At 41.3% G+C, this 72,089-nt stretch overlaps 1 long non-coding RNA gene, 6 other non-coding genes and 1 pseudogene across 8 annotated transcripts in view; all 8 read right to left on the bottom strand.

The window, feature by feature from the left end:
- The window catches only part of LOC120457435, a 1,995-nt gene extending 597 nt beyond the window's left edge, over positions 1 to 1,398 (bottom strand). The window contains exon 1 of the ribosomal RNA XR_005616960.1: positions 1 to 1,398. This exon is cut by the window's left edge and continues 597 nt beyond it. This is a non-coding gene — a ribosomal RNA (small subunit ribosomal RNA).
- Positions 1,399 to 5,271: 3,873 nt separating this feature from the next.
- On the bottom strand, positions 5,272 to 14,677 carry LOC120457440 (annotated as a pseudogene).
- A 387-nt stretch (positions 14,678 to 15,064) lies between these two features.
- Positions 15,065 to 15,243, bottom strand: LOC120457433. Its single transcript, XR_005616958.1, has one exon. It is a non-coding gene; the product is annotated as a 5.8S ribosomal RNA (ribosomal RNA).
- Positions 15,244 to 16,064: 821 nt separating this feature from the next.
- On the bottom strand, positions 16,065 to 18,059 carry LOC120457434. Its single transcript, XR_005616959.1, has one exon. It is a non-coding gene; the product is annotated as a small subunit ribosomal RNA (ribosomal RNA).
- An 8,120-nt stretch (positions 18,060 to 26,179) lies between these two features.
- LOC120457438 lies at positions 26,180 to 30,143 on the bottom strand. The gene has a single exon (XR_005616963.1). It is a non-coding gene; the product is annotated as a large subunit ribosomal RNA (ribosomal RNA).
- Positions 30,144 to 30,530: 387 nt separating this feature from the next.
- Positions 30,531 to 30,709, bottom strand: LOC120457422. The gene has a single exon (XR_005616947.1). It is a non-coding gene; the product is annotated as a 5.8S ribosomal RNA (ribosomal RNA).
- Positions 30,710 to 31,514: 805 nt separating this feature from the next.
- On the bottom strand, positions 31,515 to 33,509 carry LOC120457437. The gene has a single exon (XR_005616962.1). It is a non-coding gene; the product is annotated as a small subunit ribosomal RNA (ribosomal RNA).
- Positions 33,510 to 50,336: 16,827 nt separating this feature from the next.
- LOC120456097 lies at positions 50,337 to 50,917 on the bottom strand. Of its 2 annotated transcripts, none has more exons than XR_005616806.1 (2): positions 50,635 to 50,917; positions 50,337 to 50,585 (listed from the first exon to the last, which is right to left on the bottom strand). It is a non-coding gene; the product is annotated as an uncharacterized LOC120456097 (long non-coding RNA). The 2 variants fall into 2 exon arrangements; XR_005616807.1 differs by having other exon boundaries at positions 50,337 to 50,575.
- Between the last annotated feature and the right edge of the window lie 21,172 nt (positions 50,918 to 72,089).

Below are 72,089 nucleotides of genomic sequence, written 5' to 3'. Positions count from 1 at the left end.
ACCAGACAAATCACTCCACGAACTAAGAACGGCCATGCACCACCACCCATAGATTCGAGAAAGAGCTATCAATCTGTCTTACACACTTATGTTCGGACCTGGTAAGTTTTCCCGTGTTGAGTCAAATTAAGCCGCAGGCTCCACTCCTGGTGGTGCCCTTCCGTCAATTCCTTTAAGTTTCAGCTTTGCAACCATACTTCCCCCGGAGCCCAAAAGCTTTGGTTTCCCGGGAAGCGACTGAGAGAGCCATAAAAGTAGCTACACCCAATTGCTAGCTGGCATCGTTTATGGTTAGAACTAGGGCGGTATCTGATCGCCTTCGAACCTCTAACTTTCGTTCTTGATTAATGAAAACATCTTTGGCAAATGCTTTCGCTTAAGTTAGTCTTACGACGGTCCAAGAATTTCACCTCTCGCGTCGTAATACTAATGCCCCCAAACTGCTTCTATTAATCATTACCTCTTGATCTGAAAACCAATGAAAGCAGAACAGAGGTCTTATTTCATTATCCCATGCACAGAATATTCAGGCATTTGAAGCCTGCTTTAAGCACTCTAATTTGTTCAAAGTAATAGTACCGGCCCACAATAACACTCGTTTAAGAGCACTAATGCAGGTTTTTAAATAGGAGGAACATATGAAAAAATACAAGTATTTAATCACATATAAGAACTCCACCGGTAATACGCTTACATACATAAAGGTATAGTACTAACCACAATTGTAAGTTGTACTACCCGTATGAAGCACAAGTTCAACTACGAACGTTTTAACCGCAACAACTTTAATATACGCTATTGGAGCTGGAATTACCGCGGCTGCTGGCACCAGACTTGCCCTCCAATTGGTCCTTGTTAAAGGATTTAAAGTGTACTCATTCCAATTACAGGGCCTCGGATATGAGTCCTGTATTGTTATTTTTCGTCACTACCTCCCCGAGCTGGGAGTGGGTAATTTACGCGCCTGCTGCCTTCCTTAGATGTGGTAGCCGTTTCTCAGGCTCCCTCTCCGGAATCGAACCCTGATTCCCCGTTACCCGTTGCAACCATGGTAGTCCTAGATACTACCATCAAAAGTTGATAGGGCAGACATTTGAAAGATCTGTCGTCGGTACAAGACCATACGATCTGCATGTTATCTAGAGTTCAACCAATAAAACGATCTTGCGATCGCTTGGTTTTAGCCTAATAAAAGCACATGTCCCATAAGGTTCATGTTTTAATTGCATGTATTAGCTCTAGAATTACCACAGTTATCCAAGTAACTGTTAACGATCTAAGGAACCATAACTGATATAATGAGCCTTTTGCGGTTTCACTTTTAATTCGTGTGTACTTAGACATGCATGGCTTAATCTTTGAGACAAGCATATAACTACTGGCAGGATCAACCAGAATAATGTTTCTTTCTTCATATTTCATTCATATTTTTTGAATTGAAATAAGTAATATAAATATTATAGATTTCCATTTTATATAAATTTCCGTTTTTTATTAAATCTATTTTAAATCGATTACGGCCATTTTTATATAGCATTCGTATTCGTAAATTCCATTCATGTTTTATACCATTATATATATATATTTCCATAATATTGTATATTTATATTATACATATTTCATTCTAAAATATTATTTTGTTTCCAACATACATAATTATTGTATCCACACATGTATAATTTTTGTTTAACCAATATAAATATTGAGTTAAATCATTTGCATTTTGATGATAAATTTAAAATTTATCTTTTTCCATATAACTCTCTGGTAATATATAACATAAAACCGAGCGCATATGATATTCATATATAAAATTTGGTAATTTTTCCATAATGTAATAATATCAATATATTTATTATACCGGGGTAACGATATAATATTTCCTTTTATGGCGTGGTAATAAATTATTAGTTTATTATCTTCATTATTATTAATAAATAATAATGCCTGCCGTCAAAAAATTAACGATAATATATGGAAACGATTTGTTATTCTATGTATAATAGAAACTTGACTTTTGTTTCAACGATATTATCTAAGGGCGTATATTCTTATTAACCGCGGAGCCAAGTCCCAAATGTTCATAAGAACCTGAGAAACAAATTTGTACGGAAAATAATATACTATATTTGTAAGTAACCAATATAATGAGATAGGTCGGCAACCAGTGCCTTCCTACCTAAATAGTAGTTTTGAAACCCGCTGTCATTAAAAATTAACGATGTTATATGGAAACGATTTGTTATTCTATTTATAATAGAATACTTGACTGTTGTTTCAACGATATCATCTAAGGGCGTATATTTTATTAACCGCGTAGCCAAGTTCCCAAATGTTCATAAGAACCTGAGAAACAAATTTTTACGGAAAATAATATACTTTATTTGTAAGTAACCAATATAATATATAAAGCGGGAGGTCAGCAACCACTGCCTACCTATAGTAGTTTTTGAACCCGCTGTCCTCAAAACGGGTATTTTCAATTCTGTTTGGCATCCAACATATAGGATATTCTCTTATATATCAAGAGAATACAGTAATATTATATTAATATTTCCTTTATTCATATATAATTAAATATATTTTTCCATTATTCATACGATAAATATTCATTTCCATATGATTAATATTTAATTTCCATATAATATTGTCGAAATCATATAAATACATAAGTTTCGAACAATACGAGAGGTCGGCAACCACTGCCTACCTATAGTAGTTTTTGAACCCTCTGTCGGTACCAGCCTTGCTTACACTACTATAACCTTTCACGTATATGGGCTATTCCTATAATTCTAAGAGAATATAGGAATATTTTATCATTTTTTCATTTATACATACGATAAATATTCATTTCCATATGATTAATATTTAATTTCCATATAATATTGTCGAAATCATATAAATACATAAGTTTCGAACAATACGAGAGGTCGGCAACCACTGCCTACCTATAGTAGTTTTTGAACCCTCTGTCGGTACCAGCCTTGCTTACACTACTATAACCTTTCACGTATATGGGCTATTCCTATAATTCTAAGAGAATATAGGAATATTTTATCATTTTTTCATTTATACATACGATAAATATTCATTTCCATATGATTAATATTTAATTTCCATATAATATTGTCGAAATCATATAAATACATAAGTTTCGAACAATACGAGAGGTCGGCAACCACTGCCTACCTATAGTAGTTTTTGAACCCTCTGTCGGTACCAGCCTTGCTTACACTACTATAACCTTTCACGTATATGGGCTATTCCTATAATTCTAAGAGAATATAGGAATATTTTATCATTTTTTCATTTATACATACGATAAATATTCATTTCCATATGATTAATATTTAATTTCCATATAATATTGTCGAAATCATATAAATACATAAGTTTCGAACAATACGAGAGGTCGGCAACCACTGCCTACCTATAGTAGTTTTTGAACCCTCTGTCGGTACCAGCCTTGCTTACACTACTATAACCTTTCACGTATATGGGCTATTCCTATAATTCTAAGAGAATATAGGAATATTTTATCATTTTTTCATTTATACATACGATAAATATTCATTTCCATATGATTAATATTTAATTTCCATATAATATTGTCGAAATCATATAAATACATAAGTTTCGAACAATACGAGAGGTCGGCAACCACTGCCTACCTATAGTAGTTTTTGAACCCTCTGTCGGTACCAGCCTTGCTTACACTACTATAACCTTTCACGTATATGGGCTATTCCTATAATTCTAAGAGAATATAGGAATATTTTATCATTTTTTCATTTATACATACGATAAATATTCATTTCCATATGATTAATATTTAATTTCCATATAATATTGTCGAAATCATATAAATACATAAGTTTCGAACAATACGAGAGGTCGGCAACCACTGCCTACCTATAGTAGTTTTTGAACCCTCTGTCGGTACCAGCCTTGCTTACACTACTATAACCTTTCACGTATATTGGCTATTCGTATAATTCTAAGAGAATATAGGAATATTTTATCATTTTATCATGTATACATACGATAAATATTCATTTCCATATGATTAATATTTAATTTCCTTATATTATTGTCGAAATCATATAAATACATAAGTTTCGAACAATACGAGAGGCAACCACTGCCTACCCTATGGTCGGCAACCACTGCCTACCTATAGTAGTATAGTATAGTATAGTAGTACTATAACCTTTCATATGTATGGGTTTTTTTTATATCATACTAATAGAAAATAGAAATATTCCATCATTTTTTCCTTTATATATATAAAATTATATTTATTTTATTAATTTTTCCTTTATTATAATATGATAAATATTTATATATACTTATATATTTTTTCCTGTATTCATATAATATATATATTTTTTTAATATGTATATTATTTAAATTAATATACTTATATATTTTTTCCTGTATTCATATAATATATATATTTTTTTTAATATGTATATTATTTAATTTAATATACTTATATATTGTCTGTATTCATATGATAAATATTTTTTATTTTCATATGAATGTTTTATATTTAATATACCTATAGTATTGGGGTTTCTTTCAAATACTATAAGAATATACGAATATTTCATATATTTTTTCTTTAGTCATAATAAAGTTATAATTTCTATTATAAGAGAAGGACACCACTTTCATTAGCGTCACTAAATTGATGACAAGCTATTTGGCAACCTGATAGAATTTCGTAGTCTTTATTTCTATCATTAGTAGATGGGGACAATTTCATATGCGTCACTAAATCGATGACGAGCCATTTGGCAACCTGATAGAATTTTGTAATCTTTATTTCTATCATTAGTAGATGGGGACAATTTCATATGCGTCACTAAATCGATGACGAGCCATTTGGCAACCTGATAGAATTTGTAAGTCTTTATTTCTATCATTTGTAGATGGGGAAATTTCATATGCGTCACTAAATGATGACGAGCCATTTGGCAACCTGATAGAGTTTTGTAAAGTCTTTATTTCTATCATTAGTAGATAGTAGATAGATGGGGACAATTTCATTAGCGTCACTAAATCGATGACAAGCTATTTGGCAACCAGATAGAATTTTGTAGTCTTTATTTCTATCATATGATATATAATATCATATATCGCGTCCAGTCGGTCGGTCAGTCGCGTCCAGTCGGGGTGGCCGGCTCTCGAGGGCACTGCGCTTGCGCGCTAACCCTTGAAAAACCCACAACAAGTACACACGAGTACTCAATGGTCTTATTTATTTCGAATCATCAAGCAAAGGATAAGCTTCAGTGGATCGCAGTATGGCAGCTGCTCAACCACTTACAACACCTTGCCTGTTACAAAAGTCGTTTACAATTGATTCTAGGCTTTGTCATTGTATTAAATAATGCTTTTATATGTAACTAGCGCGGCATCAGGTGATCGAAGATCCTCCCAATTTACTATGTTACAAATTACATTGGCATCACATCCATTGTCGTTTATAAAGTAAATTATAAACTTTAAATGGTTTAGAAGCCATACAATGCAAATTGCCCCTTATTTATCATTGCAGTCCAGCACGGATACGACCTTAGAGGCGTTCAGGCATAATCCAACGGACGTAGCGTCATACCACTGTTCGCTCGAACAAGTATTGTGCCATTGGTCCGTACCTGCGGTTCCTCTCGTACTACGCAGGAATGCTGTCGCAACAACGTTTTGTCATTAGTAGGGTAAAACTAACCTGTCTCACGACGGTCTAAACCCAGCTCACGTTCCCTTGCATGGGTGAACAATCCAACGCTTGGTGAATTTTGCTTCACAATGATAGGAAGAGCCGACATCGAAGGATCAAAAAGCGACGTCGCTATGAACGCTTGGCCGCCACAAGCCAGTTATCCCTATGGTAACTTTTCTGACACCTCTTGTTAAAAACTCTTTAAACCAAAAGGATCGATAGGCCGAGCTTTTGCTGTCCCTGTGTGTACTGAACACCGAGATCAAGTCAGCATTTGCCCTTTTGCTCTATGTGTGGTTTCTGTCCGCACTGAGCTGGCCTTGGGACACCTCCGTTATTATTTGAGAGATGTACCGCCCCAGTCAAACTCCCTACCTGGCAATGTCCTTGAATTGGATCATACCTGAGTAATTGGAGTTATACCAAATTTTCAAATCAAAAATACATAAATGCATCGTTTTATTAAAGAATTTGTTTGCGATTATATAACAAACTCGTGATACTTTGATCAAGAAGCTTGCATCAAAACCCAATACCATAAGATATAATAAATATATCCGTATAATGGCTAGGAAATGATACACGTTCCATTTAATCAAGTAAGTAAGGAAACAATAAGAGTAGTGGTATTTCATTGACGATACCAAACCGAGGTCTAATATCTCCCACTTATTCTACACCTCTTATGTCTCCTTACACTGCCAGATTAGAGTCAAGCTCAAAAGGGTCTTCTTTCCCCGCTAATTATTCCAAGCCCGTTCCCTTGGCTGTGGTTTCGCTAGATAGTAGATAGGGACAGTGTGTGATTTCGGATCCCTCCGAACTTGTTTTACGTGGCGTGTTCCACATTGAAGGGATTACAACCACGACATCCAAAGATGCATTAGTCTGGATACGCCAGACAAACGTCCCGGTCTGGAAGCTATAGCTATGTACATAGCGACCACCCCGGTCGCAGATTCGAGTGCTTGCTTGCCGAGCAAGCACTCCCCCTTGCTGAGGAGCGAGATCTACCTAAAATCTCTACTGATCTAAGGGTCACAGCACCCGAGTTTTGCGTAAACCATCGCCGTAACTCAAACGTCGAGCACGAAGGCTCTACCCGCGATATGGGTACCAACCACAGCCACCACGATACTCCCACTAGGGGGCCTACCTCAATGAGCAACCTTGGAGAGCTACTCAACCCGTGGTACCGAAATTAGAGGCTCGGTCGGCCTCACTCCTTTGGCTCCGACAAGCACGGGCGGAGCGACCTATAGCCGTATTAGTCGCCTCCTACGACAAGCAACAGCGGACTGTGGTAGTATTCTCGCCCGCTAACCACACGGCGAAAGGTGTTGGGCTAAAGGCCCCTCCTCCTGCGGAACGCTTCCTCAGCGAACGCTGCCAGCCGTTGGGTCCTCTCTCGATCCTCCAGGATTCCTTCGAACATCCAGTTTTCGCCAACGCGCTGCACTCCAAGTCCATCGAGGTCTCGCAAATCTGCATACAGGGGGCAAGCGCACAATACGTGCATCCAGTCCTCATATGGATCGCCACATGCGCAAGCTGTGGTATCGCTGAGGGCTCTCCCGTGCAAAAATGCATTAAACGACCCGTGCCCAGTAAGCAGGAAAGACGCCTTCATCGAGAAACCAAAATTTGGATCCCGATAAACGAGAGTGACATCTGGGATGAACCTATGCGTCACCCGTCCTGGTTCGCTGTCGTCGTCCCATCTGTTCTGCCAACTCCGCAGCATGCACTCCTCCGAGCGAGTCTTTCTCTGCTCCCAGCTTAGACAAGCGATGTCCTCGCCGTAGAGCCAGTCGTTCTCCTCCAGCGGGTATCCACGTTTTAGCTTGTAATTGACCGCTAATTGCTTAGCAGCCAAGTCAAGCGGGGGGGCTCCACCAAGAACCTGCAGTGCCACGGTGGACACTGTTCGGCAAGCCGAAAGGCATCCAAGCAGGATCAGCCTCTGGCAGGAGGCTAGTCGCCTCTTGGCAGCTACTTGCCCGGCGGTGTCATACCATACCGGGGCACCAAACAGCACACAGGGTGCCATGAGTCCGTCATATATGGTCCGCCTGGCTCGAGGACTGAAGCCCCAGTCGGCTCGAAGCACACGCGCCAATGCTCCAACGACTCCGGTCATCCGCTGACGCAGCGAAGCTATGTGCGTGAGGAATTTCATTCCCTCACTGACCGTGATGCCAAGATACCGACAGGTACGCACATACGGCAAGTTCGCTCCAGCAAACCTTACCGTGGGCGCACGTCTCAAAGTACCTTTGAGCAGCATTATTACCGTCTTGTTGGTCGAGACGGCAACGCCAACTTCCGCTCCCCACGTTTCTACGATGGACATAAGTTGCGCTCCTTTTTCCTCTAACACGACTCGGGAGTTTCCCTCGACGAGAAGAAGCAGATCATCCGCGTATGCACTCAGCAGGCAATACGGCTCGAGGCGCTGAAGCAGTACATCCATTAGCGTGTCCCAAATAAACGGGCCGCTAATTGACCCCTGCGGGCAACCTCTAGTTACCGGCACATCCACAGCACCGGAACTGCTTCGGATCACTGCTCTTCGGCCGGAGAAAAAACTCTGCCACAAGCTCATTTCCCGGCATCCCAAGTCGGCTAGTCGGCGCAGTGCAGCACTCCATTCGACGTTGTCAAATGCTCCTTTGAAGTCCACGAATGTGCCGAGCACATATTGCGCCGGGCTGGCGTCAACACTGCTCTTCACATGCCTCCAAGCATCCTCCACACATCGTCCTTGGCGAAATCCGAATTGCCACCTGCAGCCTTCCGGAAAAACTTCTTTCGCACGATTCACCGTGATTGCCTCGAGCACCTTACCAAAAACTGGCAGCAAGCATATTCCCCTGTATGAGGAGGGCTCACACTTGTCCTTCTCGGGTCCCTTGAGCAGCGCCACTACTCGTGGACACTTCCACTCGTTGGGAAAGTATCCCGATTGGATGCATCGGGAATACAACGATGCCAGGTGCTGAGGTATGGCGCGCCAGACTGCCTTGCAGATAGCGCCATTGATGCCGTCCAAGCCGGGCGAGCGCTTGCTCTTGAGCCGGGCGATACAGGCTTCAACCTCGTGCGATTCAAGGGCCGGTGGGACTTCCTCCACGATGGCAATCGGTGCATCGGACTCCGCAACTGGGAAAAAGTTGCGGAGGAGCACTCGTGCGCAATCACCCCAATCAGTGATCAACTCGCCATTCACGCGGAGGCACCCAATCTCCGTGCACTTTCTGCGGCCTCGGCATATCTTGTAGACGCGCCCCCATGGGTCATCGGCGTTTTCTCCCACGAAGCGTTTCCAGTCATTCATCTTAGCCCTCCCAATGAGCTTCTTGTAGTTGGCTGAGGCACGCCTCAGCCCGACCACCATGAGCTCTGCCGCGGCATCATCATCGTGACGCCGTGCATCCTGGAGTCGGCGACGAAGTCTCCGGACTTCGCGTCTCGCAGCGCAGAGGTCGGCAGTCCACCAACGTGCTCTTCTGCTGGGCGGTCGAATCGACTTTCTTCCCAGCGCAATATCGCACACATTATGTACTATACTGCGCAGGGTCGAAACTTGCTGGTCCAACGGCGACTCTGAGAAGTTTTCCGGAAGTTCGGCTGTTCTACTCACCATTTCCTCTTTGAACAATCGCCAACGAGCATTGGAGAAGTTCCAGGACGGCACAGGAGCTATGCTCTCAACTGCGCTCGTGGTACTTGGTTCGGTCACAACAGTAATGATGTTGTGATCGCTCAATTCCCACTCATCCACTCTCCACTCATATGTGGCCCACATAGATGCTGCCTCGTTGACAATTGTCACGTCGATATCACTACGAGCTCTGTAGTTATCGAACGTGTACACCTGTGTTGGCTGGTTTAGGGCGGCGGCTCTTGCCTCCAGCATCCACTCGGACAGCAGCTCACCCCGACTGTAGTTAGCTTGCCCCTCGGCATGTCGAGAGAGTTTGCTAAACCACATGGGGGACACTGCATTCGCGTCGAGGCCCAGGATTGCGGGGGTTCTGCTGGCCTGCAGCAGGACCGCATCCATGTACCGAAGGTACGGTTCCAAAGGTGCATCAAATTGGCAGTATGCTGAGCAAAGGAAGATTGAGCCAAAACTCCCTTTAACGACCAGACATACGCCATAATCCGTGGTGAGGGTCTCCACTGGCATACAGATGGCATCCTGAAGATCCACTAGGATGGCTGCCTTCCCTCGCCGGTCGGTGAAGATCCTCATTCCTTCAGGCAGCACATCCATCCCCTCGCCGCCGAGATACGGCTCCTGCACCAGTGCGAACATTGAGCCCGATCTCCTGAGTCGGACTCCGAGCTCGATGGTCGCAGCTCGGCCTCGGCCACAGTTCGCTTGGATGAGGCTAAACATTAATGTCTAGCTTGCACCCTTGCTAGCACCGCGCCGTATATCGGGCATACGTCCGAGAGCATGTAATGCCCCGAGGGTTGCCCTCTGTGACGGCAGTTCCGGCAGTCCACCGGGTTCTGGCACTTAGCCGCGGTGTGGCCTTGTTGCCCGCACTGGCGGCATACATTCGTCTTCTGGCGGCATTCGCTGACCTTGTGGTCGAAACCCACACACCTGTGGCAGGCATATGTCCGGACCTGCGATCGGCATCGGAAAGAAAACCACTTGATGTAGACACGGCCTACATCCAGTTTCGCCATCGCCTTGTCGCTGACCTCTAGCGTCACGTTAACGGTGGCGCCGTCAGTCACCGACCACGCCTTGGTGACCAGGTGCACCGACCTCTTGAACTCCGAGGCCGTCATCTCGCCGTCGAAGTTATTCTCGTGGAGCTCCTGCATGAACTCCTCGGGGCCGATTGCTGTGTCGACGTCGTAGACGACGACTTTCGGCTTCTCGGCCGCGTTTCGCGCCACATTCAGCCCTACTTCGGCGAATTTTTTAGAGCTCACAACCTTCTGCAGCTCTCCGACTGAAGGAGTCCGGATAACTGCTCCACCACCTCGGCGGAGCTCACGCACCTCATGCACCCTGACTCCGAGGGAGGGTGCGACCATCGTGCGCACCTTTTCGGCTATCGCCTTCCCCGATAGCGCTGGGTCATCGCACTTCACCACTGCTGACCACGTCTCGCGAACCTTCGTGGTCCGCGGGGCCGCAATGGGTGCAGCCTGAGGCGTCTGGGGAAGACGCGAAATTGCGGAGGTCGGTGGGGGCGGCATAGCCAACCGCGTCTCCAGTTCTCCACACCGGAGCATCAATGCCATCACCAGCTCATCGTAGCGGCTAATGGCAAACGAGAGCTCATCAGTGTTGACTCCTCCTAGGCTGCGAAAGCTGTTTCTCACCATTCGCTGCGTGGCCGACAGCTCTGCCATCATGGCTGCTTGCCCAGCACGGGCGGCAGCGGAGGCAACTGTGGCAGTGGCAACAGCAGGTGTAGCGACAGGGGCAGCAACAGGAGCAGCAGCAGGGGCAGCAGCAGGGGCAGCAGCAGGGGCAGCAGCAGGGGCAGCAGCAGGGGCAGCAGCAGTGGCAGCAGCAGGGGCAGCAGCAGTGGCAGCAGTAGTGGCAGCAGGGACCATCCGGGGGTCCTCCAGCGACGAAGGCGCCTCATCCAGCGCTCCCACAGGCTCGGGAACACCACGCAAGGCCACAGCAACGAGCTTGGCCTGCGTAGCTGCCGAGCTCTTAGAAGCCTGGTGGCTTCTGCGCCTGCCTCGTCCCGGCTTCCGCGACGCGCTGCTGGCGCTCGCGGCACTCGCGGCACTCGCGCTGCTGTCGCTCTCCATAGGACTTACCACGATTGTGGCTCCTCCTTCTGGCGACTCCGGAAATTGCGCGCTCACTGTCACAAGTTGGTTGCTTTGGTGCACGAGCTCCACCTATTGGCAGATTTGCGTAACCAAAGTACCAGTCTGGCAGCACCGAACCGTCCCAAGACACAGACCGTAGCAGCGACAACAACCAAACAGCTGATTGCTGGTAGCGCGGACACAAACCGACAGGCCCAGCTGTTTAACAGCTGTCCGAAAGCTCGCCTGGAACCACGTGCTGTTCTCAGTGGAAAATTTTGCAATAAATTATTGCGAATTGTTCCGAAATCACAGGCTTTGCGCTCGCGTAAATAATATCACTATTTCCGCGGAGCACTCAACCACCGATTAATTCACTTTCCGAACTTTGTTTTACAAAGAAAACTTAGCTTTTCGCAATCTGAACACGAGCGTACCGAAAACACGTCCGTCGTTAATCCATTCATGCGCGTCACTAATTAGATGACGAGGCATTTGGCTACCTTAAGAGAGTCATAGTTACTCCCGCCGTTGACCCGCGCTTACTTGAATTTCTTCACTTTGACATTCAGAGCACTGGGCAGAAATCACATTGTGTCAACACCCGCTAGGGCCATCACAATGCTTTGTTTTAATTAGACAGTCGGATTCCCCAAGTCCGTGCCAGTTCTGAATTGATTGTTAATTGATAATCGTTATAATTAATAAGAACTAATTGGTTTAACCCAAATAGTATTCTTAAAATTTTAGCAAGAAAGTTCCACAATTGGCTACGTAACTAAACTATCCGGGGAACAAGAAACTAACATAAATGCTAGAAACTCTATTTACCCAGAACGAGCACATAAACCATGTTATTGTTTCCCAATCAAGCCCGACTATCTCAATCTTCAGAGCCAATCCTTATCCCGAAGTTACGGATCTAATTTGCCGACTTCCCTTACCTACATTATTCTATCGACTAGAGACTCTTCACCTTGGAGACCAGCTGCGGATATTGGTACGGCCTGTTGAGAAGTTTGCGTGTCCCCACCATAAATTTTCAAGGTCCGAGGAGAAAATATCGACACAACAGTATATGTCATGCTCTTCTAGCCCATCTACCATATCTCTCTGCGAAAGACTTCCATGGTAGTACGGCTATAAAACAGAAAAGAAAACTCTTCCGATATCTCTCGACGGCTTCTTTATGGTCGTTCCTGTTGCCAGGATGAGCACGAGGCCCATATTTAATAACAAACGGATACTCAACAGGTTACGGAATTGGAACCGTATTCCCTTTCGTTCAAAATTATTCAAGTGTATTATAATTATTCGCTTTTTTATGTAGTTTGGCATTTTTGTTTTACTTGAAAATTTTCGGCTTTCGCCTTGAACTTAGGACCGACTAACTCGTGATCAACCACTGTTCACACGAAACCCTTCTCCACTTCAGTCCTCCAAGGTCTCATTCGATTATTTGCTACTACCACCAAGATCTGTACCAATGGCAGCTCCATGCAGGCTTACGCCAAACACTTCTACGCATACCATTGTACCTTCCTACTCACTAAAGTTTCAAAATTTATATCACAAGTAATATAAATCATCTACTTTAGCGGTAATGTATAGGTATACAACTTAAGCGCCATCCATTTTAAGGGCTAGTTGCTTCGGCAGGTGAGTTGTTACACACTCCTTAGCGGATTTCGACTTCCATGATCACCGTCCTGCTGTTTTAAGCAACCAACGCCTTTCATGGTATCTGCATGAGTTGTTAATTTGGGCACCGTAACATTACGTTTGGTTCATCCCACAGCGCCAGTTCTGCTTACCAAAAGTGGCCCACTGGGCACATTATATCATAACCTTGAACTTCATATCAAGAAAGTTAAGGTTCTTACCCATTTAAAGTTTGAGAATAGGTTAAGATCGTTTCGACCCTAAGGCCTCTAATCATTCGCTTTACCAGATAAGATTATTTTATATAATATTAAAATGCACCAGCTATCCTGAGGGAAACTTCGGAAGGAACCAGCTACTAGATGGTTCGATTGGTCTTTCGCCCCTATACTCAATTCTGACAATCGATTTGCACGTCAGAACTGTTTCGGTCTTCCATCAGGGTTTCCCCTGACTTCAACCTGATCAAGTATAGTTCACCATCTTTCGGGTCACAGCATATATGCTCAAGGTACGTTCCAGTTAGAGGCATAAATAATATAAATATACATTATACATAACTATATAGAACGCCCCGGGATTGTGTTAATTAGCTATAAATAGTTAAAAAACTAATCCCATTAGTGGTCAAGTTAATTACGCTATTAGGTTTATATCCCAATAACTTGCACATATGTTAGACTCCTTGGTCCGTGTTTCAAGACGGGTCCCGAAGGTATCCTGAATCTTTCGCATTGTTAATCATACAAGTGCATATAATAAACATAAAAATCAATGATAATTATGCCATTATATAATTCCGAAAAATTAACGCACTGTAATCATATAAATCTATCAGCACTTTATCAAATTAATAACATTTATTCTGTTTTAAAATGCAAGCACTTTAATTTGAATAAACTATAAGTTATATTTTATGATAAATTTGGGATATGCTAATAGATTACAATGTCCTTATATGGAAAAAATGCACACTATCCTTATAATATTATTTAAATATTACAATTTTAATGATGAATTTTCCATAACGGATATTCAGGTTCATCGGGCTTAACCTCTAAGCAGTTTCACGTACTGTTTAACTCTCTATTCAGAGTTCTTTTCAACTTTCCCTCACGGTACTTGTTTACTATCGGTCTCATGGTTATATTTAGTTTTAGATGGAGTTTACCACCCACTTAGTGCTGCACTATCAAGCAACACGACTCTTTGGAAACATCATCTAGTAATCATTAACGTTATACGGGCCTGGCACCCTCTATGGGTAAATGGCCTCATTTAAGAAGGACTTAAATCGTTAATTTCTCATACTAGAATATTGACGCTCCATACACTGCATCTCACATTTGCCATATAGACAAAGTGACTTAGTGCTGAACTGTTTTCTTTTCGCTCGCCGCTACTAAGAAAATCCTTGTTAGTTTCTTTTCCTCCCCTAATTAATATGCTTAAATTCAGGGGGTAGTCCCATATGAGTTGAGGTTGTATATAACTTTTTATTGCCATTAATTCTTAATATATAATGATAAAACATTTTAATAAATTCGTTGTAATATATCCATTATTTCTTGTAGCATAGTATTATCCATTAACGAACCAACGAAGAATAATAATATAACCAAGTTTTTTTCTATTTTCGAATCATTAATAAGAGACAATCCTAGATGAAAAATAATTCAATTTTTTATGCTAGACATTTCTCAGTATTATTTGATTGAAAAAGAAAATATTTCTCTTCGTTTTTCACATCCAAATGTGAGGATAATGTTTTTCATATATAGTTTTTAATATTATGAATAAAATTATTATTTTATCCAATAATATACCATATGCTTATAAAAATTTATAAACAACTTAATTAGCATAGTCTTACAACCCTCAACCATATGTAGTCCAAGCAGCACTATAAAATTAATTAAAGTACATAACAGCATGGACTGCGATATGCGTTCAAAATGTCGATGTTCATGTGTCCTGCAGTTCACACGATGACGCACAGTTTGCTGCGTTCTTCATCGACCCATGAGCCGAGTGATCCACCGCTTAGAGTTTTATAATTTATTTCTATATATTGTCAATAGTTTTTTTATTGAAAGAAATTAAAAATACACCATTTTACTGGCATATATCAATTCCTTCAATAAATGTATTTTTATACCTAAAATAAATGCTGCGAAATGTCTTAGTTTCATATAAGCATTATGTATCATGTAATTATATTTTATTTGTATTTAACCAATATGGGCGATACATACTGCAATTTATATAAAACATTAACCTGATGGATGCCAGGTACAACATTGTATATTTTAGGTTGTTGCATTAGCCAACGTATGCTCATAACTTAGATGAACAATACATATTCGCAACGCGTGTATATTATGGTCCATATACACACAAATTTTTTGTTACCATTTTTATTTGATTTCGAATGTTCGAATTATTAGGAAATACATTGTTTATTTTTATTTGAATGCCGTTTATTTAATTTAATGTTGTGAGCCAACGATACCCATCACACAACATTAAGTTTTAATAGAAATGTTAAAATGTGGTCACCAGTCACTTTTAACATACATATGTGGTAATGTGGTCCCCAATCACATTACCTTTGTGGTTGCCAGCCACATTTATTTATTATATAAATATATCAATATTTTGTTTGATTCCATTGAGAAATCAATCAATTGAATATTATTGTGTTAGATAATATTCATATATAAACGCATTTGCAAATAATCATAAATCATGTGCATTTCTAAAGTAATCTCATCATTCATATATCATATGCTTTTGTAATTTGGTATTTTGGTAAATTCAATTTATTTGTATTATAACAAATGTGTTTATTAACGGTAAGGATATTATACAATAATGATCCTTCCGCAGGTTCACCTACGGAAACCTTGTTACGACTTTTACTTCCTCTAAATAATCAAGTTCGGTCAACTTTTGCGAAACAACCGTAACACGCAAGGCGTCACAGTGATCACGTCCGGAGACCTCACTAAATAATTCAATCGGTAGTAGCGACGGGCGGTGTGTACAAAGGGCAGGGACGTAATCAATGCGAGTTAATGACTCACACTTACTGGGAATTCCAAGTTCATGTGAACAGTTTCAGTTCACAATCCCAAGCATGAAAGTGGTTCAGCGGTTTACCCGGACCTCTCGGTCTAGGAAATACACGTTGATACTTTCATTGTAGCGCGCGTGCAGCCCAGGACATCTAAGGGCATCACAGACCTGTTATTGCTCAATCTCATTATTGCTAGACGCAATTTGTCCATTTAAGAAGCTAGTGTCCTTATAATGGGACAAACCAACAGGTACGGCTCCACTTACATAAACACATTCAAACACAATAAACATTTTACTGCCACCATGAATGAAGGCTATATAAGCTTCAGCACCATAATCCTGAAGATATCTATTTAATATATTTGAGTCTCGTTCGTTATCGGAATTAACCAGACAAATCACTCCACGAACTAAGAACGGCCATGCACCACCACCCATAGATTCGAGAAAGAGCTATCAATCTGTCTTACACACTTATGTTCGGACCTGGTAAGTTTTCCCGTGTTGAGTCAAATTAAGCCGCAGGCTCCACTCCTGGTGGTGCCCTTCCGTCAATTCCTTTAAGTTTCAGCTTTGCAACCATACTTCCCCCGGAGCCCAAAAGCTTTGGTTTCCCGGGAAGCGACTGAGAGAGCCATAAAAGTAGCTACACCCAATTGCTAGCTGGCATCGTTTATGGTTAGAACTAGGGCGGTATCTGATCGCCTTCGAACCTCTAACTTTCGTTCTTGATTAATGAAAACATCTTTGGCAAATGCTTTCGCTTAAGTTAGTCTTACGACGGTCCAAGAATTTCACCTCTCGCGTCGTAATACTAATGCCCCCAAACTGCTTCTATTAATCATTACCTCTTGATCTGAAAACCAATGAAAGCAGAACAGAGGTCTTATTTCATTATCCCATGCACAGAATATTCAGGCATTTGAAGCCTGCTTTAAGCACTCTAATTTGTTCAAAGTAATAGTACCGGCCCACAATAACACTCGTTTAAGAGCACTAATGCAGGTTTTTAAATAGGAGGAACATATGAAAAAATACAAGTATTTAATCACATATAAGAACTCCACCGGTAATACGCTTACATACATAAAGGTATAGTACTAACCACAATTGTAAGTTGTACTACCCGTATGAAGCACAAGTTCAACTACGAACGTTTTAACCGCAACAACTTTAATATACGCTATTGGAGCTGGAATTACCGCGGCTGCTGGCACCAGACTTGCCCTCCAATTGGTCCTTGTTAAAGGATTTAAAGTGTACTCATTCCAATTACAGGGCCTCGGATATGAGTCCTGTATTGTTATTTTTCGTCACTACCTCCCCGAGCTGGGAGTGGGTAATTTACGCGCCTGCTGCCTTCCTTAGATGTGGTAGCCGTTTCTCAGGCTCCCTCTCCGGAATCGAACCCTGATTCCCCGTTACCCGTTGCAACCATGGTAGTCCTAGATACTACCATCAAAAGTTGATAGGGCAGACATTTGAAAGATCTGTCGTCGGTACAAGACCATACGATCTGCATGTTATCTAGAGTTCAACCAATAAAACGATCTTGCGATCGCTTGGTTTTAGCCTAATAAAAGCACATGTCCCATAAGGTTCATGTTTTAATTGCATGTATTAGCTCTAGAATTACCACAGTTATCCAAGTAACTGTTAACGATCTAAGGAACCATAACTGATATAATGAGCCTTTTGCGGTTTCACTTTTAATTCGTGTGTACTTAGACATGCATGGCTTAATCTTTGAGACAAGCATATAACTACTGGCAGGATCAACCAGAATAATGTTTCTTTCTTCATATTTCATTCATATTTTTTGAATTGAAATAAGTAATATAAATATTATAGATTTCCATTTTATATAAATTTCCGTTTTTTATTAAATCTATTTTAAATCGATTACGGCCATTTTTATATAGCATTCGTATTCGTAAATTCCATTCATGTTTTATACCATTATATATATATATTTCCATAATATTGTATATTTATATTATACATATTTCATTCTAAAATATTATTTTGTTTCCAACATACATAATTATTGTATCCACACATGTATAATTTTTGTTTAACCAATATAAATATTGAGTTAAATCATTTGCATTTTGATGATAAATTTAAAATTTATCTTTTTCCATATAACTCTCTGGTAATATATAACATAAAACCGAGCGCATATGATATTCATATATAAAATTTGGTAATTTTTCCATAATGTAATAATATCAATATATTTATTATACCGGGGTAACGATATAATATTTCCTTTTATGGCGTGGTAATAAATTATTAGTTTATTATCTTCATTATTATTAATAAATAATAATGCCTGCCGTCAAAAATTAACGATAATATATGGAAACGATTTGTTATTCTATGTATAATAGAAACTTGACTTTTGTTTCAACGATATTATCTAAGGGCGTATATTCTTATTAACCGCGGAGCCAAGTCCCAAATGTTCATAAGAACCTGAGAAACAAATTTGTACGGAAAATAATATACTATATTTGTAAGTAACCAATATAATGAGATAGGTCGGCAACCAGTGCCTTCCTACCTAAATAGTAGTTTTGAAACCCGCTGTCATTAAAAATTAACGATGTTATATGGAAACGATTTGTTATTCTATTTATAATAGAATACTTGACTGTTGTTTCAACGATATCATCTAAGGGCGTATATTTTTATTAACCGCGTAGCCAAGTTCCCAAATGTTCATAAGAACCTGAGAAACAAATTTTTACGGAAAATAATATACTTTATTTGTAAGTAACCAATATAATATATAAAGCGGGAGGTCAGCAACCACTGCCTACCTATAGTAGTTTTTGAACCCGCTGTCCTCAAAACGGGTATTTTCAATTCTGTTTGGCATCCAACATATAGGATATTCTCTTATATATCAAGAGAATACAGTAATATTATATTAATATTTCCTTTATTCATATATAATTAAATATATTTTTCCATTATTCATACGATAAATATTCATTTCCATATGATTAATATTTAATTTCCATATAATATTGTCGAAATCATATAAATACATAAGTTTCGAACAATACGAGAGGTCGGCAACCACTGCCTACCTATAGTAGTTTTTGAACCCTCTGTCGGTACCAGCCTTGCTTACACTACTATAACCTTTCACGTATATGGGCTATTCCTATAATTCTAAGAGAATATAGGAATATTTTATCATTTTTTCATTTATACATACGATAAATATTCATTTCCATATGATTAATATTTAATTTCCATATAATATTGTCGAAATCATATAAATACATAAGTTTCGAACAATACGAGAGGTCGGCAACCACTGCCTACCTATAGTAGTTTTTGAACCCTCTGTCGGTACCAGCCTTGCTTACACTACTATAACCTTTCACGTATATGGGCTATTCTATAATTCTAAGAGAATATAGGAATATTTTATCATTTTTTCATTTATACATACGATAAATATTCATTTCCATATGATTAATATTTAATTTCCATATAATATTGTCGAAATCATATAAATACATAAGTTTCGAACAATACGAGAGGTCGGCAACCACTGCCTACCTATAGTAGTTTTTGAACCCTCTGTCGGTACCAGCCTTGCTTACACTACTATAACCTTTCACGTATATGGGCTATTCCTATAATTCTAAGAGAATATAGGAATATTTTATCATTTTTTCATTTATACATACGATAAATATTCATTTCCATATGATTAATATTTAATTTCCATATAATATTGTCGAAATCATATAAATACATAAGTTTCGAACAATACGAGAGGTCGGCAACCACTGCCTACCTATAGTAGTTTTTGAACCCTCTGTCGGTACCAGCCTTGCTTACACTACTATAACCTTTCACGTATATGGGCTATTCCTATAATTCTAAGAGAATATAGGAATATTTTATCATTTTTTCATTTATACATACGATAAATATTCATTTCCATATGATTAATATTTAATTTCCATATAATATTGTCGAAATCATATAAATACATAAGTTTCGAACAATACGAGAGGTCGGCAACCACTGCCTACCTATAGTAGTTTTTGAACCCTCTGTCGGTACCAGCCTTGCTTACACTACTATAACCTTTCACGTATATGGGCTATTCCTATAATTCTAAGAGAATATAGGAATATTTTATCATTTTTTCATTTATACATACGATAAATATTCATTTCCATATGATTAATATTTAATTTCCATATAATATTGTCGAAATCATATAAATACATAAGTTTCGAACAATACGAGAGGTCGGCAACCACTGCCTACCTATAGTAGTTTTTGAACCCTCTGTCGGTACCAGCCTTGCTTACACTACTATAACCTTTCACGTATATTGGCTATTCGTATAATTCTAAGAGAATATAGGAATATTTTATCATTTTATCATGTATACATACGATAAATATTCATTTCCATATGATTAATATTTAATTTCCTTATATTATTGTCGAAATCATATAAATACATAAGTTTCGAACAATACGAGAGGCAACCACTGCCTACCCTATGGTCGGCAACCACTGCCTACCTATAGTAGTATAGTATAGTATAGTAGTACTATAACCTTTCATATGTATGGGTTTTTTTTATATCATACTAATAGAAAATAGAAATATTCCATCATTTTTTCCTTTATATATATAAAATTATATTTATTTTATTAATTTTTCCTTTATTATAATATGATAAATATTTATATATACTTATATATTTTTTCCTGTATTCATATAATATATATATTTTTTTAATATGTATATTATTTAAATTAATATACTTATATATTTTTTCCTGTATTCATATAATATATATATTTTTTTTAATATGTATATTATTTAATTTAATATACTTATATATTGTCTGTATTCATATGATAAATATTTTTTATTTTCATATGAATGTTTTATATTTAATATACCTATAGTATTGGGGTTTCTTTCAAATACTATAAGAATATACGAATATTTCATATATTTTTTCTTTAGTCATAATAAAGTTATAATTTCTATTATAAGAGAAGGACACCACTTTCATTAGCGTCACTAAATTGATGACAAGCTATTTGGCAACCTGATAGAATTTCGTAGTCTTTATTTCTATCATTAGTAGATGGGGACAATTTCATATGCGTCACTAAATCGATGACGAGCCATTTGGCAACCTGATAGAATTTTGTAGTCTTTATTTCTATCATTAGTAGATGGGGACAATTTCATATGCGTCACTAAATCGAACAGTCGCGATCGAACACTCAACGAGTGCAGACGTGCTGCGACCGCCAGCAAGAATTGTTTCGCGTTCTTTACTCCGTTATTCGTACGTTCACCGCGTCGCGAGCTATCGCACGCGCTCTGATTGCTCAGCTGCGTGCCTACGGACACCACTAATACTACGCACACTCGAGCGTGCGTGTTATCTGGTCGTTCCATCAAGCGCATATTTAAGCACCTTTAACACAGCAGCAGCCACGTGCAGTGGTGGTACCAACTGTACCCAGCTCCCCCCCCCCTCTACCCATCACTCGTCACCATGGACTGGCAGGCCCCCCGCGTGCCATCAAGCTAGGCAAATTAACGCCCTGCAAGAAGGCCCTTAGATCAAGGGAGTCCAGCACCAGTAGTGACTCCAGCACCTCGCATTCGGAGCCCGGTGAAGTCAAGCGCAAGCCTGCGCGCAAGCCTGCGCGCAAGCCCCAATTGGAGGAACTTGACGTTACCCCCAGCACCAGTGCAGCTTCGCGTCGTAGGCTTGCAAACAATCAGTTTGCCATCCTCTCGAGCGAAGAGGAAGATAATGACGACGACGACCAAGCCACCTCAGACGAAGTACCCGTACCCGCTGCCACAAAACCCCGGACAAACCCAACCCGACCCCGAAGACCATCAGCCACCCCGATCTACATCCCTGACGTGACCAACATCACAGCGCTGGTTAAAATGATTACGACTCTCGTCGGTGCCCAAAAAGAATTCTCGTACAAGACTGAGAGGAACAACAATGTACGAGTAATGATGCCTGACAAGGAATCCTACACAGCCCTTCGTCAGCAGCTCGTGGCACAGAACAAAAGGCACCGCACATTCCAACCCAAGGATGAGAGAGCGTATAGAGTTGTCATCAAGGGACTGCATCACTCAACCGACCAAACCGAGATTAGAGAGGAACTCTCGAAACACGGCCATACTGTCAGGGACCTGCACAACCCAATCGGCAGGAAATCTAAGGAACCCCTGGGGATCTTCTTTGTAAACCTGGAACCGGCGAGCAACAACACCGAAATATACAAGCTGAAGAGGATCTGCAGGTCGGTCGTCACCGTTGAGCCGCCTCTGAAATTCAACGACGTACCGCAGTGCTTCAGATGTCAAGGGTTCGGACACACCCAGCGCTACTGCTTTCTTGAGTTTCGCTGCGTCAAGTGTGGTGGCCTCCACGACTCCAGGGCGTGTGTAAAAAAGGACGACGAGAAAGCATGCTGCCTACATTGCCAAGCCGACCACCCAGCGTCGTTCAAAGGTTGCCCCGCATACAAGAAGGCTAAGGCTCAACAAGCGCCTAAGCCCAAACCAAGGAACACGGAAAGCAACAACAAGCCCTCTTTCGAGCTCCCAAATATCACAAAAGGAATGAGCTATAGAGACGCGCTTAGTGGCACAAACAAGCCCCAAGGAAGCATTCCCCCACCGACACCCCCAACCCCACCTGAAGCCCCTCAACCTAACCACATGGAGGCCATGTTCAATCGATTTGAGAGCCTGGTCGAAAAAATGATGGAGAAGATGTTTGCTCAGATGACGCAGCTTGTTGCTTCCATCCTCAACAGCAAGTCATGCAAATAAGTCTCAACATTGTCTTCTGGAATGCGAACGGCTTGCAGAGAAGCAAAGCCGAAGTCGAGCACACCATCAAAACCGATAACATCGACGTCCTATTGGTCTCCGAATCCCACTTTTGCCCCAGATCCCACTTCACCATCCCCGGATACGAACTCATCACAGCCAACCACCCATCAGGCAGAGCACGAGGAGGAGCGGCCATGCTCATCAAAAGCGGCATCCAGTTCACTGAACTGCCTGCGATACAGGAGGATTGGGCACAGTGTGCAGTGGCCAGAGTCAACAGCCTACAGGGAGATATTACGGTTGGAGCGGTTTACTTCCCCCCCAGGCACGCGATTACAGAAACTCACCTGCATGAGTTCTTCGAGTCCCTTGGACCTCGCTTCATTGCAGCCGGAGACTTCAATGCAAAGCACTCCTGGTGGGGGTCCCGCACAAATAACCCCAAAGGTAAAACGCTCCACAAGTACCTGATACGCAAAAACCTGGACTGCCACTCTACTGGAGAGCCCACACACTGGCCCTCGGACCCTTCTAAGCCGCCGGATCTGCTGGACATCGCGATCTGCAAAGGCATAGGTCGTGCCAAACTCGTCTGCACCACATACGACAGGCTCGTATCGGACCACAGCGCCGTCAACCTGCTCCTCAACATCCCCGTCCTCAGGAAGACGCCGCTCCGTAGACTCACGGGGAATCGTACCAATGCCCCAAAGTTCACGTTCTGGATGCTCTCCTCACTAAACCCAGACCCAGACCTCTCCACACCAAGCAACATAGACGCGGCCATCGATGACTTAAACAAGGAGATACATAATGCCGCCGAGTTTGCGAACCCTCCTCCCCCTACGACCCCGAGAACTCCAGCAAGGGACCTGCATCTGTGGTCCCCAGAAATCGCCGCCCTCGTGGCCGAGAAAAGACGCCTCAGAAGGGTATGGTTCCTCTCGCGTAACCCCAGGGATAAGACAGCGCTCAATCGTGCCTCCAAGGAACTGAAGGAAAAACTGACGACCCTACGCCAAGACTCGTTTCAACGTTTCCTTGAAGACCTGGAACCTGGAGACCCGCAGCACAACCTGTGGAACGTCACGCGGCATATCAAAAGACCTGCCAAGAAAACGGTACCAGTGCGTAAAGCGGACGGCACCTGGTGTCGGTCTGAGGCAGAAAGAGCCGAAGCTTTTGCTGACCACCTCCACACTGCCTTCACACCGTTTGACCGATGCACAGCTGCAGAGCAAGCTGACACCATCAGAGCTGTTGAAAGCCCATGTGCTCCAGGACCAGCAATCCAGCCCGTTGCACCAGAGGAGATCGCGCAGGAAATTGCCTCACTGAAAAACGGCAAGTCCCCAGGCCCCGATCGCATCGACGCTACTGCACTAAAAATGTTACCCACATTTTGCTCACAGCTGCTCGCCAACATATTTAACAGCTGCTTCCGGCTAGGGTACTTCCCGAAACTATGGAAACGCGCCGATGTGATCACCATCCTCAAGCCCGGTAAACCTGAAGCCAATCTCGCCTCCTATCGTCCGATTAGTTTGCTGGCAATCCTCTCCAAAATACTCGAAAGAGTATTTCTGCGCAGAGTGTTGCCAGCACTGGACGAGGCTGGTTTGATCCCCGATCACCAGTTTGGCTTCAGGCGCTCCCACGGAACACCAGAGCAATGCCACCGGCTTGTAGAGCAAATATTGGAGGCCTTCGAAAGGAAGCAATACTGCTGCGCCGTCATGCTGGATGTCAAACAAGCCTTCGACAAAGTCTGGCACCCTGGTCTCCACTACAAGATCAAGTCGCACCTTCCCGGATCCCACTTCGCCTTCCTCAAATCCTTCACCGAGGGTAGAGAGTTCCAAGTTCGCTGCGGAACAGCGACCAGCACGCCTAGGCCGATAAGAGCCGGAGTACCCCAAGGCAGCGTTCTTGGACCAATACTGTACACACTCTACACAGCAGACCTTCCTATCACACCCTCCCGAAGCCTAACAGTGGCCACATACGCCGATGACACCGCCTTCCTAGCCTCCGCCTCAGACCCCCAAGAAGCATCAGCCATCATTCAAAGCCAGCTGGATGCCCTCGACCCATGGTTGAAGCGATGGAACATTGCCGTGAACGCAGACAAATCCACCCAAACTACTTTCTCCCTGCGCAGAGGAGACTGCCCCCAGTCACGCTCAACGGGGAAACTATTCCATCTTCAAGCACCCCGAAATACCTCGGATTGACGCTAGACCGGAGGCTCACTTGGCGCCCCCACCTAATCGCCAAACGACACCAGGCCGACCTGCGCCTCAAGCAACTCCATTGGCTCATCGGGAAAAGGTCCAAACTTAGGGAGAACCTAAAACTCCTCCTGTACAAGGCCATCCTGAAGCCAATTTGGACTTATGGGATTCAGTTGTGGGGCACTGCAAGCGTCTCTAACCGAATCCGCATACAACGCTTTCAAAACAAGTGCCTGAGGCTAATCTCTGACGCTCACCCATACCACGAGAACTCGACAATCCATAAGGAGCTAGGAATACCGTGGGTAGCAGAGGAAATCTCCCGATTCAGTGCGAGATACGCCAAGCGTCTAGACAACCACCCAAACCATCTGGCTATCAACCTCCTGGACAATAGTGAAACCATCAGGCGCCTCCAGAGGAAACACCGCTGATCTCCCCACTTATAACCACTACAATGAACCCCGACCTATCTACAACTTGTAATCCCTTAAGTAATGCCCCCCACCCAAACATTTAATTATTGTCCACATGGACAGATTTTAAATTAATAAATGTACGATACAACAAAAAAAAAAAAAAAAAAAAACTAAATCGATGACAAGCTATTTGGCAACCAGATAGAATTTTGTAGTCTTTATTTCTATCATATGATATATAATATCATATATCGCGTCCAGTCGGTCGGTCAGTCGCGTCCAGTCGGGGTGGCCGGCTCTCGAGGGCACTGCGCTTGCGCGCTAACCCTTCAAAAACCCACAACAAGTACACACGAGTACTCAATGGTCTTATTTATTTCGAATCATCAAGCAAAGGATAAGCTTCAGTGGATCGCAGTATGGCAGCTGCTCAACCACTTACAACACCTTGCCTGTTACAAAAGTCGTTTACAATTGATTCTAGGCTTTGTCATTGTATTAAATAATGCTTTTATATGTAACTAGCGCGGCATCAGGTGATCGAAGATCCTCCCAATTTACTATGTTACAAATTACATTGGCATCACATCCATTGTCGTTTATAAAGTAAATTATAAACTTTAAATGGTTTAGAAGCCATACAATGCAAATTGCCCCTTATTTATCATTGCAGTCCAGCACGGATACGACCTTAGAGGCGTTCAGGCATAATCCAACGGACGTAGCGTCATACCACTGTTCGCTCGAACAAGTATTGTGCCATTGGTCCGTACCTGCGGTTCCTCTCGTACTACGCAGGAATGCTGTCGCAACAACGTTTTGTCATTAGTAGGGTAAAACTAACCTGTCTCACGACGGTCTAAACCCAGCTCACGTTCCCTTGCATGGGTGAACAATCCAACGCTTGGTGAATTTTGCTTCACAATGATAGGAAGAGCCGACATCGAAGGATCAAAAAGCGACGTCGCTATGAACGCTTGGCCGCCACAAGCCAGTTATCCCTATGGTAACTTTTCTGACACCTCTTGTTAAAAACTCTTTAAACCAAAAGGATCGATAGGCCGAGCTTTTGCTGTCCCTGTGTGTACTGAACACCGAGATCAAGTCAGCATTTGCCCTTTTGCTCTATGTGTGGTTTCTGTCCGCACTGAGCTGGCCTTGGGACACCTCCGTTATTATTTGAGAGATGTACCGCCCCAGTCAAACTCCCTACCTGGCAATGTCCTTGAATTGGATCATACCTGAGTAATTGGAGTTATACCAAATTTTCAAATCAAAAATACATAAATGCATCGTTTTATTAAAGAATTTGTTTGCGATTATATAACAAACTCGTGATACTTTGATCAAGAAGCTTGCATCAAAACCCAATACCATAAGATATAATAAATATATCCGTATAATGGCTAGGAAATGATACACGTTCCATTTAATCAAGTAAGTAAGGAAACAATAAGAGTAGTGGTATTTCATTGACGATACCAAACCGAGGTCTAATATCTCCCACTTATTCTACACCTCTTATGTCTCCTTACACTGCCAGATTAGAGTCAAGCTCAAAAGGGTCTTCTTTCCCCGCTAATTATTCCAAGCCCGTTCCCTTGGCTGTGGTTTCGCTAGATAGTAGATAGGGACAGTAGGAATCTCGTTAATCCATTCATGCGCGTCACTAATTAGATGACGAGGCATTTGGCTACCTTAAGAGAGTCATAGTTACTCCCGCCGTTGACCCGCGCTTACTTGAATTTCTTCACTTTGACATTCAGAGCACTGGGCAGAAATCACATTGTGTCAACACCCGCTAGGGCCATCACAATGCTTTGTTTTAATTAGACAGTCGGATTCCCCAAGTCCGTGCCAGTTCTGAATTGATTGTTAATTGATAATCGTTATAATTAATAAGAACTAATTGGTTTAACCCAAATAGTATTCTTAAAAATTTTAGCAAGAAAGTTCCACAATTGGCTACGTAACTAAACTATCCGGGGAACAAGAAACTAACATAAATGCTAGAAACTCTATTTACCCAGAACGAGCACATAAACCATGTTATTGTTTCCCAATCAAGCCCGACTATCTCAATCTTCAGAGCCAATCCTTATCCCGAAGTTACGGATCTAATTTGCCGACTTCCCTTACCTACATTATTCTATCGACTAGAGACTCTTCACCTTGGAGACCAGCTGCGGATATTGGTACGGCCTGTTGAGAAGTTTGCGTGTCCCCACCATAAATTTTCAAGGTCCGAGGAGAAAATATCGACACAACAGTATATGTCATGCTCTTCTAGCCCATCTACCATATCTCTCTGCGAAAGACTTCCATGGTAGTACGGCTATAAAACAGAAAAGAAAACTCTTCCGATATCTCTCGACGGCTTCTTTATGGTCGTTCCTGTTGCCAGGATGAGCACGAGGCCCATATTTAATAACAAACGGATACTCAACAGGTTACGGAATTGGAACCGTATTCCCTTTCGTTCAAAATTATTCAAGTGTATTATAATTATTCGCTTTTTTATGTAGTTTGGCATTTTTGTTTTACTTGAAAATTTTCGGCTTTCGCCTTGAACTTAGGACCGACTAACTCGTGATCAACCACTGTTCACACGAAACCCTTCTCCACTTCAGTCCTCCAAGGTCTCATTCGATTATTTGCTACTACCACCAAGATCTGTACCAATGGCAGCTCCATGCAGGCTTACGCCAAACACTTCTACGCATACCATTGTACCTTCCTACTCACTAAAGTTTCAAAATTTATATCACAAGTAATATAAATCATCTACTTTAGCGGTAATGTATAGGTATACAACTTAAGCGCCATCCATTTTAAGGGCTAGTTGCTTCGGCAGGTGAGTTGTTACACACTCCTTAGCGGATTTCGACTTCCATGATCACCGTCCTGCTGTTTTAAGCAACCAACGCCTTTCATGGTATCTGCATGAGTTGTTAATTTGGGCACCGTAACATTACGTTTGGTTCATCCCACAGCGCCAGTTCTGCTTACCAAAAGTGGCCCACTGGGCACATTATATCATAACCTTGAACTTCATATCAAGAAAGTTAAGGTTCTTACCCATTTAAAGTTTGAGAATAGGTTAAGATCGTTTCGACCCTAAGGCCTCTAATCATTCGCTTTACCAGATAAGATTATTTTATATAATATTAAAATGCACCAGCTATCCTGAGGGAAACTTCGGAAGGAACCAGCTACTAGATGGTTCGATTGGTCTTTCGCCCCTATACTCAATTCTGACAATCGATTTGCACGTCAGAACTGTTTCGGTCTTCCATCAGGGTTTCCCCTGACTTCAACCTGATCAAGTATAGTTCACCATCTTTCGGGTCACAGCATATATGCTCAAGGTACGTTCCAGTTAGAGGCATAAATAATATAAATATACATTATACATAACTATATAGAACGCCCCGGGATTGTGTTAATTAGCTATAAATAGTTAAAAAACTAATCCCATTAGTGGTCAAGTTAATTACGCTATTAGGTTTATATCCCAATAACTTGCACATATGTTAGACTCCTTGGTCCGTGTTTCAAGACGGGTCCCGAAGGTATCCTGAATCTTTCGCATTGTTAATCATACAAGTGCATATAATAAACATAAAAATCAATGATAATTATGCCATTATATAATTCCGAAAAATTAACGCACTGTAATCATATAAATCTATCAGCACTTTATCAAATTAATAACATTTATTCTGTTTTAAAATGCAAGCACTTTAATTTGAATAAACTATAAGTTATATTTTATGATAAATTTGGGATATGCTAATAGATTACAATGTCCTTATATGGAAAAAATGCACACTATCCTTATAATATTATTTAAATATTACAATTTTAATGATGAATTTTCCATAACGGATATTCAGGTTCATCGGGCTTAACCTCTAAGCAGTTTCACGTACTGTTTAACTCTCTATTCAGAGTTCTTTTCAACTTTCCCTCACGGTACTTGTTTACTATCGGTCTCATGGTTATATTTAGTTTTAGATGGAGTTTACCACCCACTTAGTGCTGCACTATCAAGCAACACGACTCTTTGGAAACATCATCTAGTAATCATTAACGTTATACGGGCCTGGCACCCTCTATGGGTAAATGGCCTCATTTAAGAAGGACTTAAATCGTTAATTTCTCATACTAGAATATTGACGCTCCATACACTGCATCTCACATTTGCCATATAGACAAAGTGACTTAGTGCTGAACTGTTTTCTTTTCGCTCGCCGCTACTAAGAAAATCCTTGTTAGTTTCTTTTCCTCCCCTAATTAATATGCTTAAATTCAGGGGGTAGTCCCATATGAGTTGAGGTTGTATATAACTTTTTATTGCCATTAATTCTTAATATATAATGATAAAACATTTTAATAAATTCGTTGTAATATATCCATTATTTCTTGTAGCATAGTATTATCCATTAACGAACCAACGAAGAATAATAATATAACCAAGTTTTTTTCTATTTTCGAATCATTAATAAGAGACAATCCTAGATGAAAAATAATTCAATTTTTTATGCTAGACATTTCTCAGTATTATTTGATTGAAAAAGAAAATATTTCTCTTCGTTTTTCACATCCAAATGTGAGGATAATGTTTTTCATATATAGTTTTTAATATTATGAATAAAATTATTATTTTATCCAATAATATACCATATGCTTATAAAAATTTATAAACAACTTAATTAGCATAGTCTTACAACCCTCAACCATATGTAGTCCAAGCAGCACTATAAAATTAATTAAAGTACATAACAGCATGGACTGCGATATGCGTTCAAAATGTCGATGTTCATGTGTCCTGCAGTTCACACGATGACGCACAGTTTGCTGCGTTCTTCATCGACCCATGAGCCGAGTGATCCACCGCTTAGAGTTTTATAATTTATTTCTATATATTGTCAATAGTTTTTTTATTGAAAGAAATTAAAAATACACCATTTTACTGGCATATATCAATTCCTTCAATAAATGTATTTTTATACCTAAAATAAATGCTGCGAAATGTCTTAGTTTCATATAAGCATTATGTATCATGTAATTATATTTTATTTGTATTTAACCAATATGGGCGATACATACTGCAATTTATATAAAACATTAACCTGATGGATGCCAGGTACAACATTGTATATTTTAGGTTGTTGCATTAGCCAACGTAGAACAATACATATTCGCAACGCGTGTATATTATGGTCCATATACACACAAATTTTTTGTTACCATTTTTATTTGATTTCGAATGTTCGAATTATTAGGAAATACATTGTTTATTTTTATTTGAATGCCGTTTATTTAATTTAATGTTGTGAGCCAACGATACCCATCACACAACATTAAGTTTTAATAGAAATGTTAAAATGTGGTCACCAGTCACTTTTAACATACATATGTGGTAATGTGGTCCCCAATCACATTACCTTTGTGGTTGCCAGCCACATTTATTTATTATATAAATATATCAATATTTTGTTTGATTCCATTGAGAAATCAATCAATTGAATATTATTGTGTTAGATAATATTCATATATAAACGCATTTGCAAATAATCATAAATCATGTGCATTTCTAAAGTAATCTCATCATTCATATATCATATGCTTTTGTAATTTGGTATTTTGGTAAATTCAATTTATTTGTATTATAACAAATGTGTTTATTAACGGTAAGGATATTATACAATAATGATCCTTCCGCAGGTTCACCTACGGAAACCTTGTTACGACTTTTACTTCCTCTAAATAATCAAGTTCGGTCAACTTTTGCGAAACAACCGTAACACGCAAGGCGTCACAGTGATCACGTCCGGAGACCTCACTAAATAATTCAATCGGTAGTAGCGACGGGCGGTGTGTACAAAGGGCAGGGACGTAATCAATGCGAGTTAATGACTCACACTTACTGGGAATTCCAAGTTCATGTGAACAGTTTCAGTTCACAATCCCAAGCATGAAAGTGGTTCAGCGGTTTACCCGGACCTCTCGGTCTAGGAAATACACGTTGATACTTTCATTGTAGCACGCGTGCAGCCCAGGACATCTAAGGGCATCACAGACCTGTTATTGCTCAATCTCATTATTGCTAGACGCAATTTGTCCATTTAAGAAGCTAGTGTCCTTATAATGGGACAAACCAACAGGTACGGCTCCACTTACATAAACACATTCAAACACAATAAACATTTTACTGCCACCATGAATGAAGGCTATATAAGCTTCAGCACCATAATCCTGAAGATATCTATTTAATATATTTGAGTCTCGTTCGTTATCGGAATTAACCAGACAAATCACTCCACGAACTAAGAACGGCCATGCACCACCACCCATAGATTCGAGAAAGAGCTATCAATCTGTCTTACACACTTATGTTCGGACCTGGTAAGTTTTCCCGTGTTGAGTCAAATTAAGCCGCAGGCTCCACTCCTGGTGGTGCCCTTCCGTCAATTCCTTTAAGTTTCAGCTTTGCAACCATACTTCCCCCGGAGCCCAAAAGCTTTGGTTTCCCGGGAAGCGACTGAGAGAGCCATAAAAGTAGCTACACCCAATTGCTAGCTGGCATCGTTTATGGTTAGAACTAGGGCGGTATCTGATCGCCTTCGAACCTCTAACTTTCGTTCTTGATTAATGAAAACATCTTTGGCAAATGCTTTCGCTTAAGTTAGTCTTACGACGGTCCAAGAATTTCACCTCTCGCGTCGTAATACTAATGCCCCCAAACTGCTTCTATTAATCATTACCTCTTGATCTGAAAACCAATGAAAGCAGAACAGAGGTCTTATTTCATTATCCCATGCACAGAATATTCAGGCATTTGAAGCCTGCTTTAAGCACTCTAATTTGTTCAAAGTAATAGTACCGGCCCACAATAACACTCGTTTAAGAGCACTAATGCAGGTTTTTAAATAGGAGGAACATATGAAAAAATACAAGTATTTAATCACATATAAGAACTCCACCGGTAATACGCTTACATACATAAAGGTATAGTACTAACCACAATTGTAAGTTGTACTACCCGTATGAAGCACAAGTTCAACTACGAACGTTTTAACCGCAACAACTTTAATATACGCTATTGGAGCTGGAATTACCGCGGCTGCTGGCACCAGACTTGCCCTCCAATTGGTCCTTGTTAAAGGATTTAAAGTGTACTCATTCCAATTACAGGGCCTCGGATATGAGTCCTGTATTGTTATTTTTCGTCACTACCTCCCCGAGCTGGGAGTGGGTAATTTACGCGCCTGCTGCCTTCCTTAGATGTGGTAGCCGTTTCTCAGGCTCCCTCTCCGGAATCGAACCCTGATTCCCCGTTACCCGTTGCAACCATGGTAGTCCTAGATACTACCATCAAAAGTTGATAGGGCAGACATTTGAAAGATCTGTCGTCGGTACAAGACCATACGATCTGCATGTTATCTAGAGTTCAACCAATAAAACGATCTTGCGATCGCTTGGTTTTAGCCTAATAAAAGCACATGTCCCATAAGGTTCATGTTTTAATTGCATGTATTAGCTCTAGAATTACCACAGTTATCCAAGTAACTGTTAACGATCTAAGGAACCATAACTGATATAATGAGCCTTTTGCGGTTTCACTTTTAATTCGTGTGTACTTAGACATGCATGGCTTAATCTTTGAGACAAGCATATAACTACTGGCAGGATCAACCAGAATAATGTTTCTTTCTTCATATTTCATTCATATTTTTTGAATTGAAATAAGTAATATAAATATTATAGATTTCCATTTTATATAAATTTCCGTTTTTTATTAAATCTATTTTAAATCGATTACGGCCATTTTTATATAGCATTCGTATTCGTAAATTCCATTCATGTTTTATACCATTATATATATATATTTCCATAATATTGTATATTTATATTATACATATTTCATTCTAAAATATTATTTTGTTTCCAACATACATAATTATTGTATCCACACATGTATAATTTTTGTTTAACCAATATAAATATTGAGTTAAATCATTTGCATTTTGATGATAAATTTAAAATTTATCTTTTTCCATATAACTCTCTGGTAATATATAACATAAAACCGAGCGCATATGATATTCATATATAAAATTTGGTAATTTTTCCATAATGTAATAATATCAATATATTTATTATACCGGGGTAACGATATAATATTTCCTTTTATGGCGTGGTAATAAATTATTAGTTTATTATCTTCATTATTATTAATAAATAATAATGCCTGCCGTCAAAAAATTAACGATAATATATGGAAACGATTTGTTATTCTATGTATAATAGAAACTTGACTTTTGTTTCAACGATATTATCTAAGGGCGTATATTCTTATTAACCGCGGAGCCAAGTCCCAAATGTTCATAAGAACCTGAGAAACAAATTTGTACGGAAAATAATATACTATATTTGTAAGTAACCAATATAATGAGATAGGTCGGCAACCAGTGCCTTCCTACCTAAATAGTAGTTTTGAAACCCGCTGTCATTAAAAATTAACGATGTTATATGGAAACGATTTGTTATTCTATTTATAATAGAATACTTGACTGTTGTTTCAACGATATCATCTAAGGGCGTATATTTTTATTAACCGCGTAGCCAAGTTCCCAAATGTTCATAAGAACCTGAGAAACAAATTTTTACGGAAAATAATATACTTTATTTGTAAGTAACCAATATAATATATAAAGCGGGAGGTCAGCAACCACTGCCTACCTATAGTAGTTTTTGAACCCGCTGTCCTCAAAACGGGTATTTTCAATTCTGTTTGGCATCCAACATATAGGATATTCTCTTATATATCAAGAGAATACAGTAATATTATATTAATATTTCCTTTATTCATATATAATTAAATATATTTTTCCATTATTCATACGATAAATATTCATTTCCATATGATTAATATTTAATTTCCATATAATATTGTCGAAATCATATAAATACATAAGTTTCGAACAATACGAGAGGTCGGCAACCACTGCCTACCTATAGTAGTTTTTGAACCCTCTGTCGGTACCAGCCTTGCTTACACTACTATAACCTTTCACGTATATGGGCTATTCCTATAATTCTAAGAGAATATAGGAATATTTTATCATTTTTTCATTTATACATACGATAAATATTCATTTCCATATGATTAATATTTAATTTCCATATAATATTGTCGAAATCATATAAATACATAAGTTTCGAACAATACGAGAGGTCGGCAACCACTGCCTACCTATAGTAGTTTTTGAACCCTCTGTCGGTACCAGCCTTGCTTACACTACTATAACCTTTCACGTATATGGGCTATTCCTATAATTCTAAGAGAATATAGGAATATTTTATCATTTTTTCATTTATACATACGATAAATATTCATTTCCATATGATTAATATTTAATTTCCATATAATATTGTCGAAATCATATAAATACATAAGTTTCGAACAATACGAGAGGTCGGCAACCACTGCCTACCTATAGTAGTTTTTGAACCCTCTGTCGGTACCAGCCTTGCTTACACTACTATAACCTTTCACGTATATTGGCTATTCGTATAATTCTAAGAGAATATAGGAATATTTTATCATTTTATCATGTATACATACGATAAATATTCATTTCCATATGATTAATATTTAATTTCCTTATATTATTGTCGAAATCATATAAATACATAAGTTTCGAACAATACGAGAGGCAACCACTGCCTACCCTATGGTCGGCAACCACTGCCTACCTATAGTAGTATAGTATAGTATAGTAGTACTATAACCTTTCATATGTATGGGTTTTTTTTATATCATACTAATAGAAAATAGAAATATTCCATCATTTTTTCCTTTATATATATAAAATTATATTTATTTTATTAATTTTTCCTTTATTATAATATGATAAATATTTATATATACTTATATATTTTTTCCTGTATTCATATAATATATATATTTTTTTTAATATGTATATTATTTAAATTAATATACTTATATATTTTTTCCTGTATTCATATAATATATATATTTTTTTTAATATGTATATTATTTAATTTAATATACTTATATATTGTCTGTATTCATATGATAAATATTTTTTATTTTCATATGAATGTTTTATATTTAATATACCTATAGTATTGGGGTTTCTTTCAAATACTATAAGAATATACGAATATTTCATATATTTTTTCTTTAGTCATAATAAAGTTATAATTTCTATTATAAGAGAAGGACACCACTTTCATTAGCGTCACTAAATTGATGACAAGCTATTTGGCAACCTGATAGAATTTCGTAGTCTTTATTTCTATCATTAGTAGATGGGGACAATTTCATATGCGTCACTAAATCGATGACGAGCCATTTGGCAACCTGATAGAATTTTGTAGTCTTTATTTCTATCATTAGTAGATGGGGACAATTTCATATGCGTCACTAAATCGATGACGAGCCATTTGGCAACCTGATAGAATTTTGTAAAGTCTTTATTTCTATCATTTGTAGATGGGGAAAATTTCATATGCGTCACTAAATTGATGACAAGCTATTTGGCAACCTGATAGAATTTCGTAGTCTTTATTTCTATCATTAGTAGATGGGGACAATTTCATATGCGTCACTAAATCGATGACGAGCCATTTGGCAACCTGTAAAGTCGAGGTATGGAGGCTTTGAACAATTAAGAGCATTGATTGATAGTGGCTCTCAAAGCACAATTATTTCACAGATTCTAAAATTGAAAAAATTTCGGTCTCATACTGAAATAAGTGGAGTATCTTCCACAGGAACGTGCATCTCCAAGCACAAAGCGGTTATTTCGATGAAAAAATTCTCCGAAAAACTTAGAAATTGAAGCACTTATTCTCCCAAAGCTTATGAAGGCACTTCCAGTCAACACGATTAATGTTGATCAGAAAAAATGGAAGAACTTTAAATTAGCCGACCCCGATTTTAATAAACCGGGTCGCATTGATCTAATCATTGGAGCAGACGTATATACTCACATTCTGCAAAATGGAGTTATAAAAATAGATGGTCTCCTTGGGCAAAAAAAACTGATTTCGGGTGGATAGTTTCTGGATGTAAAAAATGCAAAGGAAAAGAAACCATTGTACCCACAACAATAGAAATAAAAGATTTAGATCGCTACTGGGAAGTGGAAGAAGAAGAAAAAGATGATATCGAGTCTGAAATCTGTGAAAATAAATTTATCAAAACGACAAAAAAAGATTCAGATGGGCGATACATTGTGTCAATTCCATTCAAGGAGGATGTCACCTTAGGAGATTCAAAGAAACAAGCGATAGCTCGTTACATGAATCTGGAGAAAAAACTAAAAAGAAATGAAAAACTTAAGGTTGACTACACTAAATTCATGAATGAATACATGGATTTAGGACACATGATTGAAGTGAGTGATGAAGGCAAATATTTTTTACCGCACCAGGCAGTGATTAGAGATTCAAGCCTTACGACCAAATTGAGAGTAGTTTTTGATGCTTCAGCAAAAACTACGAATAACAAAAGTTTGAACGACATAATGTGGGTTGGGCCACGAGTTCAAAAAGATATTTTTGACATTATTATTAAATGGGAAAATGGGAATTTGTGGTTTCGGCAGACATTGAAAAGATGTACCGACCAATTAAAATAGATAATAATGATCAAAAATATCAATATATTTTATGGAGAAATTCTCCAAAAGAAAAAATTAAAACATATAAATTAACCACAGTCACTTACGGAACTGCATCTGCACCATATTTGGCTACCAGGGTTCTGGTAGATATTGCAGATAAATGTAAAAACCAAGTTATTAGTGCAAAAATTAGGAATGATTTCTATATGGATGACCTAATGACTGGAGCTGATTCGGTAGAAGAAGCTAATAAATTAATAACATTAATTTCCCATGAATTGCAGAAAGTTGGATTCAACTTAAGGAAATGGATTTCCAACAATTCCAAAATATTAACCACTGTGGAGGACACAGGGGACAATAAGGTTCTCAATATTATCGAAAATGAATGTGTTAAAACTTTAGGACTAAAATGGGAACCTCAAAATGATTTATTTAAATTCAGCGTAAATTGTAATGAATCAAAAAATATAAATAAGCGCGTTGTGTTAGCAAAAATATTTGATCCGTTAGGATGGTTGGCACCAGTCACTGTTTCAGGAAAACTTTTTATTCAAAAACTTTGGATAAATAAAAGTGAATGGGATCAGGAATTATCCATAGAAGATAAAAATTATTGGGAAAAATATAAAGAAAATTTATTATTGTTAGAGAATATTCGAATCCCAAGGTGGATTAATTCAAACAGTTCTTCAGTCATTCAGATTCACGGATTTGCGGACGCCTCCGAAAAAGCATATGCTGCAGTAGTCTATGCTAAAGTAGGACCTCATGTTAATATAATAGCTAGCAAAAGTAGAGTCAACCCTATAAAAAATAGGAAGAAAATTCCCAAACTCGAGCTGTGTGCAGCTCACCTGCTTAGTGAATTAATCCAAAGACTAAAAGGATCAATTGACAATATAATGGAGATCTATGCTTGGAGTGATTCCACGATTACCTTAGCATGGATTAACAGTGGTCAAAGTAAGATCAAATTTATAAAAAGAAGAACGGATGACATTCGGAAATTAAAAAATACTGAATGGAATCATGTTAAGTCAGAGGGTAATCCAGCAGATTTAGCATCCAGGGGAGTGGATTCTAACCAGTTGATCAACTGTGATTTTTGGTGGAAAGGTCCGAAATGGCTAGCCGACCCAAAAGAACTTTGGCCTCGGCAGCAGTCTGTAGAAGAACCTGTCTTAATAAATACGGTATTAAATGACAAAATAGATGATCCTATTTACGAATTAATAGAAAGGTATTCCAGTATAGAAAAACGTATACGTATAATAGCATACATAAATAGATTCGTGCAGATGAAAACAAGAAATAAAGCCTATTCATCAATTATTTCAGTAAAGGAGATAAGAATAGCGGAAACACTTGTTATTAAGAAACAACAAGAATACCAGTTTAGGCAAGAGATAAAGTGCCTTAAAATCAAAAAGGAAATCAAGACAAATAATAAAATATTGTCTTTGAATCCATTTTTGGACAAGGATGGTGTTCTAAGAGTTGGAGGAAGATTGCAAAATTCCAATGCAGAATTTAATGTTAAACATCCAATCATTTTAGAAAAATGCCACCTAACAAGCTTATTAATAAAAAATGCTCATAAGGAAACATTGCATGGAGGGATAAACCTAATGCGAAACTATATCCAAAGAAAGTATTGGATTTTCGGGTTGAAAAATTCGTTGAAAAAGTATTTAAGAGAATGTGTAAAGTGTGCAAGGTATAAACAAAATACAGCTCAGCAAATAATGGGTAACTTGCCAAAATATAGAGTGACGATGACATTCCCGTTTCTTAATACTGGAATAGATTACGCAGGTCCTTATTATGTTAAATGTTCAAAAAATCGTGGCCAAAAAACATTTAAAGGATACGTTGCCGTATTCGTTTGCATGGCCACCAAAGCCATACACTTAGAAATGGTAAGCGATCTAACTTCAGACGCATTTTTAGCAGCACTCAGAAGATTTATTGCTAGACGGGGAAAATTTTCCAATATCTATTCAGACAACGGAACAAATTTTGTAGGAGCTGCAAGAAAATTAGATCAAGAGTTATTTAATGCAATACAAGAAAATATAACGATTGCAGCGCAGCTTGAAAAGGACAGGATTGATTGGCATTTTATTCCCCCGGCAGGACCTCACTTCGGAGGTATTTGGGAAGCTGGAGTTAAGTCAATGAAATACCATTTAAAGCGTATAATCGGCGACACTATTTTGACTTACGAAGAAATGTCAACTCTTTTATGTCAAATAGAAGCATGCTTAAATTCAAGGCCATTATACACTATAGTTAGTGAGATGGACCAACAAGAGGTTTTAACACCAGGTCATTTTTTAATTGGAAGACCACCTTTAGAAATAGTCGAACCAATGGAAGATGAAAAAATCGGAAATTTGGATAGGTGGAGACTTATCCAAAAAATGAAGAAAGATTTCTGGGTTAAGTGGAAAAGTGAATATTTGCATACGCTTCAGCAAAGGAATACATGGAAAAAGGAAATTCCTAATATGGAAGAAGGGCAAATAGTTTTATTAAAGGATGAGAATTGTCATCCTGCAAGATGGCCTTTAGGAAAGGTGGAAAAGGTCCATAAGGGGAATGATGATATGGTCCGGGTGGCTAAAGTAAAGATGCAGGAAGGATATATCACTAGACCCATTACTAAAATTTGTCCCTTGGAAGGAATAAAGTCTGTTGACAAAAATGAGGCTGAACAGGAGCCAAAAAGGCGAACTAGAGCGACATCGGGAATGTTAAAGATCGGAATCATCATGGCAATGTTGTTGTTTGTGTTAAGTTGTCAAGTTTCTAGCGCATTACCTAAAGATATAGCACCAAGATATTCTATAGACAAAATAAATAAAACCTCAGCAATATATCTAGACCCGCTAGGAGATGTTGAGATTGTGAGTACTTCTTGGAATTTGGTTATCTATTATAAAATGGATCCATATTTTAAAATGTTAACAAAGGGTAATGCGCTTATACAAAGTATGAGGAAAGTTTGCGAAAGACTTCATAGCTTTGAAGAGCAATGTAGTCTAGTCTTAGATAATATGCAAAGTCAGTTATCGGAACTTGAAGAAAACAATAAATTGTTTATGATGCAGTCTAGATCTAGAAGCAAGCGTGCTCTTTTCGAATTTATGGGTTCCTTGTATCATATTTTATTTGGTATAATGGATGAAGATGATAGAGAGCAATTAGAAGAAAATATGAAGAATTTGTTAGATAACCAGAACAACCTTGATAAACTAATTCAAAAACAAACATCTGTGGTTGATTCAACTTCTAATCTATTAAAGAGAACAACAGAAGATGTTAACTCCAATTTTAGAAGTATGCAAATAAGAATTGAGAACATGACAGAAGTTCTTACAGAAAATTATTATGTTTATAAGGAATCAATAAAATTCTTTATGATTACGAAACAGCTACACTCATTGATTGAAGAAGGCGAAAAAATTCAAGCAGGCATTATAAGCCTGTTGATTGATATTAATCACGGTAGGCTAAATACAAATATTCGTAGGCCAAATCAGCTCAGAAAGGAAATTGCCAAAATTCGGCAGAGTCTTTCGGAGAATTTAGTAATTCCAGGAAAACGGTCAGGTACGGAACTTAAGGAGGTGTATACGTTGTTAACAGCCAGAGGTTTATTTATCGACGACAAATAAATAATTAGTGCAAAGGTGCCTCTCTTTAGCAGGCATCCATCCAAACTGTTCAGGCTTATTCCGGTGCCAATTCGAAATGAAGATCGGATAATAATGGTGCATACAACGTCCGAATATTTAATTTATAATTTTGAGATAGATTCCTATCACATAATGACGGAAGCCACATTAAATCAATGTCAGAAATGGCAATTAAATAAGAGAATATGCAAAGGAAGTTGGCCCTGGAATTCAGCGAATGATAATGCATGTGAGATTCAGCCTCTAAAGCCAAATAAGGCGGCGAACTGCATCTATAAAACAGTAGTCGACTCTAAAAGTTACTGGGTAGAGTTAGAAAAGAAAAGTAGTTGGTTGTTTAAGGTTACTGTGAATTCAAAAGTCCGTCTGCAATGTACTGGCTCTCAAATTGAATTGTTTGATTTGCCTCAGCAAGGAGTTTTAAGCATTGCGCCATATTGTACGGCAAGAACCGACGATAAAATTCTAGTTGCCCACCATAACATTCAGTCCGAAAGTGAAGAATTATTATCAACACCTTATATAGGAGAAGTTAGTGAAGTGCCGAAGATTATTTGGGATCCGCTGAAACTATCAATATTAAATCATACTGAGGAATTTGAACGATTGAATAATGAAATTAAATTTATGAAAGAGAACCATCAAAAATTGAAAGATTTACATTTCCATCATATTTCCGGACATGCTGGATTAATTATTGCTTTAATAATAATGATAGTATTAATAATATATTTCATACGGAAATGTGCTGTGCAACAAAGAATGCAAGCAATAACCTTTGCAGGTCCGTTGCCAGTACTATAAATATCAATAGTAAATAAACAATAAAATTATATAACAAAAAAAATATACAGTCCACTATATCGTTGTTTAATAGAAAATGTACTTCTACATAGAAAAAGCAAAATGTTTAAAATAAGTTAATTGAGTACAAATTGTTGAATTAAAAATAATATAAACCATAATTGTAATCCAATAAAATTAAAAGCCAGGAAGACTAGGGCCATCGGAATCTTAGTTGCAAAATAAATGAACATATATCAAATAAATACAGTCCACTACTGTTATAAATGCAACTAATATACTAATGTACATCTCAGCTTTGCTGGCCCTTTGGCAGAATGTTTACACATGAACACGAATATATTTAAAGACTTACAATTTTGGGCTCCGTTCATATCTTAGTCCTAAAAGTCTCCTAAAATAGTCCCTTAGTGGGAGACCACAGATAAGGTCCTCGCCGCTCAAGATAGGCAGATGTGCCGGAGCGTGAGACCTCGATAAGGCGGGGACTATTTACTTAGGCCTCTGCGTAGGCCATTTACTCTAAGGTGCGATTCTCATGTCACCTATTTAAACCGAAGATATTTCCAAATAAAATGAGTTTCTTACAAAAACTCAACGAGTAAAGTCTTCTTATTTGGGATTTTACAGGCAGCGAGGCCCACTATGAAGCAGTGGTAATTATTAAAAACAAAATTTGTGGTAACGCGCGAGCGCTCCTCACGTCACATAATACTGTGCTAAATTTCGATGCAATTCTGGCTAGGCTGGACTGCACATACGCGGACAAAACGTCCCTACGAGTATTACGTCAAAATCTCGAGATGGTTCAACAACGTGATGCCGATCTTATGGCATACTATGACGAAGTCGAGAGGAAACTCACGCTCGTCACGAACAAAATAATTATGTCGCATAGTGCGGACACGGCAACTATCTTAAATAAGGAGGTTAGGGACGATGCCCTACACGCATTTATTGCTGGGCTGAAAAGACCGCTCAAAGCACTGGTGCTACCAGCACAACCAAAAGACCTTACGACTGCGTTAGCGCTTGCGCGGGAGGCTGAAAATAGCATTGAAAGAAGTGCATTCGCGGCGTCATACGCGAAGGCCATCGAAGACAAGGCTCTTGTGCACGATGGCAACAGGCGTACTAATAAATTTCAGGGAAAGCAATGGAAAGGAGAGGATAAAAATCCACACTTCATTCCTAAGCAATTCCAAAGCAAGCCCCAAGAGGACAGCCCCTGGCAGAAGCGCGGGGACCCCGAAATTGTAGACCATAACAAAGTACAGCCTATGGAGATCGACCCTTCGACAGCCAAATTTAGGAAGGAAACAAATTGGGGAAAGCCTCAGAATAATAGCAACAACAAAAGACAGAATTCATCTCAGCGTTATTCGGGACAAAGACGCCAGCGTGTTAATAATATAACTCAATCCCTCGAGCAGGAAGAGTCAGGGTATTCCGTCACAGCTGAAGCGGAAGTCGCCAGCATTGAAGAAGGTAACGACTCCGACGAACTTAAAGATCTGCTACATTTTTTAGGGAACGCTCCCGACTGCCGTTCATCGAACGACAGTTGGCTGGTAGAACACTAAAAATACTTATCGACACGGGGGCGGCAAAGAATTACCTTAAGCCCGTAAAGGAGCTAAGAAATGTAATGCCGGTCAAGCCCCCTTTACTGTGAGCTCTATTCACGGCTCCAGTGACGTCAAGAACAAGTGCATAATGCGCATTTTTGGGTTAGACGCCCCATTTTTCCTGTTGGACACACTGAGCACGTTCGATGCTATAATAGGCTTCGACTCGCTAACGCGAGCAGGAGTGGCATTGAACTTAGGCGACAGCGTAATAAAATACGCAAACGTCACTGAAAAGCTCAAATTCTTTGACTGTGAAAACGTTAATTTCACTAAAATTGATGACATAGTGGTACCAAATTCGGTGAAAGCCGAATTTAAAAATGTTATTCTGAAAAGAATAAAGGTGTTTTCGACCTCTAACGAGGCGCTAACTTTCAACACCTCGGTCACCGCCACTATTCGAACTAAGAGTGACGAACCCGTCTACTCCAGATTATACCCCTACCCCATGGGGGCAGCAGACTTTGTTAACAACGAGATCAAGGAGCTGCTGAGCAATGGCATAATAAGGCCTTCCAGATCCCCATACAACAGCCGTGCTTGGGTAGTTGACAAAAAAGGGACTGACGATAACAGCATCAAAAATAAACGCTTGGTAATCGACTTAAGGAAACTAAATGAACAAACAATTGCTGACCGCTACCCTATGCCAAGCATTCCCATGATTTTAGCGAACTTGGGAAAAGCCAGATACTTTACTACCCTAGACTTAAGGTCAGGGTATCACCAGATATACTTGGCCGAGAAGGACCGGGAAAAAACCTCTTTCTCAGTTAACGGAGGGAAATACGAGTTTTGCCGATTACCTTTCGGATTAAAAAACGCAGGTAGCATATTCCAAAGAGCCATCGATGATGTGCTGAGGGAAGAAATAGGCAAGATATGTTACGTCTATGTCGATGACGTCATTATATTTTCAGAAAACGAAACCGAACATTTTAATTCTTTAAAGAAAGCGTAGAATTCCTAGGCTTCATAGTCACTAGGGGGGGAACGAAAACAGACCCTGAAAAAGTCAGGGAAATACAAGAGTTCCCCGAACCCAAAAATCTGTTTAGCCTTAGGTCTTTCCTCGGCCTGGCGAGCTATTACAGAAGCTTTGTGAAGAATTTTGCCTCCATTGCCAGGCCTCTCACTCATATTCTCAAAGGGGAAAACGGTACAGTGAGTAAAAACATGTCGAAAAAGGTTCCTGTTACATTTGATGAAACCCAGCGCAATGCGTTTGATCACCTGTGTAACATCCTAGCATCAGAAGATGTCATTTTGACGTACCCCGATTTCAAATTACCATTTGACCTAACCACCGACGCTTCAGGCAGTGGTATAGGCGCGGTATTGTCCCAGAACAAGAGGCCCATCACCATGATCTCTCGTACGCTGAAAGACTGCGAACTGATCTACGCCACCAACGAAAGAGAATTGTTGGCGATAGTCTGGGCAACAGGCAAACTTCAAAATTACCTATACGGTACCAAAGAGGTAAGGATCTTTACAGATCACCAGCCCCTCACATACGCGGTATCCGAGAAAAACACCAACGCTAAAATTAAGCGATGGAAAGCATTTATTGATGAGAACAACGGGAAAGTATTTTACACACCGGGAAAACAAAACCTGGTAGCGGACGCGCTATCTCGACAACCCCTGAACAACTTAGAGGCTGAGGCCCAGTCCGATGCAGCCACGGTGCATAGTGAGCTTTCCCTTTCGTACACTATAGAAACCACAGACAAACCTCTGAACTGCTTCAGAAACCAAATCATTTTGGAAGAAGCAAACCAACCGCTTCGGCGAGACTTCATAATCTTCGGCAATAGAACTCGCCATATCATTAACTTTAATGACAAAGACTCGCTTGTAGAATCCGTTAAAGAAATTGTCAACGCCAATGTCGTGAACGCGATTCACTGTGATTTCCCTACCCTGGCGCGTATTCAACATGCCTTGAGGCAGGAGTTCCCTGCGACAAAGTTTTGGCATTGTAAAGCCTTCGTCAGTGATATTACCAACGTCAATGAACAGCTTGAAATCACTAACACCGAGCACAATCGCGCCCATCGGGCTGCACAAGAGAACGCTAAACAAATTCTCCGGGATTATTACTTCCCGAATATGTCTAAACTAGCTAGCGAAGTGGTCGTAGAGTCTGCAATAAAGCCAAATACGACCGCCATCCTAAGAAACAGGAATTAGGAAATACCCCTATACCTTCATACGTTGGAGAAATGTTGCATATCGACATATTTTCCACTGACAGAAAAATCTTCTTAACCTGTATTGACAAATTGTCCAAATTCGCCATCGTACAACCCTTAGTTTCTAGGGCAATCATCGATGTACGAGCCCCTATTCTCCAATTGGTAAACTTCTACCCAAATATCAAAACCATATACTGCGACAACGAAGCCTCTTTCAACTCTGAGACAATCACGTCGTTGCTTAAAAACCAATACAGCATCGATGTTGTCAATGCGCCACCGCTACACAGTAGCTCCAATGGCCAAATTGAAAGGTTTCACAGTACACTGGCAGAAATCGCCAGATGCCTCAAAATTGATAAGAAAATAGAGGATACTGTGGAATAGATCTCACGGGCTACGATAGAATACAACAGGTCGCTACATTCTGTCATAAAGTTTAGACCAGTGGAGGTTATCCACGCTGGCAATGACGAGATCATGTTGGCAATCAAAGATAGAATTGACAAGGCACAACAAGTTAACCTGGACAGAATTAACCCTTCTAGACAAAACCGAATCTTTGAAGTTGGTGAAAAGGTACACCTACGTAACAACAAAAGGTTAGGTAACAAATTGACTCCGCTTTATTCAGAAGAGCGTGTGGAAGCAGATCTGGGAACATCTGTTCTCATTAGGGGGAGGGTGGTCCATAAGGACAATATCAAATAGACATTTGATATTAAATACTCACCATTTGCTATAATTTCCACAGGCTTGCCGTAATATCCATCATACTTCTAACCACCGCAAGCGCGCGAGTTACCGACTTCTCGCATGCAAAATACATCCCGGTGTTAGACGGGAATGTATTAGTATGGGAACAGTATGGCCTGATTAGGCACTCGACAAATCTGTCTGAGTTTTCTAGCATAATTGACTCTACAGTCAGAATGCTTGAACTGTTCCCACAGTCCCACATGAGGAAACTTCTGGAAGTCGACATCAACCATGCCCAGAACATGCTGGATGAAATTACCGTGCACCGTAGAATGGCCAGGAGCCTGGATTTCCTGGGCTCGGCACTCAAGGTCGTGGCGGGCACGCCCAACGCGGAGGACCTCTTTAGAATCAAAACTAACGAAGCAGCCCTAATAGAGGCAAACAATAGGAAGGTAGTAATAAACACAGAAACGCAAAAACATATTAACCAACTCACAGACACAGTAAACAGAATCCTCAAAGAGAAAAGGGACGGGTTGGTTGACTCTGGCCACCTTTTCGAGACCCTCTTAGCCAGAAATAGAATACTAATTTCAGAAATACAAAATTGCATGCTCACGATCACACTCGCAAAAAACAATATGATAAATCCAGTTATTTTTAATCACAATGACCTTAAATCTATCTTCGACGAACAGCTCACAGAGGTCCCCATAGTTAGTCTTATGGATGTATCTAAGATTAAGATTTTTCAAATTAATATTTTTATCCATGTAATTGTTCAATATCCTAAAGTTAAGTTTATTTGTAAAAAAGTGCTGCTCTTTCCTGTTGCTCACTACCATACCATGTTACAAATTGAAGAAAACGTCTTGGCGGAATGTGATGACGGAGTCCTAGCAGTTTCAGATTGCGCGTCTACCAACTTGGCCACGTTCTGCAAAAAGGCGGTTCACGACACCTGCGCCAGGCAGTTACATGCCGGCGGTGTGGCTACATGCCGGACGCAGCCCAGCAATCTAGAGCCCCTTACAATCGTGGACGATGGAGTAATAATCGTAAACGAGAAATTTACGAGGATTACTATCGATGACGGGCCTACAACAACCGTAATAGGGACCCACCTTATTACCTTCGAACGGAAGGCAGTCATCAACGGCTCAGTGTATTTGAACCTCAATTACGCTGTGGATAAGAGCCCTGGAATCGCGGCCTCCCCATTAATCAACATCACCGGACATGATCAAATACTGAGTCTGCCGCTACTACAGCGGATGAACGAGCACAACCTGCGGCTGATGCAGGAGCTCAGAGAGGACGTGTCCGCGGGAGGTGCACCAAAAATCTGGTTCGTCGCGGGAGTCGCCGTTAGCTTCACGCTATGCGGCTGCAGTCGCAAACGGGAGGCATCCCAGTTGCAAAAATCCATTGACGAATTGGCTGTCACCGAGGACGGCGTCTAATTTAAGGGGGGAGTAGTTAACAACGAACTCCCAGGTTAGCATCAGCAGGCCTATTTTTATTCCTCCTATTAATATTAATCATTTTATTACCCATAATTTATTAATATTAAGCATTTAATATTATAATCATTACTCCACTCATGTATGGTCCACCCCAAATTGGGTCCACCCTAATTGGCTCGAGAGCTGAGCCAACATATTGCGCCCTTATGGGCCGTGGCTTTGTCCAATTGGCTAGCAGCGATCGTATGACTTCTGCAAAATGTGCATGGTCAGCGGCCTGCCACGGGCATCCGGTCAGGCATGAGCTTTTGTTAGTTCTTAAGTTCAGTTCTGATTTTATATTCAATTAAAAAAGAGCACAAGCTCATATAACGAAACTCCGGCACTTAGCCGTTAAACCTTTTTATTACAAAATATACCGGCTGAGTCCCTAGGCCAGCGGTATTGAAGGACAGTCTCCTTCCAACGTAATCATCCTATTTCATCATAGAAACAGGACAGCCAACCGGCCCCCCACTGGACAACCAGCAACAGCCAACCGGCTACCTACACTGGGAGACAACAGCGAGGGATATATTATTGCCTACCTCCCACTCCACTTAATAACTTACACACGTGTTTGCATGCACACATATGTATGTATATACGTATGCATGTATATATAAAACTTTTGTGTTGCCAAATGTTACTTAATTTTCTAAATGAAATGAATCTATGAATTAATGTGTAATATTTACAGTTAAAAATCGACTTCTGAGAAATATCCCCAGAGAAAGAGCATGCATTGGTTTCGAAATAGGACGACCTGAAGCGAAGTGTTTCCTTTTTAAGATAGGAAGATTAAAAAACATCTCAGCAGGCAACAGCTTACCGAAGCACAGTCGGCAATAAATTAAGGTAATATAACTAATAACAAAATTTCTATTTACTTATTGTTATATTTGTCATTCTTCGTTTTCTATAGATGCCCAGGACTTTTTATTTGTTATTTCGCTTGACAGCGCGTTTCGTTAAATATGTTTAGCTGTAAGAACTTTAAGAAAAGTTTAACAATTTAATTTTTAAGAAAACAGTTATGGAATTTTTATGTACATATAGTTATATGTACTATATAAAAAATAATAATTACGAAATGATTAAATTCGTGTTAATAAACAATAAATATGATTCGTTCTTAAAACAAAAGTGTTTGCTCTGAAAATAAAAATATTCATACTTCAGTTTTAAATTTGTAGAACTTAAACCGTGATTTTCTAATGCACATATTAAAATTTGACGAGTTTGGGTCAAGTATTTTTAATATTTATTTTAAGTATTTCCCATACTTAAAGCAGTACATTTATCGCTCTTAAATTAGTACTTTATTTCTTAATCCCATCAAATGTTAGTACTTGGATCCAGAACGTTCGTTCTCAAATTCACAATTTCGGTTTCAAATTATTCGTTCTTGAATTTAAATTGTTGTTCTTGAATCAAAAAAATTCGAGTTTACCATACTTTCGATGCGGTTCGTTCTTGATTAAATATCGAAAAGCGTTACTTTTTCCCTGAGTGTACCTGCAACTGTTGCTGCAATTTGCTTCGCGTCTTGATGTTTGTGGTGAACACAAGCTTTTTCAGTCTGCTGTCCAGTTGCGCAGTATGCGCGAGTACAACTGACACCAACAATTCCTCGCGTTCCATATTTATCATTTTCGTCTTTATCGAAGTGACGAGTCGGCTTGCATAAGACGACATGCACTCTCCAATCCCTGGGCGTCCTTCTAGCAGCTTGAGAAGTGTTGCTGCAGCTGTTTCTACGCCGACAAATCTTTGCGTAAATAGTTGCTTGAATTCAACCCAAGTCATTCCAGGAAAACATATCTGTGAAAGCCATTGCGATGCACTGCCCTCCAAAGCTTTGCTGAAAGCAATCACAAGTGCACTACCCTCAAGTGGGTTTTCAGTAAAAATCATGTCGGCCGTAATACTCCAAGCACATGGATCGGCGCCAGCAGCTTCGGGATTGTATTTTGGTAAAAACATCGTCTTTGGCTCACGAGGCGCTGCGCTAGCCTGCATTGTCCGCAGCAACTCCAAAAATTTATATTTTGTTGCTCCAAAATTTGGCGCAACTCAGAGTTAGGAGGGCCGAATCCTCGAGGAGCGAGAGTCCTCTCACCGACTCTCGGTGATATAAAGAACACAAGACAGCAATTACGGTTGTTCTGTTATCTCTATCCTTTGTGACGTTCAGCCGTGCCTCGGGTAGTCAGGGCTGGCCAGGGTCGTCCAGGAAATTTCTTTGTTTCAGGACAGTGGTGCTAGAGAGGAATCCCCGACCCGAGTCCCAGTGATAACGCGCAGGGTTAACCTTAACTAGGCTTAAATATAGACGCAGAGTTTATTCATTCCTTTTCTCGGTTACAATGATTATATAGAACTGTATGGAGCTCCCTCGGCCTAGTTTCCGTCTTCCACAGCGAGGCTCTTCGTATCTCGCGTCTTCGTCCGGGGACGCGGTCTTCCGTACGCGGCTGCTCCGAATTCCGTCGAGTGCCCTGGAATCAACGTAAGCAGATGCTGTTGGACCCTGAAGTCGGCGTGGAGAATTATACGGGACCCTGAAGTCAGCTAGGGTGGGGTATATACGTAGGGGTTGATCTTACTCTCCAATAGTTACCACTTGTTGATCCCGGTCCTGATCTTGCTGCTTTCCCGCTCGCTGGTGACGTCCACCTCGGTCGACTCCGACCACCGACTGCCCTTACTGAGGCCAGCCGCCCGCTTTATATAGCCCTTGGCTTAGTGTGCCCGTATGTCCGTATGTCCGAATTGCCCGACTTAGTGTGGCCGGGTTTCGGGGTTAGTGTGCCCCTCTAGTTATTTGGGCGCCTTGTTTGAATTTGAACTTCTTTATGATGATTATTTATTATGTTTTGGTTTTATCTAATATTATGTATTATGTCTTATTTATTATGTATCATGTATTAGGTATTATTTATTATTTATTATGTATTATTTATTATGAATTATTTATTATTTATTATTGTGCGCGCCCGCGTCACACCTTCTTTATTACAATGTTGTCACATACAATATTCATGTTGCTGTATTAAATTCAAATAATGCTACCAATGCTCCGACATATATTTTTTCCAGTATTCATATAATATATGTTTATTTTCATATGTATATTATATAATATATAATACTTATACATTGTCTGTATTCATATGATAAATATTTATTATCATATGTTTTATATTTATTATACCTATAGCATTGGTATTTCTTTCTAATACTATAAGAATATACGAATATTTCATATATTTTTCCTGTAGTCATAATAAAGTTTTCATTTCTATTATAAGAGCAGGACAATTTCATATGCGTCACTAAATCGATGACGAGCTATTTGGCAACCTGATAGATTATTGTAGTCTTCATTTCAATTTTTAGTAGATAGGGACAATTTCATATACGTCACTAAATTGATGACAAGCTATTTGGCAAGCTGATAGAATTTTGTAGTCTCTATTTCTATCATTAGTAGATGGGGACAATTTCATATGCGTCACTGAATCGATATCGAAAAACTCAATAAGGAGATGCACAACGCCGCTGCGTTTGCGAATCCTCATCCTCCTACGACCCCAAGAACTCCCGAAAGAGACCTGTATCTGTGGTCCCCAGAAATCGCAGAACTAGTGGCCGAAAAAAGGCGCCTCAGAAGAGTCTGGTTCCCCTCGCGCAACCCCAGAGACAAGATAGCACTCAATCGCGCCACTAAGGAGCTCAAGGAGAAGCTTTGCGGCCTAAGACAGGACTCCTTCAATAGATTTCTTAAAGAACTGGAACCTGGAGACCCGCAGCACAACCTTTGGAACGTCACGCGGCAAATTAAAATACCAGTGAAAAAGGTGTCACCAGTCCAAAAAGCAGACGGCTCCTGGTGACGGTCTGAAGCAGAAAAAGTTGAAGCATTTGCTGACTGCACTCACTCCTTTCGACCTACGCACAGCTCAAGAGCAAGCTGACAACATTAGGTATTTACTAAGCCCAAGTGTTCCTGGACCCCCCATACAGCCCGTCGCACCAAAAGAGATCGCTCAGGAAATTTCATAACTGAAAAACGGAAAGTCTCCAGTCCCTGACCGCATCGACGCATCAGCTCTAAAAATGCTGCCCCTAGCATGCTCACAGATGCCTGCCAATATCTTCAACAGCTGCTTCAGACTAGGGTACTTCCCGAGACAATGGAAACGAGCCGAAGTGATTACACTCCTCAAGCCTGGAAAACCTGAAGCCAATCTAGCCTCCTATCGCCCGATTAGTTTGCTGGCATTCCTCTCCAAAATACTCGAAAGAGTATTCCTGCGCAGAGTAATGCCAGTAGTGGATGAGGCCGGTTTGATCCCTGATCACCAGTTTGGCTTCAGACGCTCCCACGGAACACCAAAGCAATGCCACCGGCTTGTTGAGCGCATACTAGAGACGTTCGAAAGTAAGCAATATTGCTGCGCCGTAATGCTCGATATTAAACAGGCGTTTGACAAAGTCTGTTCCCACTTCGCATTTCTCAAATCGTTTACGGAGGGAAGAGTATTCCAAGTTAGATGCGGATCAACAACTAGCACGCCTAGGCCCATAAGAGCTGGAGTGCCTCAAGGCAGCGTTCTTGGACCAATACTCTACACGCTGTACACAGCAGACCGTCACATCACACCCTCCCGGTGCCTTACTGTGGCCACCTAGCCTCCGCCACTGATCCCCAAGAAGCTATCATCCAGAGAGAACTGGATCCATGGCTGAAACGATGGAACATCGCAGTTAATACAGAGAAGTCATCCCACACCACATTCTCGCCCCGCAGATGAGATTGCCCCCCAGTTACACTCAATGGAGAAACCATCCCATCCTCAAGCTCCCCGAAATACCTAGGGCTGACCTTAGACCGCAGGCTAACATGGCGCCCTCACCTGATGGCCAAGATATACCAGGCTGATCAGCGCCTTTAACAACTTCTCTGGATCATCGAAAAGAGGTCCAAACTAAGGGAAAGACTAAAGCTCCTCCTATACAAAGCCATGCTCAAACCGATTTGGACTTATGTAATACTGCTTTGGGGCACGGCAAGCGTATCGAATCGCATCCGAATACAGCGCTTCCAAAACAAGTGCCTGAAGATAGTCGCAAACGCCCACCCATATCATGAGAACTCCACTATTCACAAAGAGCTCGGAATTCCATGGGTGGCAGAGGAGATCTACCGCCTCAGTGAGAGATACTCCAGAAGACTGGAAAACCCCCCAAACTATCTAGCCATAAACCTTCTCGACAACAGCCAAATCCCCAGACGTCTGCAGAGAAAACACCTCCTCAATCTCCTCCATCAATAACTTTTTATAAATAGTCTGTCCCATATACATTCATGTAATCTCCTAAGTTAATGTACCCCCAAACATTTAATTATTGTCCACTTGGACAGTGTTGGGTCATGCAGCCGCCAAAACTGTGCAGTAGACTAATTTTATACCCTTAATATTGTAAGCCGAAGTAGTCAGTAATAGCAGTTGTGATGCGCATAGTGCAAACCGCTGTTCTCGTACGAATTTATCTGTACTCTCTCTTTGTTATCTACCTACATTAAGCTTGGGCGCTGCATTTCGGCTGACTGTCCCACCAATTGTCACTTCTTCGTTTTTCGGCAAAGACTCAACTTGTGAATTCGATATAGCCCTTGGTCGGCCCTAGCTGCCAGCATAATAAACAAAATAAACAATATCGGAAAATATTTGGCTATTTATTATTCGCAACAGCTATTGAAAAAGCTCAATAGCTAAACATTTGGTGACCCCGACGTGATCGTGTTAATTTGCATGCATTAATTAATGCACTTATCCCGTTTATAAATAAATATATCAATATATTAAAACGCAATCGGTTGGACAAGTGATTGGTGATTTATCTGATAGTGGCTGTGTTTAAGCGAGCTAGCATTATATACATACATACATATATCAAGTGCAGCCGCTCCGTTACGTGCAGTGACTCCTCTTGCATTTTCGTCATTTATTTTGTGCTCATCTTCCCGCTGAACCGAATTTAAAGCGATTTGTTGCTATGCCCGCTGAAAGTGACAATCAGGGTGACCTTTTTAAAGCGCAAAGACAACGCGTTTTTCAGCAGGTTGCAGAGACCACAAACGTCGCTGTCTAATGAGACGCTAAGCGGTTACGACGAACCCACTCTTACAGTGAGACTGGAGCAGATTGATGAGCTGCAAAGTGCCTTCAATGTTCTGCATACAGAACTGGAGGAATTAGATTTCGACGAAATTAGATTAGATTTCGCGGAAATAGCCAAACGCAATGTGCATTTCGCGCCGCACTCGACGCTTGCGGAAGGTGTTGTGCCCCACCAGTGTAGTGGTCTTCAGACGCAGTCGCGGCCGATGTCGTTGCCGCCTGTGCAGCTGCCAACGTTTGGCGGAGGCTACGCAAACTGGGCGGATTTTTACTCCGTCTTCACGAGCATAATCGACAGCCATCCGGACCTCTCCAACATTGACAAATTTCAGCATCTGCGGTCATGTTTGAGGGATTCGGCGCTGGAAACTATCCGATCATTGGAGATCTCAAACGGCAATTACGAAGCGGCTTTAGAGTTGCTTCAAAAAAGGTTTGATAATCGGCGTCTCGTGTTTCAGGCGCACATCACCGAGATTCTGGGTCGGTATGGTTCAGTGGCATCGCTTCGGGAATTGTCGGACAAGTTTAACGCTCACATTCGTGCGTTGAAGAGTTTGGGCACCACTGAGCAAATCGCTGGGTGCATCATAGTGCAAGTGCTGCTGCAAAAGCTGGATGCGGCGAGCCAAGCTAAGTGGGAGGAGGTCTTGGAGGATCCGGTCTTTGCCAACCTTATTCCGTCGTGGGAATCGATGGATGCATTCCTGGAGCAGCGATGTAGGACTTTGGAGACCGTGGATTGCGCCATGGCAACCTATGCGCCAGGCGTTCAGGTGGGCAGAAATCGTTCGACGCTAGTTTCTACCACCAAAAATTCTCTTGGTTGCATGCTGTGCCATAGTGCAGAGCATGCCATATATTATTGCCCGCAATTTAGAGACTTAGTGGCAGTAGATCGTCTGCGCGAGGCAAAGAGACTAGCACTTTGTCTAAACTGCCTAATGGCAGGTCATCAGCTACGGCAATACAGCGCGAGCCGCTGTCGCACCTGTGGAATCAGGCATCATACGCTGCTCCATCTAGATGGTCCGCCTTCCTCATAGCCGCATGTTTCGGTGTCTTCAAGTTCCCACACTGAGCCTTCTGCCCCGCTTTCGACTTCTTCTAATCTAATTGCCCAGGATCTTGGTAGTGACCTTGTGCTGCTAGCCACTGCAACCGTTTTAGTGCAGAATCGGTCGGGACTGTTCGTTCCCTGCAGGGCCTTGTTAGATTCTGGCTCTCAACTGCACTTGGTCACCACTCGGTTTGCAAATCAACTGCAACTTAAGAGGTCGAGGTGGTCTGGCTCCGTCACTGGAATCGGGGATTCCAATTTCGCGACTGATGGATTCTCGGTAGGAATTGCGATGCGGTCTGTCACTTCAAGTTTCTCAACGATCATAACAGCAGTTATCGCTCCCAATATCACGGATCGCCAGCCAAGCTTTAATGACTGGAAGATTCCAGAAAACCTGCAGCTCGCCGACCCGAAATTTCATAAAGCTCAGCGTGTTGACCTGTTAATAGGAGCTAGCCTGTTTTATGAGCTGCTGTGCGTAGGTCAGATAAAGTTCTTGCCAGGACTGCCACTGCTTCAAAAAACTCGTCTGGGCTGGGTTGTGTCTGGAGGCTGCGCGCGCCCTTGCGGTAGCGCCCTACTAGCTTCACGCGTTCCTTCTTCAGCCAGCAAGAAAAACACTAAGGAGGAGCTAGATTGCGAGGCCCACTTTGTTAAAAATTACACCCAACTGCCAGCTGGCGATTACTCGGTACGGTTGCCGCTTAAACTCCATTTGGACTCTTTTGGAGATTCCTATCCTCAGGCTTTGCGGAGATTCTTGTCGCTGGAAAGGAAGCTTACAAAGCACCCTGGCTTGAGGGTTAAATATGCCGCGTTCATGAAGGAATATTGTGATCTGGGACGTATGTCGCCTGTGCCTGCCTCCGTGGTCAGCTCGTGCCGATATTTTTTACCACATCACTGCGTCATGAAGGAGGATAGCACTACCACCAAGCTTCGCGTTGTCTTTGACGGATCAGCTGCCACTTCCACTGGTTACTCGCTTAACGATGTGTTAATGGCTGGCCCAGTCATCCACCCCAAGCTATTTCACATCCTAATTCGATTTCGCTCACACCCAACTACCGTTACAGGAGACATATGCAAAATGTACCGATGTGTAAGGGTCTCGCAAGAAGATAGCTATTTGCAGTGTATTGTATGGAGGGACTCCCCGATCGATGACCTTCAAGTATACAAACTCGACACAGTTACCTACAGCACCAAACCAGCCTCCTTCTTGTCCGTGAGGGCTATGCAGCAGTTGTCAATCGATGAGCAGGCATCGTTTCCCATTGGATCAGAAATCCTTCGGCGCAATTTCTACGTGGATGATCTTATCTCCGGCTACGGCACGGTAAAGGATGATATCAGCATAATGCAGCAGACGGCTGGCATTCTTGCGAAGGGCAAGCTCAAGCTAAGGAAATGGTGCTCTAACATTCCGCTTGTGCTGGAGGGTGTGCCCGCCGAGGACAAAGAGTCGTTCCTGAAGTTTGAAGATGGTCTCGCTTGGAATCCCGCCTCCGACCAGCTATTGTTTTCGTTCTCTGCATTTCAGTCGCCATTGAGACCCTGCAGGCGCTCTATTTTGTCTGCGATTGTTAATTTTACGATCCTATCGGTCTGGTCGGTCCTGTAGTCACAATTTTTTTTTTTTTTTTTTTTTTTTTTTTTAATATTGCGTAGTCTTTATTTGCATCTGCACAGGGGGCAATCAATTAAGTTATTTGGTATTTTGACAGTGGAGTAAGTTCTTAAAACTTAAGTGTGGATACTGGAGTCATGGGGGGATTCCTTTAGGGGACCCGGAAGGGTAGGTCCAGCGGGTGGAATTCCTTCAGCCTTCGGCGTTGGGTACTATTGTCCAGAAGGTTGATGGTAAGATGGTTCTGGTGGCTCTCCAGCTTACTCATTTACCTTCTGCTGGACTTCGCAATTTCCTCAGCGACGGAAGGCATCTTGAGGTCCCTTTTTATGGTGGTGTTTCGGACGTAGTGAGGGGAGTTCAGTATGAACCGAAATATGCGGCATTCTACTCTTTGTATCCTTTTTATATTGGTGGAAGAAGCAGAGCCCTATAGTTCGATCCCATGCATCCATGCCGGCTTGATGATGGCTTTGTAAAGCAAGACCTTGAGGTTAGTCCGTCTTCTTCTTCGTCTGCCCAGGAGCCAGGTCATCGCGCGGCATTTGTGCCTCATTAGCTTAGCTTTCTCCCCTATGTGGTCTTTCCACGTGAGACGCTTGTCCCGAGTTAGCCCCAGGTACTTGGCCTTTGAGTTGGATGGTATGCTGGTACCGTTGATGTGGACGGGTGGACAGGTGCCTGGCCTGAGCATAAATGTGACAAAGGTGGATTTGTCGGCGTTGATGGTGATGTTCCACCTCTTCAGCCATGGCTGAATCCTGTCCAGCTCGTGTTGCAGCCCTTGCGCTGCCAAGGCAGGAGTCTAGTTACAGGAGCGCTGTGTCGTCCGCGTAGGTGCATGTAAGAATTCTGTTATCTTCAGATACTGGCATATCTGAGGTGAATATACTGTACAGCACGGGACCGAGTACGCTGCCCTGGGGTACTCCAGCTCTCACCACGTGTTGGGGTGATTCGAAGTACCTGCTCCTCACATAAAACCTACTCTCTTCTATGTCAGCCTTGAGGAACGTGTAGTATGGGGCTGGCAACTGCTGCTTCAGCTGTATAGCAGGCCAAGGTGCCACACTCTGTCAAAAGCCTGCCTCACATCAAGGAATACTGCTGCGCAATATTAGCTGTTCTCGAAGGCATCCAGTACCCTGGTGACGACCCGGCTGCTGGATGGCACCATGCCCTTGCCTGAAGCCTAACTGGTGGTCGGGGATGATCCTCTTCTCCTCCAGGATGGGCAGCAATCTCTCGAGGAAAAGCTTCTCCAGAATTTTGGAGAGGATGGCGAGCAGACTGATGGGCCTGTATGAGCCTAGCTCGGCTTCAGGCTTGCCCTGCTTGTGGATTAGGATAACCTCAGTGCATTTCCACTGGGAAGGAAAGTGTCCCAGTCTCAGGCATTGATTCATCAGAACCGGGAGGAAAGCTATGCAATTCGCTGGGATTAGCTTGAGGGCAGCTGCATCTATTTTGTCGTAGCCAGGAGATTTGGTGGGCTTTAAGCACGAGAATCTCCTGACTACCTATCTCCGCGATAGATGGGTCCATTGGGCAGGCTGCGTCAACAAACTGCGCCGTCTCTTCGATGTCCCCATCACCACACAACGCGAATGGCTGGAAGCTGGTTTCCAGATGGTCGGCAAACGCCGTCCAACACCATACGCCTGCAGGTGTTTTAACAGGTGGCACCCTCCGCGCAGGCCTCTTCAGGTATTTGGTGGCGTTCCACCTGTTGTGCTCAGCATTCCCAGGCTCCAATTCCATTAGATACTCCTCAAGCGCCTTGCTCCTCGTGTCATGGAGCATCTGTTTGAGCTGCTTGCAGGCTCTGTTGTAAGCCCTTTTATCAGATGGATCTCTGCTGGACTGCCAGACTCTCCTCAACCTCCTCTTCTCGGAAACCATCGACGCCATCTCAGTCGACCATAGGTGGTTGTCCCTGCAGGCCACTTGCAGTCTCCCACTGTTGGTACGCGGTGTGGGTGTGGCCATCCTTGCCCCATTGCTGATGGCCGGATGTGGGTCAACGTTTTCCTCTAACCAGCTTCGGAACGCAGTTGTGTCGGTGTTTCGCCTTATGAGCTTAGTGGTTCCGGGAGTCCTTAAAAGGGAGCAGTAAGCAGTACCTTGACCATACTGTGGTCGGAGCACAAGTCATAACACCCAACTGTGGTTACCTTCGCCGGGTCAATGCCTCTACTGATGCCTAGGTCTAGGAGGTCCGGTATCTTGTTAGGGTCGCTGGGCCAGAAAGTCGGCTCCCCAGTTGAGTGCAGATTGCAGCCCAACTCCCTAACGCACTTCAGCAGAGCGCTGCCCTTGGGGTTAACGATCCTGGAGCCCTACCATGTATGCTTGGCGTTGAAGTCTCCGCCAAGGTTTTTCAGCTGCGATTACAGTTCCAGATGGCTGATTGTGTAACGCGGCGGCAGGTATACTGCAGATTTTGCCTGCATGTGTCAAAAGCTGAATCCTGGCGCATTGCATCCAGTCCAGTTGCACCGGCTCCATCTCGTACAGTGCATCCTGTCAGCCGGGTGCAAGGCGTTGACCTTGTTGTAAAGTGGGTCTCGCTGACCAGCATCACATCCACCTGGTTGGCCACTTCTGGCTTGTTCCTCGCAAAGCCATTAGCATTCCAGATTACTATCTGGGTGCTCATGGCGTGTTTATCTGGCAGGAGAACATGGCCATCATCATATCTTTAAAGTGGGAGGTCATCATACTCTCCATGCGCTTCATTATCATAGACCTTGTTGGTTGAAGGTGTTGTTAGGTTGCTGCTGTGATGTCAGCGTAGCTGAAGCCAGAGCGTGTGGCGGTGTTGGTAGTCACTGGTGTTAAATAGGCGTTCGGCGGTGGAGCCATTGCCTTCGCCTTTGGCTTGGCGGCAGCCCTCTTCTTGGCAGCTTGGTAAGACGCAGTGTGCGCCTCCCCGCAGTTACCGCATGTGGCAGGAGCATCTTTGGCTTAGTGCACTCAATAGAGTCATGCCCTTGACCGCGCTTTACGCAGGTATACTGCAATCTGCAGTAGCGCTTTGTGTGCCCGAAAGCCTGGCAGCGGTAGCACTGCACCAGGTCGTTGAACTTCCAGGGCTCCTCAATAGAGACCACAGCATGGCAGAGCCTGTTAACTTCGAACACCTTTTTGTTGTTGCTTGCAGGCTCCAAGTTTACAAAGAACATTCGGGTTTTTTGTGATTCTCGATACGGCGTTCTTGATATCTCGAACCGTGTGTCCGAGCCCTTTCAGTTCTTCGATGATGTATGAAGATGGCGTTGTTGCATGTAGCCCTTTGATGACCACCCGGAAAGCACGACATTCCTTAAACTGGAATGTCCTGAAGCCCATGTTGTGGTTGTCCATATGGTTAACAATTTTACGGTACGTCAAGCTGTCTTTCGGCATGATTTTAACGCAGCCTCCTCCGGTGGCCTTATAAGTGAAGCTACCTTGCTTCGTAACTTCTCCAAGGTCGGCTAGCATGTCCACAATGCTGTGCACCCCGGGTACTATGATTGGAGGGGGCTTGGGTACCGCGGCCTTCACTGGCTTAGTTGGTTCCTTGGCAGCTACATCCTCATCGACAGGCAGTGCAGCAAATCGATTTCTGTTTGACGGCAGTTCCTCTGCATCACTGACCTCATCGACTTTTGCCAGCTTAGCCGTCTTTTTCTTATGGGGCACAGTGAACCGTCTGATCTCGCCGACCTCTAGGGATTCGTTGTCCGTATCGTTGCTTTCAGTTTCACTGGAGCTGGAGTTGGAGCTGTCAATGGCCGATGTCTTCTTCGATGAGTTTTTAAGTACCTTGGGTACTTTGGCGTTCAGGGTTATGGGTACGTTAGGTGATTCCTTGCGCTTGCCTGGGATCTTCTTCGGTGCAAGCGTTTGCCATCCACTCTTCTTAGAAGTGGCCAAAGCCACATTATCCACTTCCATAGCGACTTTGCCCATGAAAACAGCGAGCAAGAGCACGTGTCGTTTAAATTTTTCTTTATCAGTATGTGTATGTGTGTGTATAACTGTCGGCGCTGAATTATTTTCGGTTGCTTGGCGGCGGCAGCGCAGCCAACCGGTACCATACCGTTGCGGTCGCTCGAAGCTTCGAGAACGAACACACGCACGCAGGCAGCGTTTGCGTGTGTTGAAGTTTCCGTTATTCTGGCGCTTATCAGAAATCAGATCGCTCGGCGTCGGTGAGAGAGAGGCGATGCTTCGTTACACAAATAATTGTCGCGAATTCGTCCACTGGCACGTCTGCACACTGCGAGAGTTGTAGTCAGTCACAAGGTGTAAAATCTTTTTGCAGCAGCTCTGCAAGGAAAAGCAGTTTTGAAACAATAAGTCGTGTTAGTTTCCCTCGGTTCGTGTTTAGCGCAGAGTCTGGTCTTGAGGTGCATGGTTTTTGTGATGCAAGCATTGATGCCTATGGAGCCCGCGTTTATGTGGTTTCTAAAGGGAATCAAAGTTTTAGCCATTTGCTTTGTTCGAAGTCGCGCATAGCTCCGTTGAAGACCATAACAGTAGCAAAGCTGGAGCTTTGTGGTGCGGATCTTCTGGCTAAAATCATGAGGGAAATAGTTGGCTTGAAAGTATTTAAAGGACGCTACTATTGTTGGTGCGACTCGACGGTGGCACTTTTCTGGATCCGAGATGAGCCCGCCAGGTTCAACATATTTGTGACAAATAGGGCTGCTGCCATTCAGGAGCTGACAGATGGCCGCCCACCGAAAATCCTTCCAAGGTCCCATCCGGTGACTCTGGCGATTATTTCGCATTAAAATGAAACCAATCTTCATGCCGGACCTCGAGCTCTTCTGGGTGCAATTCGATCCCAATATTGGCCGATTGGGGGGAGGAAGACGGCCGTGAACAGATGCTTTAGATGTTTTCGGACTACGCCGCGGCTGATAGAGCACATAATGGCGGACCTTCCCAAGGAGCGCTTGGAAGGATCTCACGCTTTTGAGGTAGCTGGGATAGACTTCTGTGGACCCTTCTTTCACAAGTCGGATACACGCATAAAGCCTGCGGTTAAATGCTACGTCTGCGTATTTATATGCTTTGCAACCAAGGCAGTGCCCCTGGAGCTGATCAAGGATCTCTCGACAGTTGCGTTTCTGTGCGGACTCAAAAGGTTCATATGCACCCGGCGGAAGCCGAAGCAAATTTGGTCAGACAACGCCACCAACTTTGTCGGCGCCCAAAACTGCCACGCCCACACTTTTGAAATATGTTTTGATATTTTTTCACTTTTGTATTAGTCTTGTAAATTTCTATCTATTTGCCAAAAAACTTTGGCCACGCCCACTCTAACGCCCACAAACCGCCAAAAACTGTCAGTGTTGAACACTTCGCACTTCCACTAGTTGAGTAACGGGTATCAGATAGTCTCCCCGACTCGACTATAGCTCTTGTTTTGAACTGGACACACTGGCAGTAATATATGCATTAAAAAGGTTTAGAGTGTTCCTACAAGGAATTGAGTTTAAAATAGTAACATACTGTAATTCCCTCACAATGACGTTGAACAAAAAAGACTTGAACCCAAGAATAGCAAAATTGGCCTTGGAATTACAGAATTATTTGTATAAACTAGAACACAGATCAGGAACTAGAATGAAACACGTTAATACTCTTAGTAGATGTAATACGATTTTGGTATTAGAGGAAAATACGTTCGAGGACAATTTAGTTATATGCCCAAACAGAGACGAGAAGTTGGGAAAGATTAAAAAAATGCTAAGTAAAGAAGAAAGCGAATTATATGAAATGCGAAATGGTGTGATTTACAAAAAAGTAAAATATAAGTTTTTGTTCTATGTCCCGGAAGCTATGGAAGAACACGTGTTGTATAAATACCACAATGAGTTAGGTCATGTAGGGAAAGTCAAAGTTACGGAAATGGTCGGTAAAAGTTATTGGTTTCCAAATGTTAGAAGTAAAGCAGATGAACATGTTAAGAACTGCCTAAAATGTATAGCTATTCAAGGAAGAAATGGTAAGCAAGAACGAACTATTAATATTAGACTTGGTTCAGCAATGACCACGCAGCCTCTCTCCTCAAGTCCCCGCTTGATTCGATTTACTACGCAGTTGGGTCTAGCTACGCGCCTCCCATGCGAGCGATAGCATTTTTGCATAATGTGGTTTGTTGTTTCAGGAACATCACATCCTACACGTCACTGCTGTTCCAATTTGTGCCTTCCCCTCGTAGTACGAGACTTTGTGGGTAGGGCATTTATCCGCAGCCGAATACCGTCTAGATATTCCTTTCCTGTTAGTAAAAGCATGGGCTGACTAACCCATCCGTGTTGAGGACCATAGTGGCCCGCTTCACGGAGTCCGCTACCATCAACGGAGAGGAACAATCTGTGCGTCGAATACTTTTTTATTGCCGGACGCGTTAATATTTTATTCTGTTCAGCTATCAATCTACCTCGGGCCTTTGTTGTTCCGCTTCGGAAAGGAGCTGGCTTCCTCGGATTGTACGAGGTGGGGCCATTTTATGTTGCTTAATCGTCTTAGTCGTAACATTGGTGCTACCTATCCTAATGATGGAATTCCGAGACCCCCACACTTTGGTGGGGCATGAACGAATACTATCGGCACATTCGACGGAAGATTTAGCCATTTTCACACATAGAAAAGTATTAGCTGGTCAGTCTTTCTTAAGACGCCTATCGTCACACTCCCAAGGGATAACTTGTGATACAGTTGTGAAATCAGGACAGTTCGAAGGGTTAACAACCTCTGTTGTGGTTTAAGGGGGCCTCTGACAACCTTTGTAGCTTTGAACCAATGTCTTCTGCCGGGTTGCATCGAACCCTCCCACTTGCAGTGAAGTGTATACCGAGATACTTTCACTCGTCTGTACGCTTCAGTGTTGGAATCTCTACGCAAAAGCTCTGTGCCTCTAACACAGTACACTTCTGTTTCGGCTGGCCCTTAATACCGACTGTAAAGCATTTATCAGCATTAAGTTTAAGGCCGACAATATTTAAGAACTCCGTAGTCTTGTCCAACAAAGTTTGAAGCCCCATCCGAGTTTCCGCAAACAGTACCAAATCATCTGCAAACGCGGCCGCGTTTTTCATGGCATTTCCGACCTTGGTACCAATCTCGCTATGTAGGGCTCTAAGTAATCGGTCGATTTCAAAGTTAAATAAAATGGGGGACAAAGGGTCACCCTGCTTCACTTCTCTAGCAGGGACGAATTCCTCTGAACACCAACCTTCCCCGTTGAGACTGATACCGCCCTCGTACGTGTTTTGTACATAGTCAACAAAGGCCTTTGGCGCACCATAAGCTCGTAAAGTTCCATATATAGCTGCATGTGACAATGAGTCAAATGTCTTGCTTACATCTAAGTTTGCGATGTAGCAAGATTTATAATCTTGCCGTTACCTTTTGAAAATAACTACTTTTAATGGAAAACGGGTTTCCACCCTTTAAACGAACGCTGCGAAGCATTATGCAATCCTTCCGTTCGAAGTCTCCAACAACTGCGTAAAGATATGACAGTAGCAGGAATATACGGGTACGATCGCTTTTAAACGGGGGGTGAGATTTTAGTTCAAGGGTATTCACCTTACTCTGTCCTCAATTTTCTCGAAAGATAATGGGTGCTCAGAACATTTGATGAGAAAACATTGAGAAATATCATACAAACTGCTTATGGGATTTTTGATTCGGTTTTATTCTTCTGTGTCCATTTTGATTAGCATGCGTGTTCCTCTTTCGATCGTTCTCACCAGACTAACTGTGGGCGTCGGTCTCTCTCAAAGCTTTACATCGACTTTTCAAGTATTTCATCATCCTCCTTTCGGGACCACACTACAAAGTAGTGTCGTCGTGATATTAAAAAAATATCGTATCGATGATATTTATACCCATTACTCGTAGAGTAAAAGGGTATACTAGATCCGTTGAAAAGTATGTAACAGGCAGAAGGAAGCGTTTCCGACCATATAAAGTATATATATTCTTGATCAGGATCAATAGCCGAGTCGATTTGGCCATGTCCGTCTATCCGTCCGTCTGTTTGTCCGTATGAACGTCGAGATCTCAGGAACTACAAAAGATAGAAAGTTGAGATTAAGCATACAGACTCCAGGGACACAGACGCAGTTTGTCGAATCATTCTGCCACGCCCACTCTAACGCCCACAAACCGCCAAAAACTGTCAGTGTTGAAGACCTCCTTCGCACTTTCACTAGCTGAGTAACGGGTATCAGATAGTCGGGGAACTCGACTATAGCGTTCTCTCTTGTTTTTTTATCAAAACAAAATAATAATAATATTTAAAATATCATGAAAAATATCGATATATTTAAATTTTTGATATTTTTTTTAAATAAAATTTTTTTCCCCCACAATAAAAATATAAAAGTTTCTTATTAACTTAATTTTCATAATAAAATTTTATCATGTCTGTCATGCTATTCAAATTGGCTATTTTTTGATGTAAGTAAGTATAATGGCTTCATTAGCTCGTGAAAGCTCTCTTTGCTAAATGTGCCCAACCCTTTATTCTTAACATGACTTTATAATAATATTTTCGGTTATATATAAATATATATTATATAAATCATAATACTTTAGAACAACTTAATCTCCGACACGGCCTTCCTGACATGCACACGTCCTCGTGTGTTTTGTCGCATTACATAGTTCCTTTCATATAGCAACGTTTTTTTTCTATATTCGTTTTATTTAACTTTTAACTCAACATTAAAATTTCTTTAATTTTTATTCAATTTCTTAAAAACAACATATCGGCATCCCTTGCCTTGCTCAAGCTTTTAATTCACATTTTCTGATTTTATTTCTTTTGTTCAAACAGTAACGCATCTTTTGCCAACACTTTCTCTCTTTTTCACCATTACTCTCTCTCTCTCTCTTTTCAACACTCCATAAATTCTAAAAGAGAGTGAATTGGAGTGTTGCTGCACTCCTTGCAACGATCTCACGCATCAGCATGATGCCCCATCAGCATGGTCCCTCTGGACCCACATAGCCCCCGCCACATAGTCACTGCGCAGATAACTATTTGTTGTAGCTGTAGCCTAGTGAATAATTTAACCATAGGGTCTAGCTTTGTTTGGTGCCGTTCTTCGCTCTTGAGCAAGACATAGTCGCCTACATCGAATCGCAAAATTTTGGCTTTATTTTCATAAAATCTTCGCTTATCATGTTCAGCAATTCTTGTTATGTTATGCAAGGCCGTATCCCTAACACATTTTACATTAACCTTTTCTTCTTATATTAATGGCATGATGCCCATTGGTCTGTTCCGCAAGCAACCAGTTATGCCGGCCAATTCTACACGAACGTCAGCGTTTAGCATCTGGTAGTTGGTTCCTAGACATAAAGTCTATATGTGCCATACTCTATCCTTTTTTATACTCAATCTCAAACTTGTAAATACGCCCACCCACGATGAACTCTTGGTGGCAAATCTACCTTATGGCGCGTAGCTTTAAGCAAATTGCAGTCTGTGCATAAATGGGCGGCCATGTAGATACCAGCGGAAGTGTTTTACTGCATACAGCAAGTGTTGAATCTACACCGGTAGTGCTCTTACTATAATAATCTGTGACTCTCGGCTTACCATCAATTTTGTGCATCAATATGGCACCATAGCCATCTGCGCTAGCATCAGTATGTGGTTTAACCGGGTACTTGGGGTCATAAATGATTAATACGGAGTCAATAACTGGAGTTAATATTATCTCTTGTCGCACCTGATCATGTCTGTCATGCTATTCAAATTGGCTATTTTTTGATGTAAGTAAGTATAATGGCTTCATTAGCTCGGGATTTGACCTTTTTTCGCCATTCTCAATTTTGTAGCCAAGATACTCAACGCTCGTCTTCAGAAATGAGCACATACTCAGGCTAAACAAAAACCCCGCACTAGATAACTTTTGCAGCACGTCTTTAAATCTAACAAAATCCTCCTCCTGTGTGCTAGCTACGATCAGAACATCATACAGCATATGAATATGCCACCCCACATAAAGCTTTCATTAAGGCTCGCTGAAACATAGATTAAGCGTTCTTTAAGCCAAAGGGTATGGCTAGTAACTCATATTGTCCTTCTGTTGTGACGAAAGCTGTGTGTTCTATCGATTCGGGCTTTATTGGAATCAGATAGAAACCGCTCGCCGTATCGAGGCTTGTAAAACACTTGCTTCCACCCAGTTAACAATTTGGTCTGATATCAAGGGCAAAGGATACTTATCGGAGATCGTATTTAAGTTTAGTTCGCGGTAATCAATGCACAAACGATCACAGCCATTCTTTTTCTTTACTAACAACATCGGGCTCGCAAACGGGGAGCAACATTTGAAGCTAAAAGTTCCTGAATATTACTTCTCACAAACAACTTTCCTTCATTACTCAACCTATTTGGACGCCATTTATAAATTTTGGTGCATAGGACTTCAATATTTCAGCAAGTTCAGATTTGTTGGTCTCACACAAGTAGTTGGAATATACGGGAGCGACGGTTTTTTAACGGTTTTATGATTATATAATTTTTTTATATATACGTATACACCCTATAATCAGTTTGTATGATATTTCTAAACATTTCTCAACAAATAATCTAACCACCAGTTACCTTCCCAGAAAATTGAGGACACAGTAAGGTGCATATCCTTGAACAGAAATCTCACCCCCACCCTTACGATCATCCGTATGACTGCTTGTACGCGCAGGTACACCCCCTTCCAAGATTGCTTGTGCGCAAAGAAGTGCACTCAACTGGATGAGATATCGATTCCTCGGTTCGTGCATACCGACCCATTGTCACCGGTACAGCTACATGCCTTTGCCGACGCCTCCATGAGAGCTTATGGAGCTTGCTTCTATATTCGTAGCAAAACTGCCGAAGGTTTTAAATTATCGTTGTTGACTTTAATGTCAAAAGTAGCGCCGCTCAAGACCAAAACGCTCCCAAGGCTTGAGTTATGTGCCGCTCACCTTCTCGCAGATCTCTGCCATAGAATCAAACCCTTATTAAAAGTCCCTATCGAACGAATTTTATACTGGTCGGACTCTGAAGTTACTCTTCACTGGATTCGATCTCATCCATCTTCGTTGTCGACATTCGTTTCGAACAGGGTAGCGGAGATTCAAGAATGGTCAGGAGAAGCTACATGGCGGCATGTTCCCACAAAGCAGAACCCAGCAGATATAGTTTCGAGAGGTTGTGACGTCGACGAGATAGGGCAGTCGATCTGGTTCACTGGCCCACCATTTCTGAAGGACGAAGAAGAAAACTGGCCCAAAAATGCGCATTTCGAGCCGGATGAGGAGGTCTTGCGTCAGGAAGCTAGGAAGACTGTGGTCGGGCTGACCGCTGCTGTGCAAACTTCCGATTTGCTGGATGTCATCGAGGGGTTTTCGTCACACCTCAAACTGCTTAGAGTGTTTGCTTATATGTTCCGCTTTATAAGAAAATGCAAAGACAAGAGTATAGTTTTCGAAGAAACTATTACTTTTATACTGTTCAGCACTACATATATATATACATATATATTACAAGAACAAAATACTACGTGAAAGAGATACCAATATATCTGTTATGCTCTTTATATTCATAATCTCAGTTAAGCCTATGTAGAATATTTGTATATACTTGAGTATATCCATCTCGTTTTGTATAAATATATAACTTCATATGAAATAAAAAAGTTTCTGAAAACCATATATGAGACAGCACTTTTCCCGAAAAAACTCAGATTCTATTTTTACTCTCAGAATAACAAAGTTGTATTTTGAGTTGTGTTCGGAAACAAAATCGTTTACTTCACGCAGCGGTTTAAAAAAACACACATTAAAAGTACATAACTTCAGCTATCAAAAATCAAAATCTTATTATTGTTGCTTTTTCTGTCCCAATGAACGAATATTCTGGTTGCGATATAATTACAATGCTCATCTCTTGCTGATGCACGATGCAGAATTAAAGAGTATGCGTAAATCAATGGAAAGTTATCAAATAAATATAAAACAAGTTTGAGAATTGCATTTTGTAAAATAGTTTTATTTAATAAATTTCTGTATAATATAGACAAATTAAAAACCTAGATCAAATAAAACGTCTAGTAATGAATGGTCACCTTCGTCCTTCATTATTCGTAAATAAATGTTGGGTTGACTTGGCTCGATGAACTGATCAAAGATATGATCATCATCAGGAAACTCATAGATTATTGGATCTGTGTGCAGTATATCCAAATCGAATTGCTGTGCTCATTGCATTTCTTGGTCGTCTCCAGTGCCTCGTATAAGATCATTTAAAACGTCCTGCGTTGCCGCTCCAAAAGGAAAATCGCTCAAATACTCCTCTTAAAAATCGATCTACCGAATCCTGCTTTTTAGCATATCCCAAGCTGTTTCCAAATGCATCGGAATTGACTCATCCCAATCTAACTTATTAAGCCAGAGTTCCTGCAATAGGATCTTTCCTTTAATCACAATGGGACTTAACAAGCCGAGGGGGTCAAACAGCTTCGATGTCACCGATAGTATGTTCCGTTTTGTCGCTTGGAGACCCATGACAGAAGTGTCAATTTTGAACTTGAAGGCATCTTCGCTAGGCAACCGCGATATTCCTAACGCCTTAGTTGACTCTGAATCCGAGATAGGTATCGACTTAACTGTGCTCTCAGATGCAGTGACCTCAGGTGAGTTTGAAAACCACTTTGTCAATTCAAAACTTGTTGTTTGAAGAACCTGAGACACTTCAGACTTAATTGTCTTTAGCTCCTCTACGCATGCAGCACCAGTTAACATGTCATCGACGTAAAAATCGGATCCAATTACGTCGGCAGCTCTAGGGAATGAAAATTTAGCAGATTCACTCAACCTCTTTAAACACCGAATATCCAGAAATGGGCCTGGTCCAGTACCATATGTGACGGTGTTGAGCTTGTATAATCTCAAGGATTCAGAGGGTTCTCTCCTCCACACTATGAGTTGAAACTTCCTATCCGCTTCATTAACCATTACTTGGCGATACATCTTTTTTACATCGGCAGTCAGGGCATACCTGTGCAGCCGGAAGCGGAGTAGAGTGGAGTACAACTCTTCTTGAATTGTCGGCCCCACCATCAGGATGTCGTTTAAGGCCACCTGAGACGATGTTTTGCAGGACGCATCGAACACGACGCGCAACTTTGTTGACGTAGTCTGGGGCCTTAACACGCATTGATGGGGAATGACATAATGTGGAGTGGAAGGGATTTTGCTGTCTGTAGGCGACATATGACCTAGGGCGAGATATTCTTCCATGAATTCCAAATACATGGTCTTCAAGTTAGGATCTCGAGACAACCTTCGCTCAAGCGACAAAAACCGCCGTTTGCAACCTCCAAGGAGTTGCCTAATCCATTTGGATCAGATTTAAACGGCAGCCTAACTTCAAACCGACCTGATGGCAATACCTGAGTAGTCTTCCTATAATGGTCTTCACATAACTTGTGATCAGGCGCCAGAATTTTCTTTGGATTTGGCGTTTCCTCCAGCGGCCAAAATTTCTGTAGTGTGCTGTCAATCGATACTAAAGTTTCTTCACTACAACTGAAACTATTCACAACTTGTTTCAGGATTGCAGACTTGTATCTGCCCGAAACAACCCAACCAAGAAGTGTCTTTTGTAGAGTTGGATAGTCAGGACCTTGTCTAATTTGACCAACAGCTAGAAATTCGAAAAATGATTCTGCTCCTCTCAACATATCAATTTTTTGTGACTTGTAGAAATATGGGTCTGCTAATGGTAGGTTCTTCGGGATCTTCCAATCACTGACGTTCACCGACTGATCAGGATGGTAACCGGAGATCGACTTTAAGATCCAGAAATCGAACGAGAACTCACTACCATTTATTCGCGACTTCACCACTGTGTGTACCTTTTTTTTGACTTGAGAATTGGACTCGCCAATACCAAGTAAGTTGATGCACGACTCCTCTCTACGAATCTGTAAGCGGTTCGCCAGTTCTTCTTTTATAAAATTCGTTTGAGACCCAGAGTCCAGCAGAACTCGGGCTAAAACGTATTCTCCGTTTTTCGTACGGACGCTTACGATTGACGTAGCCAAAATCACCCTGTCCAAGGACGTGGCATGCATACCATGTGAAGTGAAAGGCTTATCTTGGGTAAAAGTAGGAGACATGGTCTCTGGCGGGGGTGTCAACGCTAAACTGTTCTCCAGTGCCTGAGAAGCAGAATATGGTGTGATCGGTCACAAACTCGACACTTTTTGCCTTTGCATTTCGAAACAGTATGGGCTTTTCGCAGACAATTAATACATAAAGAAGCAGACTTAACAAACTTGAACCTTTGCATTACAGAGAGACGCCCAAAGGGGCTACAATTCTGTAGCAAATGATCTGCTGCATTGCAATAGCTACACGTTTGCTGAGGCTTGCTGTTGGAGAAGGAACACGAGAATGAGCTACGATTATGTGGCTTGCTCTACACAATTTTATCTTGCTTCGGCTTTGTCGATTCTTCAGCTGATAAATGCTGATATTGGCGATTTAACATTTTTTCAAAATCGGCCCAAAGCGGCAAAGTCTCATAATCGAGCTGTTCCTCCCATTTTTGTTTGGTCACTGGGTCGACTCTATTTAATACCAAATATATCAACATTGCATTCGAAATTTTTGTATCATCTCCTTTCGATAACGGAGAACCATAAATCGACGAAACAGTATCGATAAGGTTTCTCAAGGAGGAAGCGGACTGATGCGATATTTTAGGAAGACTAATCAATGTTGATATATTATTCATAAAGATGAGGCATTCGTTATCGTAAACCTTTTTTAAACTGGCTAGTGTCTTTTCGTAATTGCTCTCGGTGACTTGGTAAGCTTTAATTGTTCCTAAAGCTTCACCAGAGAGACATGAAATTAAATGGTTAAATTTTTCGATAACTGGAATGCTGGCGTCTTTATGAACCAAAGTTTCGAAAAGGCTGATGAAATTTTTGAACTCCGAATAATCTCTACTGAATTTTGGCAATGCCAAATTCGGAAGTCGCGCACGAGTTGGAGCTACAGCAGCTGATCCCGGAGCTTCGCTGACGCTTGCTACCTTCAAGGCAGACAACAGGGACATTATTTTTGCCTTGGTCACTATACAAAGTTCTTCCAACTCATCGCCAAATTCATCGCTA

Source organism: Drosophila santomea, chromosome X (assembly GCF_016746245.2).
Source record: "Drosophila santomea strain STO CAGO 1482 chromosome X, Prin_Dsan_1.1, whole genome shotgun sequence".
Classification (NCBI taxonomy): Eukaryota; Metazoa; Arthropoda; class Insecta; order Diptera; family Drosophilidae; genus Drosophila; species Drosophila santomea.
The sequence above is the reverse complement of the archived record's forward strand: the minus strand, read 5'-3'. Positions and strand labels throughout refer to the sequence as shown.